Here is a 72,089-nt window from a genome sequence, read left to right on the forward strand (position 1 = left end):
ATTTCCAGCACTTTCTGTTTTTATTTCAGATTTCCAGCATCTGCAGTTTTTTTTAATATATTAAAAGCTTGTTGTTTAAAACCACTAGGGCCTTAATCATGCAAGGGTTACTGTTGCAGGATTAATACCCATTTGTTGCAACTGTAACTACGTGAATCCCTTAACATATACAGGGAACAAATGTGGACCCAGCACTGACACCTGGAATACACGATTTCCAAGCATATGTGTCACATCTTGAATCATGCACGGTGAATGCTTAATAAGGAAATTACTTTGTTGCACAAGATTATTCCTTTAATCCTCAGGCATCACTGTTGGGATTATTATTTTTCTTGAACTGTTACATAGTAATTTAGTAGCACAGAGCCCAGCTCAACAGAGCACTGCTTCAACTGAGTACTTAACTCCAGGAATTTGGTGAGTGAGGGAATTCTGCACAGTGAGGAAAGAAATGCTGTTCTGTTCTTTTACAAAACAAGGAGTGGTCTGTGTGAGGCGCAGTAGACAGTGAGACCTGGTGAGTAGTTGCTAAGTGTTTCTAGATTATAGTATAGAAAGTAAAGGCATGGCAGGGAACTTCAGCTCCATGGAATGCATATCCTGTGCTATGTGAGAAACCCTGGAAATCCTGGACACATTTAGTGGCCTGGACGACCACATTTGCAGGAAGTATCGCCAGCTAGAGCAGCTCGAGCTGCAGGTTTCAGAGCTTCAGCGATAGCTGGAGCCACTGCAGGGTATCTGCGAGGCTGAGAGCTTCGTGGATAGCATGTTTCTGGAGGTGGTCACCCGACCAGAAGGACAAGGAGGACCAAGCAGGCAGGGCAGGGATCCCATGAGTGCATCACGCTCTCCAACCAGTATTCAGTTCTGAATACTGGTGTGAGTGATGGTTCCTCTGGGGAATGCAGGCAGAGCCAAGCCCACCACACCATGGGTGGCTCAGCTGCACAGTGAGGGAGGAAGAAGAGTGCAAGTGGTAGGGGATTCAATAGTGAGGGGAACAGACATGCACTTCTGTGATTGCAGACATGACTCCAGGATGGTATGTTGCATCCCTGGTGCCAGGGTCAAGGATCTCACTCAGCAGCTACAGGACATTCTGAGGGAGGAAGGTTGTGGTCCATGTCGGCTTAGTGGCATAGGAGGAAAGAGGAATGAGGTCCTGAAGGCAGAGTTTAGGGAGTTAGAAGAGAGATTGAAAAGGATGACCTTAAAGGTAGTAATCTCTCAATTACTCCCAATGTCATGTGCCAGTGAGTACAGAAATGAAAAGATATAGCTTATGAATACATGGCTGGAGAGATGGTGCAGGAGGGAGGATTTTATATTCCTGAGGCATTGGGACCGCTTCTGAAGGAGGTGAGGCCTGTACAAGCCTGTACAACAGGGCCAGGACCAATATCCTCGCTAGTGCTTTGCTAGTGCTGTTTGGGGAGGATTTAAACTCGCTTGGCAGGAGTCAGTGGGGTCGGAACCCGAGAGTAGATTCAGAAGAGAAAGAAAAAAAGTTAGAAATGAAAGGCAAAAAAAAAGTAAGGCAGAGGAAACAAAGGCTAGAAAATAGAAAAGAGAGTTTGGCAATGCTAAATGGTACATAATTCAGTGCAAGAAGTCTCAGGAATAAGGCAGATGAGCTGACAGGACAGTTTGACATGTGGGAGTATGATATTATAGTTATCACTGAGACGTGGCTAAAAAAGGGGTAGGAATGGCAGCTTACCATTTCTGGTTATAGGATATTCAGGCAAGATAGAAAGGGGGATAAAAAAGGAGGGGTGCTTGCAATATTGATTAAAGAAACAATTATAGCTGTGAGGAGGGATGATAGGTAGAAGGATCATCAAACAAGGCCAGATGGTTTGGACTGAAGAACAAAAAAGGGGCAATTACACAACTGGGAGTGTATTATAGACCCCAAATAGTCAGAGGGAGATAGAAGAGCAACTATGTAGGTAAATCTCCATGAAGTGCAAAAACAATAGGGCACTAATAATGGGGGATTTCAACTAACCTAATATGAACTGGGATAGAATTAGTGTGAAAGGCACAAAGGGAGCAAAATTCTTAAAATGCTTTGGGGCGAATTCTTAAAATGCATTCAGGAGAACGTTTTTAACTAGTATACAGCAAGCCCAACAACAGAAGGGGTGGTTCTGGATTTAGATTAAGGAATGAAGCTGGGCAGGTATAAGGGCTATCCGTAGGGAAGCACTTTGGTGAAAGTGATCATAGTTCAGTTAGATTTAAGGTAGTTGTGGAAAAGGACAAAGATAGACCAGGAATAAAAGTTCTCAATTGGGGAAAAGATCATTTTACTATGCTGAGATGTGATTTAACTAAAGGGGACTGGAAACAGTTAGTTGAAGATAATCAGTGCCAGATCAGTGGAAGGAAGACATAGAGAGGGTTCAGAGCAAGTATGTTCCCTTAAATAAAAAGGGTGGGAATAACATATCCAGAGTTTCCTTGGACATGCAGGGGTTTAAAGGAGAGGATAAAGAGAAAAAAAGGAAGTTTATGACAGATACCGAGGGCTCAGTCGTGCAGAAAACCTAAAGAAGTATGTGTAGGGGTGAAATTAAGAAGGAAATTAGGAAAGCAAAGAGAGGGCATGAAAAAATATTGGCTAGTAAAATCAAGGAAGTGCAGCAGAGGCACCCCCCCGCCGCCCCCCCCCCCCCCCCCCCCAGCTGCTGGTAAGATCCCAGTGGTGACAGGAAGAGGCTCTTAATTGGCCATTAATAAGCACTTAAGGGCCTCAATTGGCCTCTGGTCGGAAAGGCTATCGTCGGCCTATTCCGCCCCCGGTAAGATCGCTTGGTGACGGGAAGGCGACGGACCCTCCGCCCTTCCAATCCCCCCCACCACCTGTCGCGATACTATATGCACCCCCCCCCCTGCCCCCCCCCGCATCTGACCCTGCCTCAGGGGGCCATACAAAATCCAGCCCTATGATTCACACTCATGAACCTATGTCAGCACTAAGTTTTTATGGTGATTGTTACCGCTATCTGCCTATGGAGATGATGTTGTCTACAGCAAGGACCAAAGGAGCCTTCAAATCTATTGTATCTCCATTTCCTAAGATTTAAGCTGTGAAAACAGAAGACTTTCAGCAGCATCAATCAATGTATTGAGCATAAGGTATTTTTTTCTGCCAAACTAAAGATTCTAATAAAAGATGGTACTCTCCATTTGAGGTTCTTGGCAAGCCCATGTTCTTCCTAAACAAAAGAATTTCTATCTCAAGAATCCTCCCATCATCACATCCTATATCCATTTAGCAAGTAAAGGAGGAAACACATACAGATCATCAACAGTGACTTCCATGCATCACAACCTCCCCAAGCATGTTGAAGTACAGGAGAGATCCAATAATGTCCCACAACCCAGAATAAATGAAAGACAACCCGCACCACATAAGAACCAAGGCATGCAATAGATGTAGGGCTGAAATTTATACTTCCACTGCCGTAATCGGCAGCGGATGTAAACAATGGTGGTCCGCCCACGTGGGCTGCACGTCGCAGAGCCGCCGCAATATTAAACCCAGCGGCTCATTTAAATATCCGGGGCAGACCGTTCACCCCGATGACGGTCCGTCCCCAGCAATCGCATCAGCCACCTTTGCACGGGCGCTAACTCCATTTTTAAAGGGCTCCAAGCCCTACATTTCCCTTTAAATATTTAAAGAGATAGTGATTTTAAAAGATTAAATAAATTGATCCTGACCCTCTCCCACCACCCCCTCCCCAATAACCATAGGATTAATTACCAGCCATCTCCCCCCCGCCCCCGCAAAACACTTACCTTGTGCACCTGACCTTCCCCCACCCCCTGCAAAGTTCTCAAAGTTTAAACTTTACCCCTTCCCACCATCCCCTACACCAATGAAATAACTCTGACACTGCTTCCCCCACTCCCGAACTGAAAAACTTACCTGCTCTCCCTCCCCACCAGTGTTCCACCTTGGATCTCCGGATGAGTATCCAAAGGCACGGGAGTGCTGGCCACCGGCACCAATATCGCTCTGGGATGGACGGCGGGAGCAGGAAGGTAATTTATTCGTTCATTTAAATTATTTTACATTTGTAAATTTGGTTCCCATCGCCTAGCGGCGGGGGGACCGCCATGAGGCCTCACTGCCGCTGGCAATATCGAGCTGGGCTTTCCCAACGCTGAGGCCAGTGGCAGGCCTCTGCCGGAGGCATTTTTCCACCCCCCCCCCCCCCCCTCAACCCCGCCACAACCCCGACATCGTGGGGTCTGCAAAATTCAGCCTGTAGTCACGCCCAAACAGACTAGGGCCAATACTGGATGGCCACAGGTAGGAGGGGCAAAGTGGAACATTTGTTGTTGCAGAACTTTTGCCTGTCACATTTCCCTATCTGACAACAGTTACTATACTTCAAAAGTACTTCATTGGCTGTGAAGCCCTTTAAATGTCCTGAGGTCTTGAAAGGTGCTATGTAAATGCAAGTCCTTTCTTTTTTCCTTTCTTTCCATCTACTCTCCCCTCAGAGCTAACTAACCCCCAGAATACAAGACAAAATAAGTTATCTCAAACTGACTTACAATGCTCCCAATGTAAGCACAGTATCATCCAAAAAACTGGATATATCATTGTATTCCTCCTACGAGTACTGCAATCACAATGCAGAAAGGCTTCATGAAGTATATATGTGTGTATGTACACCCATGTGTACTGTTACAGACAGGTGGTAAGGGGTGTGGGTGGTATCCAACTGTTCACCTCTCAACTGAGCGCAATCGTGTTTTGTTTAAAATGATGAGTTACCCTTGAGTGTTTTTAGAGTCAAATAGACAAAGGACATGTTTTCTCTTAGGTTAAACAAAAGATAACTATTTTTACACAATTCCCAAAATGTTTTCAGTACCAGTCACCCACACATTCACCCACACACGCATACACAAGAATAGATAATTGGAGAGTAAGTGTTTTAAAGTGAGGTAGGTATTAACCTGTTGAATCATCTCAGAGGGACAGTCTCTTTTAAAAGTGCAGGCCTGTGTGTTTGTAGTCTTGAACTGATGGTGGTGTTGTAGATTTCTGGTGGTTAAGACTTCAGACCGGAGGCGGTTATCACTTTCAATTCTCTGCTGCAGTAAGCTGAAGTGCAGAAATAGCAGCTGGGCTTCATCTTCTTTCCTGGCTGGATCTTTCCACAGCCCCTTGGCTGGACTTCTTTCTGTGACGTTTCTTGAGAGCTCTCCTCTCTCTCCAGCAGGCTACCTTTTAAGGTAAAAATCCATCACATAAACATTTCTGTTCGTTGACACATGGAACTGGATATTAAGGAGCCTTCGACGTCGGGATCCATGGCAGGGGAGGCCTGAAGATGGCCCTGGATGAGGCTCGCCACGAACCTTGATGCCAGCAGGGCATGGCCTGATCCTGCCGGCGGCGACGAGGTACCGTGGCAGCCTCCCCACCGCTGGGCAACGGGACCATAACTTGAATATTTAAATCTATTAAAATAATTAATTTAAATAAACTTACATTGCCTCCTGATGTTCCACTTAGATCTTCAACTTGGCAGCCAGTTTGTATCTTAAAAGTCAGGAATATGATATGCTTTTACTGGGCATGACAGTACAATGGCTTCATAATATATATGCGAATAGAAACATAGTAAGATTTAAGGTACAGAAGGTGGCCTTTCAGCCCATCATAGAGTCATAGAGTTTTACAGCACAGAAACAGGCCCTTCAGCCCAATGCGCCTGCGCCAACCATCAAGCACCTGTCCTAACCCCATTTCCCCGCACTTAGCCCGTAGACTTGTATGTTATGGCGTTTCAAGTGCTTATCTAAATATTTCTTGAATGTCGTGAGTGTTCCTGCCTCTACCACCCCTTCAGGCAGTGTGTTCCAGATTCCAACCACCCTCTGGGTGAAAAAATTCCTTCTCAACTCCCCTCCAAACCTCCTGCCCCTTACCTTAAATCTATGCCCCCTAGTTATTGACCTCTCCGCTGAGGGAAAAAGTTTCTTCCTATCTATCCTATCAATGCCCCTCATAATTTTGTATACCTCATGTCCGTGACAGCCAAAAAAGTGTTATCCAATCGAATCCCACCTTCCAGCTCTTGTTCTATAGCGTGTGGGTTGCAATACCTCAAATGCATACCCAAGTGTTTTTTAAATGCACTGAGGGCTTCTGCCTCTACTACCCTTTCAGGCAGTGAGTTCCAGACCCCCACCAAGCTCTGGGTGAAAATCATTTCTCAACTCCCCTCTAATCCTTCCACCAATTACTTTAAATCTAAATCTAATGGAATTTGGTCCTTTCTATCCATTCTATTTAGGTCCCTCATAATTTTAAACACCACAATTAAATCTCCTCTTAGCTTCCTCTGTGCCAAATAAAACAAACCCAGCCTATCGAATTCTTCCTCATAGCTAAAATTCTCTATTCTGGGCAACATGCTTGTAAATCTTTTCTGTACTTTCTCTAGTGTGATCACATCCTTCCTGCAATGCGGTTACCAGAACTGTACTCAGTACTCCAGCTGCAGTCTTACGCGTGTTTTATACAGTTATAGCACAACCTCCCTACTCTTATACTCTATGCTTCGGCAAATAAAGGTAAGTATCCTATATGCCTTCTTAACCACCTTATCTACCTGAACTGCTCCCTTTAGGAATCTGTGGCCATGCACTCTAAGGTTCTTCTGTTCCTCTACGCTTCACAGATTCATACCATTTATTGTGTATTCCCTTGCTGTTTGTCCTCCCCAAGTGCATTACCTCACACTTCTCTGAATCCAACATCATTTGCCACTTTTCTGCCTACCTAAACAGTCCATTGATATCTTCCAGCAGCCTACAGCTTTCTTATTCATTATCAACCACACAGCCAATTTTCATATCATTTGAAAACTTCTTAATCATGTCCCTTACATTTCAGTCTAAATCACTGATATATACCACCAACAGTAAGGCACCCAGTACTGAGCCCTGCGGAACCCCAATGGAACAGCCTTCCAGTCACAAAAACACCCGTCGACATTATCCTTTGCTTCCTGTCACCAAGCCAATCAATTTTGGATCCAACATGCCACTTTCCCTTGGATCCCATGAATTTTTAATTTACTGATCCATCTGCCATGTGGGACCTTATCAAAAGCTTTGCTAAAGTCCATGTAAATTACATCAAATGCACTACGCTCCAAACCTGTCTCCGGGGATCCCATACAATTCAGCCCCAGGAGTGCCCTAAGAGGAGCCCCCAGATGCTGCTCCTGTTCCCTTTCAGGGTGCACTTATACCTCCCTGCTCACTTGAGGAGTGGGAGAACCTGACAGTGAGTCCAGGTGCCTTGCCGCCTCTCACCCAGCCATTGCTGCACAAAGCTCATGGAGATGGTGATGGCATGCAGCTCCAGCATCCACTGAGTGGTCTGCTGGATATGGCTCTTTATGAAGGTTGTCAATCTCTCGATGGAAGAAGCCAAGTACATGCACACCAGAGACATGGCAACACTGATTGCCTGGATGAACTCCTCCATCATCCGTGCCAGGGTGTGCATAGACTCTGGAAGCTCTGTCAGATGTTCCTGCACCTCACGCTGCAGCTCCAGCATCTGCCACCTTGATGATGGCTCCAGATGCATGTCATCAGCCTCACCTGGGGCTCTCACAGTCCTCCGAGTGTTGGTGGAGTTGGCTGCCACAGCCTCCATCAGTTACTCGGGTAAACCTGAGCTGTGATCACCAGGTGGCAACCCCAAATTAATTGTGAACAGATACCCACCGACATATGTGCTGGTGGAAGGTGCGGGGGAATGATGTGACGGTGCGCCCTCTGAGGTCCCCTCCTCCTCCTCCTCCTCCTCAGAGGTGGACAGCTGTCTCCCAGCTACTGGAGCTGTTTGCTCTTGTCTTTGACCTGTGTGAGAGAGCTTAATTAGATGTATTTGCGCATTCCATCACATCCTTCAGAGTACTCCTAATGTGGAGCTCCATTGGACCAGTGGTGGACGCATGAGCACTATGCCTCATGTTTGCCAGAGGGTCTCTTGTGCCCATCCATAAGGCCAATCACTCTCCTGTATCTCCACCCCTGTCTCACCATTCACAATGGAATAGGCCCCATGGTAGCCTCCAAGCTCAACAGCCCCCTCCTCCATGGGTGTCAGGATGGCCAGATAAAGGAGGCCACCACCTGCCTTGGCCATTTCTTTTGGGCTGTGCACAGTCTTCTCCTGCAAGTTCATAAATGTCGCCCGACAAAGACAAGCACAACAGCTATGCTTCTGGCAGCCTGACTATCCACGATGGCATCACAGGAATGCTTCTTGCATGCAGCCACAGAAGCAGCAGTGCAGGAGTCATCTTTGACTGACTGGGACCCTTCACAGTGAAGCTGACATGTCTCCGACAGGCAACGCTGCTGCCTTGTCATTGCCGGTGACTGGGTGGGCATTCGCTTTCTACCAATCTCACCCTCATGTCCAGTCACATGAAAGACTGTAAGGAACCCAATGTGTGGTCCACCCACTTTGACGGATCACATGAGGTCATTAACCCGCTTGCAGCACTGCAGTCAGGTTCGGGGGATGACCCCCATGGCTACTGACATCCTCTGCCATCTCTGTCCAAGCTTGCTTGGTCTGCTGGGCTGGTCGCCTCCTGCCATCCTGGGGTAAGAGGGCCTGCCTCCTTACCTTTGCAGCCTGGAGGAGAACCTGCAGGGAGGCCACCTGGGATCCTTCTGCCACTCCACCAAAGAACTTTCTTCTTCAGGGCTGCAACGGGTGCTGCCTTACTGGGACGAATAATTTGAGAGAGTGTTGGCAGCCCTTTAAATATGGCACCAGCACTACCAGCAGTGTGACCTCACCCACCACCACCGTCTGAGCGGACAGCTCCTCTGCCTCCTGGCAATTAATTGCCTGCCACCACAGAATTGCATGCTCCAGCGGCAGCAGCTCTCACTTCTGGTCCCAGCGGCGGGACCTTGAGCCTTGCTACAAAATTCAGCCTATCGTTTCAGGTTGATAACATTTCACTAAGACTTAGAAAAGTTAGAGATGGAATAAATTTTAAGCAAGTGAAAGGGAGGAGAATGAGAAAAAGAACAAAAGAGCAAGTCTGTGATAGGTTGGAAGGGAGCAGGGATAAAATGAAAAAGGCTTGATGTTGCAAGGCCAAGGGAAATGTTAACAGGCCAGGTAAAGAAACAAAAAATGTGTCTAGAGGAGGTGTGAAGGGTTACAATTTGAAATTTTTGAACACAATGTTGAGTCCAGAAGGCTGTAAAGTATCTAAATGAAAGATAAGGTGATGTTCCTTGAGCTTCATTGGCACATTGCAGGAGGCCGAGTACAGAGAGAGGACAGAGTGGGAGCAAGGTGGACAATTAAAATGACAGGCGACAGAAAATCAATGTCACGCTTGAGGTCTGAATGGATATGTTCTGCAAAGCGATCGCCCAATCTGCATTTGCACATCTACATGTGGTAGTGGAGACCACATTGTGAGCAGTGAAAACAGTAGGCTAAATTGAAAGAAGTACAAGTAATAGCTGTATCACCTGGAAGGTACGCCTGGGGCCTTGGACGGTGAGAAGGGAGAAGTAAAAGGGCAGGCGTTGTATCTCCTGCGCTTATATGGCAAGGTGCTATGTGAAGAGAAGGGGATATTGGGGGGTGATTGAGGAGTGGACCAGGGTGTCGCAGAGGAACAGTCCCTTTGGAATGCTGAAAGGGGAGGGGAGGGGAAGATGAATTTAGTGGTGGCATCACGCTGGAGGTGGCAGAAATGGCATGATCTTGAACTGCCAGTAGCCTGTCATTTTAATTCTCCACCTTGCTCCCACTCTGAACTCTCTATCCTCAGCCTTCTGTAGTACTCCAATGAAGGTCAACATAAGCTCCAGGAACAGCAACTCATTTTTCAATTAGGCACTCTGCAGCCTCCTGGACTTAGCATTGAGTTCAACAATTTCAGATTGTAACCTCTGCTCCCATTTTTTCTCTTTTTTCTTTGCTGGTTTTTTTTTCTGTCTTGTTTTTCTGGGGTTTTTTTGCTTTTGTACTGCAACTGTTCATGATTCTACCATTCACATCTCCTCTAAATACACCTTTTGTTTCTTGTCCCATTACCACTTCCTTTGGCCTTGCACAACGATCCCTTTGTCATGTAATCTCTCTAATTTCCACCCTTTCCTCACATTCAATGGTCCATCTCTGACTTTTCCTTTCCCTTTCTCGACTTCTCTATCTCCATTTCTGCAGATGGGCTGCAAACCATATAAGCCCACTGACTCTCACAGCTGCCTTGAATTCTGGTCCTCCCATCCCACTTCCTATAAGGACTCTACACCACTCTCCCAGCTTCTTGCTCTCCATTGTTTCTGCTCTGACAATGCAACTTCCATACCAGTGCTTCCAATATGTCTTCCTTTTTCCTCAACCAGGCAGCTGACACCATTGCCGGGGATGGACAAATCACCCCTGCCACATGATCAGGAGGGTGGGCCCGCCCCGGCTATTTAGATGAGCTGCTGTGGCAGCACTTTAGCGTGCAGCCTGCATGGGCAGGCCACCATTTTTTTTTGCCCCCCCCGATATCGGCGGCAGGCTTATAAAATCCAGCCCAATGTATCAGATACAAAAAAATTTAAAAGAATGCACTTTAGATCCTCTTTCTGATTAGACTTACCAATATCACCCTCAGCATCTGGGGACATACATCACCCACTTGTACATCAGCAGTTTTTAATGCTAATTCCCTGTTTTCGCCTGCAAACATGTAAACACTCAGCCATGACTTCTGTTTTTAGTGCTGTGTGACGGAATAGTTGTGCAGCAGTGTGTCTGTAGCGATGAAGCGTGAGAATGACAAACTGCAGAGTGCCTGGGCGTTAAGTGAACATTCCCCAGAGACTTTCTACTGCACATCATCTAGATGGGTTTGCACAAGAAATATAATTTACAAGCAAACCCATAGTCATAGTAAAAGTGTAACGTGTACAAAACATATCTATTATTGACTAAGTAAACATTGAATTTTACCAAGGATTAGACAGTTTTAAGTCATAATTCACTCCTTAACCAAAGAGGAATGGTGAATCACATGGGAAACTAACATCATACACTAATTTGTCAGGAGAGAAGTGAACTGTTTCGAGAAACAGGTCCGAAAATATCTTTAGATAAATTACACTACAGGCCCCAACAATACTAACCAACCCTCTCATCCCCAATTCCAGTGTTGCTAACATTTCCTGTTGGCATCCTTCCATCTACAAAAGATGATAGACATGCAGCAAACAATCCATTCAGGTGGGGTGTCTTCTCTTGGTGCACCTTTGCTGATGGCTGTGAAGGCCAATCCTTGAGAGGCAGCTTCTGCCACAAGTGCCACATCGAAGCTGCCAACTGATGCTGTGAGTTGTTGTTTTCAGCATTGGCGCCTGTTACCAAGCTCCTGTAGCCACTCCTTGTTGTTGTAGTGCATGCCAGTCCACAGGATGTGTCGCCATTTCCCTCTTTCACCAGCTAGTGACTCCCAGGTGTGATAGTTGGCATTTAGGACCTTCATGTCACACTTGCAAACATCCTTGAGCAGAGCTTTGGGGGCCCCACTGGTCATCTGGCCCCGGCTACCTCATCATTCAGAAGGTCCTTGGGTATGCGACCATCTTCCATCCTATGCATGTGTCCAATCCACCGAAACCACTTCTGTTTGATTAGTGCCAACATACTTGGGAGCTCTGCCTTTGAGAAGACTGCCGCATTTGTGATTTTGTCCTGCCAGGATATACCCATAATGCGCTGCAGACAGCAAAGATGGAAATTATTGACCTTCTTTTTCTGGTAGCTGTAAGTCACCTATGTTTCACAGCATACAGCAAGGTGCTGAAAAACACAGGCCTTATAAACCATCAGCTTGGTCCTAAGGGTCAGTTATCCCACGTACATTTCACAAGTCGGCCAAAGGTGGTAGCTGCTTTCCCTATGCGTGTATTGAGCTCGGCATCAAGGGACAGAATGTCTGTCACCGTGGACCCAAAGTAGCAGAATTTTCTAACCACTTCCAGTGGGGTGTCATTTAGTGTGATCAGGGGCAGAGATGCAACACCTTGATCCATGACGACGGTTTTCTTGGCTCTTATAGTCAGGTAGAACAAGTTACAGGCATGGGGGAGAGAGTCCATGAGGCATTGTAGCTGAGTTGCAATGTGAGCGACTAGCGCAGCATCATCAGCATAGAGGAGTTCTCTGATTTGAACCTTTCACTCATGTCAATTATCAGGCAAAAATCATACATTCCTTAGGGCTGTAAGCGATGCTTACAGAGTTAATGACAGGGAAGGAACAGTGTCAAGTTCGCACATTGTGATCCTACTTAACCAACATGACAAAACTTGAAACTTTCCAATTGCTGTACAGTCTTCCAATGGCCATGTTAGTTGCCACCCAAGCCGTGCAGGGAAGTTTATTTTATTTAACGGATTCCTTAACAGTAAACTGACCACAGTAAAGTGTTCTACGTTGCTAATGGGCAAAATTACAGTGGGAGGTACATGAAGAGACATTTTGTATAATACAAGACCAGAACATTTCCTTAGAGGGCAAAGGCTCCACTTGTATTGTTAGGCAAGCATGCAAAACACATAAGGTAAAATACAATGTAAAGTTTAGAGACATACGCAAATGCAAAGGAAAATGGAAATCCAGCAGAGTGGGAAGACTAGAAAAATAACAAAGGGCAAAAACAAATTTAGAGCTGCATAGGAAATACAAAACCTGTAAGGGGTATCAAGGCTAACAGTACAAATTTTATCTATATATGCAGAGAGTGGCAAAGAGGAATGTGGGCCGGTACTCAGCCTGTGATACTGTAATCAACAATAAGGAAATGACAGAAATGTTAAATGAGTATTTTGCAACCATCTTCAGAGTAAGGAGGAGGGCAAAATACCAGCAGCACAAGGGAAACAAAATAGATTTAAGTGGAAGAAGTTATTGGATTTAATATAAATAGAAAAATGGTAACAGGGGAAATAATGAAACTTATAAAAGAAAAATTTCCAGGACCTGATGATTTCTAGCCCAAGGTATTAAAAAAAATGAGTAAATTGTCGATACGTTAGTAATAATTTTCTAAAGCTCTCCTGATTCAGGAATTGTGCTGTTGGATTTGAAAATTGCAAATGTCTCCAATTTTTAAGACGGGAGGGAGAGAGATATCAGGTAACTACAGACTTGCAAGTTCACTATCAGTTCTGGAAAAAATTATTAGAATCTGTCCTTAGGAATAGATGACTGAGCACTTGGACAAATTTGAACTGATCAGTGAGAGTCGATGAATTTGTGAAGGGTAAGCAATGTCAGACTAATTGAGTTGAATTATTTGAGAAAGTCACCAACATGGTGGATAAAGAACTATGAATGTTATCCATATGGACTTCCAGAAGGAATTGATAAGGTTCTGCACAAATGGTTATCAGCAAAAATGCAAGTGTACAGAATTGGAGGAAACTTTATGGCATTGATTGGAAATTGGTTAGGAGGTAGGAGACAGAAAGTAGGGATAAAAGCTACATACTCTGATTGGCAGGATGTGGCAAGTGGTGTCCAAGGGATCTGTACTTGGGCCGCAGCTCTTAACCATATTCATCAATGTCTTGGATTAAGACACAAAAGGTCGTGCAGATGGGAGCTTGAAGTTGCAAAGGGAAATAGATAAAGTGAGTGGGCAAAACTGTGGCAAGTTCAACATGGGGAAATGTGAGGTTATCTAGTTTGAATTCAAGAAAGCCAAGGAGGAGTATTTTCTAAATAGTGAGTAACCAGGAACTGTCGAGGATCAAAGCAATTTAGGTGTCCACATACACATAGTAGACAGCTCTGTAATAAGCAATCAAAAAAAGCCAATGGAAAGTTGGCCTTTGTCTCAAGAGGGATAGAATACAAAGAGAAGGAAGTCACATTTCAGTTATTCGGCGCCTTGGTCAGATGCCATTTGGACTACTGCATTCAGTCTGAGCACTTCATCTCAGGAAGGATATATTGGCTTTGTAAGGGGTGAAGCATAGATTCACTAGAATGATACTAGGGTTTAAAGAGTTAATTTATAAGTACAGGTTGCATAAATTTGGCATGTATTCCCTTGAGTATAGAAGATTGATTAGTGATGTAATTGAGGCATTTAAAATAATAAAAGGATTCCTTTATATGATCCTTTGTTCAACCACACTTGAAGTCATGTGCACAGTTCTTGTCTCCCTATTGTAAAAAGGATAAAGAGGTAATGGTAAAGGGCTAAAAATATCACAAGGATGATACAAAAAGGGGAGGATATATCTTTTAGAAAAGGCTGAACTGGTTGAGGCTCTTTTCACTGGAAAAGAGAAGGCTGGTGGTACAGTTTTGGGAGGGAGAAGGGGGAGGAGGGTGACCTGATTGAGGCTTTTAAGATAATTAATTGGTTTGATGGAGTACACATGAAGCAAGTGTTCCCATTTGTAGGGGAGTCCAAAACTAGAGGTCATAAATATAAGATAGAAACTAATAAATCCAATAGGGAATTCAGGAGAAACTTCTTTATCCAGACAGCAGTAAGAATATGGAATTTGCTACTACAAGGAGAAGTTGAAGCAAATAGCATACATGCATTTAAAAGAAAGCCAGATAAACACATTAGGGAGAAAGGAATAGAAGGATATGCTTATAGAATTAGATGAAGTGGGATGGGAGGAGGCTCATGTGGAGCATATAAACACCAGCATGGACTATTTGGGCCAAATGGCCTGTTTCTGTGCTGTAGACTCTATTTATTTCAATGATTTGGTAGGATATATAAAGAGAAACTATTTTATCTGGCGGTGGAATCCCGAACAAAGGGGCATAGAGCCAAGCCATTCAAGAGTAACATCAGGAAGCATTTGTTCACATAAAAGGTAGTAGAAATCTGGAACTTTCTCTTCCAAAAGGCTGTGGGCGCTGGGCCAATTGAAACTTTTAAGACTGAGATTGATAGTTTTTGTTAGGTAAGGGTATCAGGGATATGGAGAAAAGGTGGACAAATGGGGTTGAGGTACAGATCAGCCATGACCTAATTGCTCGAGGGGCTAATAGCCTACTCCTACACTTACTTACATTTCACATGAAACTTGCAAGTGTGCCTTCCCTTCAATGTCCATTCCTCACCTGTGCTTTCTTGCTTGCAGTTTCTATCTTTCTGTTCTGTGTCTTAAGAGTTCTGACAAAATCCTTTGCCCAGCATTGAGTTTAACACTTAGACTTTTGCTTCTATTTTCAAGCAGGAGAATGTGCCTACAACGCCTGCAAATCTCAGGCCAGAGATGGTTCCTCCCTCTGTCATCAACCTCTCACTCCACATATAGAAGAAACAGTAGAGCTTCTGAGGAAAAGTTGTGCAAGTCAAAAGCACAGTGGCATTGTGATGGATAGAGGCCAGAGAATGGGTAGTTAGGAATCTGAGAGTCATTTGTGAATAAGCTAAGGCAGTGGAATGTTTTTACTGGATCAGAGAGTGACCATAATCATAATGAGGTTGATAGGGCAGAAGGAAATATGGATAAGGAAGATATGCTAGTGACCAGAAGACAAAAAGATGCAGGAAAGGATACAAAGTTAGAGGTGGTTGCAGTAATAAGGGGAGTGGGCCCTTTGCAAAGTACATTCCTCCTTCTCCACTATAAACATCATCAACTACTTGTGCCTGTCTCGCTGTATGGTTCACTCTGTGCACTCCCCTCTAGTTCACTCTCTCTTACCTGTAATCAAGATCACAGAAGTGGCAAAGCCACATGAGATGGCAAAGTAAGGGAATGGTTGTGGATGTAAGTAGGGGTGTTTATAAAGCATGAGATTAAGTGAGCAGACAGCAGAATATTTTAAATGACAAAGGTAAGTTAAATGTAGTTTAAAATTGCCAAGCACGAGGGACCACATGATGCAGAGGATTAGAGATGAGATAATGTCAACATTGCCATGTGCTTAACAGGATGATAGATGACAAGGATATACATATATAGGTAGCATTTTATCATCTCACTCCTACTGACAGATGTATGTTAAGGCAACCCATCAGGACACCACTGTAAATTGTCTGTCTCTTCTCTTTCCTTAGTAAGCCAGCAGAACCAGGACAGGCCCATATTACAGATATGTTGTCACTTACTCTCCCACAAAGTCCCATCTCAGACATATTTATTCCAGGGTTTTAGAAAGTGAACTAGAGAAGAGTGCACTGAGTGAAACATACAGCAGAAAAAGTACAAGCAGCTGATGGTGGTGGTGGTGGAGGTGACAGAAGAGAAGAAGGAATCTGCTGTGCAGATGGCCCAATCTACCCTATTTCTGTAACCTCCTCCTGCTTTTCTTCCACCCTACCACTGGTGACAGAGTCTTCAAGTATTTCAGCGTATTCTCTGAAAGTTTTTCCTTAAACTCTTCCACCACTGTCCTTCCTCTCTACTTTTAAAAACGTTTTCAAAACGCAGCTTTTTAATTAAACTTTTGGTCACCCGACCCCCACCCCACAATTTCTTTTTCCTTTACCTCCTTGTCATGGCATCCATTCCTCTTTTCTTCCCTGTATAAAGCACACTAACATTTTCTATTTTTAAATATGCTATTGTTACAACTGAGGCTGGAGGAGTGCACTGCCTAATTCCACTTCTACACGGGTCGCAACATATATTTAAATGTTTTATCTAGTTACCAATACGGCCAATTAAATACTTTATCTATTTTAGTTTCAGAATAAAATGCGCCAACCAGGTTTCTTTAATAAACAACAAAATTATTAATTTATTTTAAAACAAGACTTATTTAATAAAGATGCAAAGCTTATTAGCACACAGGTTGAAATATGAAAGTTTCCTTCTAAATTAATCCAACACACACGCACACGCACACACACACGCGCGGTTAAAGAAAAAATAAAGAAGTTTTCACTTTACAAAAAAGACAATAAAATACTTTGGCCAAATACTTGTTAATTCTTGAAGGAAAAGGATAAGATATGGTATGTTTCCAGTTGGTCCTTTATTCTGGACCAAATACGTGTAGATGGCTGTCATTGGGATCTTTTTGGGGCAGTTCTTTTCAAGCGACTTCAAGGCTTTCCAGGAGAATCACTGCATCAGGAGTTTCAGCTATCACACTGGATTCTCAGATTTTCTCAAAGAGGTAGAAAAAGGATGTGCTGGTGGCTTCTCTCTTAGCAGGCTTACCCCCAGCTGACTCAAAACCATATCCAAAAACAAAACCAATTCTTGACCACCATAAATTTTGACATGTCACTTCTCTGTAAACTCCCATAGTCATCAAGGCTGCTGCTGTTTACTTAGCTTAAGTCGTGTGACTTCCAGTAAGGGTTTGTTTTTAAACAAAGTCCCAAGTCCTTCCAGTGACCTTTTTAAAAAGAAAAGTCCAGCATCTACAGAATCTCTTCTGTCTTTCAAATGAGTCAATTTCCACAATTTGTAAACACGAGTCCTCAAAAATTTTTTTAAATGGAAGCACTTTCATTACACTATTTAAATGGATGAAGGAAAAGGGGTTGAAGCAATATGGGAACTAGTTGGTAAATGAGGCTACATCTGTTGCCTGCATGGAGGATAAACATAAACATGACCGATTGAGCCAAATGGCCTGCTTTTATGTTGTAACGTGAATGTATTTGTATTTATATATGCAAACTGTTGTTGCCAGCATGTCTCATCTGTGGTCATGATTGGTGAATTTGTGAATTGCAGGGAAAAGGTAAGGCATTGCTTTGAAGGCATATCTGAAGGAAACAATGAAAAACAGGAACCTCCTTGCTTACATTCATTCATTCACAGGATGTGGGATCCATTGGCAAGGCCAGCATTTCTTGCCCATCCCTAACTGCCCTTGAGAAGTTGCTTGTGAGCCACTTTCTTAAACTGCTGATTCACGGTTCAGTACAACTGAGTGGCTTGCTAGGCCATTAGAGATGGCAATTAATAGTCAATTGCATTGCTGTAGGACTGGAGTCACATAGGCCAGACCAGGTATGGATGGCAGATTTCCCTCCCGAAAGAGTGTGAGGAACCAGATGAGTTTTTATGACAATCCAGCAGTTCATTACTGATACCAGCTTATTTTATTCCAGATTTATTTAATCAACTGAATTTAAATTCCCCTACTGTGGTAGGAGTAAATCTCACGTCTCTGGATCACTTGTCCAGGCTTTTGGATTACCAGCCCAGTAATATAACTACTATGCTACTGTACCCCTAATTTGTGAAACTGTGCATGCAAGCTTATATGTTCTACATGCTGAACAATGCATTTTGTGACATTTGATATTGGAGTTAAGACGCAAATATGCATGAGCCTCATTTTAAAAGGAAAGTTATTAAACTTAGGTCCCACCATAAATCTTGCAACTTCAGGTGAGGCCCAGCCTACATGCACCTCTTTCATGTAACTTCGGGTCTGGTGTGCTTTTGTTATGGTGGGGAACTCAGGAGGAAGCTGAGATGGATCATCCAGTCGGCACTTCTGGCTGAAGATGTTTGCAAATGTTCCAGCCTTGTCTTATGCACTTAGGAGAAAGATTTCTGGGATATTGGGACTGGGGCGGCAGTAGTGATTAAGGAGAATATTACAGTGCTGGAGAGAGAGGATGTCCTGGAGGGGTCTAGGAAAGAATCTATTTGGTTAGAGTTTTTTTTTAATTCAGATGTCATTACATTACTGGTTATATTCTGTAGGCCACCAACTAGTGGGAAAGATATAAAGGAGCATATTTTCAGGAAATTACAGGAAGGTGCAAGAACTATACAGTAGTGATAATGGGGGATTTCAATTATCCTACCATTGACTGGGATGGCAATAATGCAAAAGGGCAGAGAGGGGGAAGAGTTTTTGAATAGTGTTCAGAAAAATTTCATGATCAGTACCTCTCCTGCCCAACAAGGAAGGAGGCATTACTGGATCTGGCCCAGGCAGGTCAAGTAGATCAAGTATCAGTAGAGGAACTTTTAGGGAATAGTGATCATAGTATCATAAGATTTAGATTCGCTATGGAAAAGGAAAAGGAGCAATCAAGAGTAAAAAAAAATACATATTGGAGGAGGGCCAATATTAGTGGGTTGAGATTGGATCAGTCCCCAGCAAATTAGAATCAAAGACTGACAGACAAAACTGTAATGGAACAATGGACTGCCTTTAAAGTGCAGATGGTTCAGGTACAGTCGAGGTACATTCCCACGAAGGGGAAAGGTAGGGCAACCAAAGCCAGAGCTCGTTAGATGACAAAAGAGATAGCGAGTAAGATGAAAGAGAAAAAGTAGGTGTCTGACAGATGGTAGATTGTTAATACGAGTGAGAACCAGGCTGAATATAGGAAGTTCAGTAGGGAAGTGAAAAAGGAAATAAGAAGGCAAAGAGAGAGCATGAGAAGAGACTGGCAGTGACCATAAAAGGAAACCTAAAAGTCTTCTATAGGCATGTAAATTGTAAAAGCATAGCAAGAGGAGACATGGGGCTGATCAGGGACCAAAATGGAGACCTCTGCATGGAGGCAGAGGGCATAACTGAGGTACTAAATAAGTACTTTGCATCTGTCTGATGCTGCCAAAGTCATAGCAAAAGTCGAGGTAGTTGAGATACTGGATGGGCTAAAAGTTGATAAGGAGGAGGGGCTAGAAAGGCTGGCTGAAGTTAAAGTTGATCAGTCACAAGGATCAAATGGAATACATCCAAGGATGCTGAGGGAAGTAAGGATGGAAAATGCAGAGGTACTGGCCATAATCTGTCAATTCTCCTTAGATATGCAGGTGGTACCAGAGGACTGGAGAATTGCAAATGTTACATCCATGTTCAAAAAGGGTGAAAGGATAAACCCAGCAAGGGTCTGTCAGTCTAACCTCGGTGGTGGGAAAGCTTTTAGAAATGATAATCTGGGACAAAATTACCAGTCACTTGGACAAATGTGTATTAATTAAGGAAAGCCAACATGGATCTGTTAAAGGCAAATCATATTTAACTAACTTGACTTCATTTTTTGATGAGGTAACAGAGAGAGTTAATGTAAGTAATGTGGTTGATGTGGTTTGTATAGACTTCCAAAAGGCATTTGGTAAAGTACCAAATAACAGGCTTACCAGAAAAGTTGAAGCCCATGGAATAAAAGCAACAGTGGCAGCATGGATTTAAAAAAATGGCTAAGTGACAGGAAACAGAAAATAGTGATGAACTGTTGTCCAAATCCCATGAATGAATTAAAAAAAACCTCTGCATCATAAAAATCAGTTAGAGAGCTGTATCATCTGCTACAGGGTGACCTGCAGACAATATCTGAAACAAGACCACTTTTCCCACAGAAGACAAGGTTACTATAGCACAACGTTTTAATACTACTCCACAGGGATAGGCACCAACATGTTGCACCGCGGACATCTGTCAAAATTATTGACCCGGCCAGAGACATTGGGGAAATTAATCTGCATATAAAGTGTATATCATGGCAGTCTAATGCCATCAAAAAACAGTCCAATTTAAAACACATTTATCCCTATAAATAAAGTAGCTAAGCATATAAACATCAATGGAGAGCAGCACAACTGTATTAGCTAGCTCACAAGCAAAATAGTATGCAATGCCAATGCGAATTACTTTCATTGACAGAATAGAGCAAGCTACATTATGTCATGGGATGATAGATGGACCTTATCGGATGACCTTGTTGTTTCACACTGTGTCAGGAATTCAAATTCATCCAATAAACCATGAAACTCAATATTATTGTAGTTATTGAGGTGAGGCAGTAGAAAAATCAGCAATAGGAAGATGGACCATTTCTCACACTGCTGTTGTCACAAGAAAATTTAACCCTTGATGGTCAATGTTTGTTTAATTTCTCCAACAGACTGTAATATGGCTGGAATTCTACGCCACCCCAGCGAGCCGCATAATGGCAGAGGTGTGGCGTAAAATTGAGCGGGAGGCTCTGGGAGGCCTTCCTGACCTGCTCCTGCCTCCGCCACATTTTATGTGGGCCGGGAAGGGCGCAAAATGGGCCGCCGTCTCAGGCCAATCAAGGCCCTTAAGTAGCTACTTAACAGCCACTTAAGGGCCTCTGCCGGCCTCCACGGGGATTTTACCTGTGACAAGCTGGCATCCGGGAGACGTGAAAGGCCGCCCAGTGAAACCTGGCAGCCTCTCAAAGCACCGGGGGGAGGGCCCGGACAAACGGGCACAGGGTGCCCAATTGAGGGCTGCCCCCACTTCCCCAACCACCCCCAGGACCCGGGACACCCCACCCTTCCCCCTAAACGACCATCCTTGCCTTGCCGGAGCGCGACCGATTAGCACAGAGAGACAACCCTAACTTACCTGGACTCCTGGCTCCATGTCCTCAGCTGGGCTGCAGTCCCAGCAGTGGCTGCCACTCCCGGTGGCGCTGCTGGGACTGCCAGCCTGATGATTGGCTGGCAGCTCAATGAGGTGGGACTTCCTCCCTCAAGCGGGTGGAAGTCCCACCTCAGAACAGTTAAAGCCCAGGGACCCGTAAAATGTGGGTCGGATCCCCGGGCCGGGCGGAAGCGGGTTGATCACCGACTTTTACATCAGTGGCCAGCTCCTGTCTGCCCCATGTAAAATCCAGCCCTATGTGTCTGAAGAAAGGGAGCCAACAAAACGCCAATGATCTCCAAATCAGGAGAATTTGAGAGGATGGAGCAGATATTACTTCAGAAAAGTCATATAAAACAAAAAAACAGAGTAGGACAGAAAGGGACTGAGAGATTAACGGTAGGTAGCCAAGATTAGTTTATTCATCTTCACAGGCTGTTAAACTCGGTCCTGGATTCTAAAATACAAAAACAACAACATCTCTCATGGACAAAATGTCATTTACTCACGAAAACTAGTGACAAAATTAGATAAACACAATTACAAATAAAGAGTGCTCTTCAGTTCCTCCAATAAAGTGAATCTCTTAAATTCACTTATGTCTATATCGCAGTCTATCACTGTTGATTCCGATTCACCTCTGATAATTGTCAGTCCTCCTTACTAGCATCTGGGGACTTGTGCCAAAGTTGGGACAACTGTCCCACAGACTAGCAACATAGTCATAGTCACGGAATCATAGCTTATAGAAAATGTCCCAGACACAGCCATCACCATCCCTGGATGTGTCCTGTCCCACAAGCAGGACAGACCCACCAGAGGAGGCGGCACAGTGGTATACCCACAGTGGTATAGTGGGAGGGAGTTGCCCTGGGAGTCATCAACATCAACGCCGGACCCCAGAAGTCTCATGGCATCAGGTCAAACATGGGCAAGGAAACCTCCTGCTGATTACCACCTACCATGCCCCCCCTTAGATGATGAATCAGTACTCCTCCATGTTGAACACCATTTGGAGGAAGCACTGATGGTAGCGTGGGCACAGAATGTACTCAAGAGTGGCTCGGTAGCACCACTACTGACAAAGCTAGCCGAGTCCTAAAGGACATAATTACTAGACTGGGTCTGCAGCAGGTGGTGAGGGAACCAACATAGAAACATAGAATTTAGGAGCAGGAGTAGGCCATTCGGCCCTTCGAGCCTGCTCCGCCATTCATTATGATCATGGCTGATCATCCAACTCAGTAGCCTGTACCCGCTTTCTCCCCATATCCTTTGATCCCTTTCGCCCCAAGAGTTATATCTAACACCTTGAAAACATACAAAGTTTTGGCCTCAACTGCTTTCTGGGGTAGCGAATTCCACAGGCTCACCACTCTCTGGGTGAAGTAATTTCTCCTCACCTCAGTCCTGAAAGGTTTACCCCGTATCCTTAGACTATGACCCCTGGTTCTGGACTCCCCCACCATCGGGAACATCCTTCCTGAATCTACCCTGTCAAGTCTTTTTAGAATTTTATAGGTTTCTATGAGATCCCCCCTCACTGTTCTGAACTCCAGCAAATATAATCTTAATCCACTCAATCTCCCCTCATACGTCAGTCCCCACCATCCCGGGAATCAGTCCGGTAAACCTTCGCTGCATTCCCTCTATAGCATGAACATCCTTCCTCAGATAAGGAGACCATATTCCAGGTGTGGCCTCACCAAGGCCCTGTATAATTGCAGCAAGACATCCCTGCTCATGTACTGGAATCCTCTCGCTATGAAGGCCAACATACCATTTGCCTTTTTTACCACCTGTTGCACCTGCATGCTTACCTTCAGCGACTGGTATACGAGAACACCCAGGTCTCGTTGCATATTCCCTTTTCTCAGTTTATAGCCGTTCAGATAATAATCTGCCTTCCTGTTTTTGCTACCAAAGTGGATAACCTCACATTTATCCACATTATACTGCATCTGCCAGGCATTTGCCCACTCACTTAACTTGTCCAAATCACCCTGAAGCCTCTCTGCATCCTCCTCACAACTCACCCTCCCACCCAGTTTTATGTCATCTGCAAATTTGGAAATATTACATCCCTCATCTAAATCATGAATATATATTGTGAATAGCTGGGGTCCTAGCACGGATCCCTGCGGTACCCCACGAGTCACTGCCTGCCATTCTGGAAAATACCCGTTTATTCCTACACTTTGTTTCCTGTCTGCCAACCAATTTTCTATCCATCGCAATACACTACCCCCAATCCCATGCACTTTAATTTTACACGCTAATCTCTTATGTGGGACTTTGTCGAAAGCCTTCTGAAATAAACCAAATAAACCACATCCACTGGCTCCCCCTCATTAACTCTACTAGTTACATCCTCAAAGAATTCTAGTCGATTTGTCAAGCATGATTTCCCTTTCATAAATCCATGCTGACTCTGTCTGATTCTACCACAGTTCTCCAAGTGATCACCTTCAACAAGAAGGAAAAACAGACTTGACCTCATTCTCACCAAACAGCCTGTCGCAGATGCATCTGCCCATGACAGTATTGGTAGCAGTGACTACCGCACAGTCCTGTGGAGATGAAGTCCCGTTTTCACATTGAGGATACCCTCCATCATGTTGTGTGGCTCTACCACCATGCTAAATGAGATAGATTTCGAACAGATCTGGAAATGCAAAACTGGACATCCATGAGGTGCTGTGGGCCATCAGCAGCAGCAGAATTGTACTCAACCACAATCTGTAACTTCATGGCCTGGCATAACCCCCACTCTACCATTACCATCAAGCCGGGAGATCAACCCTGGTTCAATGAAGAGTGCAGGAGGGCATGCCAGGAGCAGTACCAGGCAAACCTCAAAATGAGTTGTCGACCTGGTGAAGCTGCAACACAGGACTACATGCGTGCCACACAGCACAAGTAGCATGCGATAGACAGAGCTAAGAGATCCCACAACCAACAGATCATATCTCAGCTCTGCAGTCCTGCCACATCCAGTCGTGAATGGTGGTGGGCAATTAAACAACTAACAGGAGGAGGTAGCTCCACAAATATCCCCATCCTCAATGATGGGGGAGCCCAGCACATCAGTGCAAAAAATAAGGCTGAAGATTTGCAACAATGTTCAGCCAGAAGTACCGTGTGGATGACTTCCTCCTGAAGTCCCCAGTATCACAGATGCCAGTCTTTAGCCAATTCAATTCACTCCATGTGATATCAAGAAACGACTGAAGGCATTGGATACTGCAAAGGCTATGGGCCCTGACAACATTCCGGCAATTGTTCTGAAGACCTGTGCTCCAGAACTTGCTGCACCCCTAGCCAAGCTATTCCAGTGCAGCTACAATACTGGCATCTACCCAGCAATGTGGAAAATTGCCCATCTACGTCCTGTACACAAAAAGCAGGACAAATTACCGCCCCTTCAGTCTAGTCTCGATCAACAGTAAAGTAATGGAAGGTCTTATTAACAGTGCCATCAAGCGGCACTTGCTCAGCAATAACCTGCTCAGTAACACACAGTTTGGGTTCCGCCAGGGCCACACATTTCCTGACCTCATTACACAGAACTCTTGTATTCATGAGGAGCTTACAGTCCTGACTTCTGGAGATTCTTTGGATTTTCTTGCCTGTTTTCCCATCAATGCAAGTTCTGGAATAATGTAATTCCAAATGGATAGCAGAATTGCAACATTTATATAGAAGTAAAAGCCCAGCAACTTTCAACATGTCACTGAGCTTGTGTCCCAGGTGAAAGTAATGCATGCCAGAGCATTGAAATCGAGACATTCCCTAAGTGACTTTTTCCATCTTAAAATGAGTTTACACAACACAAGCCTTTCAACTTGTGTTTTAAAATAACCTAGCTGCCCATCGAGTCTATGCCAGCTTTCTGTAGAGCAATCCAGTCAGTCCCATTCACCCACTCTATCCCCATAGCCCTGCAAATTTATTTCCCTGAGTACCTATCCAATTTTCTTTTGAAATCATCGATCACCTCTGCTTCCACCACCCTCCTAGGCAGCAAGTTCCAGGTCATTAAGTTAAAAAGTTCTTCCTCACATCCCCCCTGTATTTCTTGGTCAAAACCTTAAATCTGTGTCCTCTAGTCCTTGTACCATCAGCTAATGGGAATAGCTTTTTTTTGTCTACCTATTCTTCTTTTCTTTTTCTTTTGGGCCTCCTTATCTCGAGAGACAATGGATACGCGCCTGGAGGTGGTCAGTGGTTTGTGAAGCAGCGCCTGGAGTGGCTATCAAGGCCAATTCTGGAGTGACAGGCTCTTCCACAGGTGCTGCAGAGAAATTTATTTGTCGGGGCTGTTGCACAGTTGGCTCTCCCCTTGCACCTCTGTCTTTTTTCCTGCCAACTACTAAGTCTCTTCGACTCGCCACAATTTAGCCCTGTCTTTATGGCTGCCCGCCAGCTCTGGCGAATGCTGGCAACTGACTCCCACGACTTGTGATCAATGTCACACGATTTCATGTCGCGTTTGCAGACGTCTTTATAGCGGAGACATGGACGGCCGGTGGGTCTGATACCAGTGGCGAGCTCGCTGTACAATGTATCTTTGGGGATCCTGCCATCTTCCATGCGGCTCACATGGCCAAGCCATCTCAAGCGCCGCTGACTCAGTAGTGTGTACAAGCTGGGGATGTTGGCCGCTTCAAGGACTTCTGTGTTGGAGATATGGTCCTGCCACCTGATGCCAAGTATTCTCCGGAGGCAGCGAAGATGGAATGACTTGAGACGTTGCTCTTGGCTGGCATACGTTGTCCAGGCCTCGCTGCCATAGAGCAAGGTACTGAGGACACAGGCCTGATACACTCGGACTTTTGTGTTCCGTGTCAGTGCGCCATTTTCCCACACTCTCTTGGCCAGTCTGAACATAGCAGTGGAAGCCTTACCCATGCGCTTGTTGATTTCTGCATCTAGAGACAGGTTACTGGTGATAGTTGAGCCTAGGTAGGTGAACTCTTGAACCACTTCCAGAGCGTGGTCGCCAATATTGATGGATGGAGCATTTCTGACGTCCTGCCCCATGATGTTCGTTTTCTTGAGGCTGATGGTTAGGCCAAATGCATTGCAGGCAGCCGCAAACCTGTCGATGAGACTCTGCAGGCACTCTTCAGTGTGAGATGTTAAAGCAGCATCGTCAGCAAAGAGGAGTTCTCTGATGAGGACTTTCCGTACTTTGGACTTCGCTCTTAGACGGGCAAGGTTGAACAACCTGCCCCCTGATCTTGTGTGGAGGAAAATTCCTTCTTCAGAGGATTTGAACGCATGTGAAAGCAGCAGGGAGAAGAAAATCCCAAAAAGTGTGGGTGCGAGAACACAGCCCTGTTTCACACCACTCAGGATAGGAAAGGGCTCTGATGAGGAGCCACCATGTTGAATTGTGCCTTTCATATTGTCATGGAATGAGGTGATGATACTTAGTAGCTTTGGTGGACATCCAATCTTTTCTAGTAGTCTGAAGAGACCACGTCTGCTGACGAGGTCAAAGGCTTTGGTGAGATCAATGAAAGCAATGTAGAGGAGCATCTGTTGTTCACGGCATTTCTCCTGTATCTGACGAAGGGAGAACAGCATGTCAATGGTCGATCTCTCTGCACGAAAGCCACACTGTGCCTCAGGGTAGACGCGCTCGACCAGCTTCTGGAGCCTGTTCAGAGCGACTCGAGCAAAGACTTTCCCCACTATGCTGAGCAGGGAGATTCCACGGTAGTTGTTGCAGTCACCACGGTCACCTTTGTTTTTATAGAGGGTGATGATATTGGCATCGCGCATGTCCTGGGGTACTGCTCCCTCGTCCCAGCACAGGCATAGCAGTTCATGTAGTGCTGAGAGTATAGCAGGCTTGGCACTCTTGATTATTTCAGGGGTAATACTGTCCTTCCCAGGGGCTTTTCCGCTGGCTAGAGAATCAATGGCATCACTGAGTTCCGATTTGGTTGGCTGTATGTCCAGCTCATCCATGACTGGTAGAGGCTGGGCTGCATTGAGGGCAGTCTCAGTGACAGCATTCTCCCTGGAGTACAGTTCGAGGTAATGCTCAACCCAGCGGTCCATTTGTTTGCGTTGGTCAGTGATTATGTCCCCCGATTTAGATTTGAGGGGGGCGATCTTCTTGATGGTTGGCCCAAGAGCTCTCTTCATGCCATCATACATTCCTCTGATGTTTCCGGTGTCTGAGGCCAGCTGAATATGACTGCATAGGTGTTGCCAGTAGTCGTTTGCGCAACGCCTAGCTGTTCTTTGTGCAGTACTTCTGGCTGCTTTAAGTGCTGCGGATGTTAAATCGCTGGGGGCTTTCTTGTAGTTCAAAAGTGCAATGCGCTTAGCGGCTATGACAGGTTCCAGCTCTTCATTATGAGATTGAAACCAGTCTGCATTTCTCTTCGCACTTTTGCCGTAGGTGGTCAAAGCTGACTCATAGATGGCGTCTCTGATGTGGGCCCACTTGGTCTCAGCATCCCCTGTGGGAGTGTTTTGAAGGGCTGTTACAAGTGAATTTAGAAATTTTTGTAACAGCTGTGGGTGAGAAATTCTGCTCGTGTTGATGCGCGGGTGGCCCTTCTGCTTGGAATGATGCAACGTTTTTGGTCTGAGTCTAACCTTGCTGTACACCAGGGAGTGGTCGGTGTCGCAGTCCGCACTGTGGAAGCTGCGTGTGATTTGAACACTGTTTAAGGCGGCTCGCCTTGTGACAATGAGGTCTAGCTGGTGCCAACGACGCGATCTTGGGTGCCTCCATGAAACCTGGTGACAGGGTTTCGTGTGAAAGAACGAGTTGGTGATGCAGAGGTTATGATAGGTACACAACTCAAGCAGTCTCTGCCCGTTCTCATTCATCCTTCCAACGCCATAGCGCCCAAGGCAGGAGGGCCATGAGTCATGGTCGGCCCCAACCCTGGCATTAAAGTCCCCCAGCAGGAATAGGTGTTCGGTGTTGGGGATGCTGCTAATGATGTTATGGAGTTGTTCATAGAACTGGTCTTTAGCTTCAAGTGGGGAGCAGAGTGTTGGAGCATAGATGCTGAGTAGGTGTACTGGACCAGAGGTGGTGAGCAGTCGGATGGACAGTATGCGTTCCGAGCCATTTGAGGGAGGCTCTATCATGCTGAGCAAGGAGTTTCTGATGGCGAAGCCTACTCCATGCTGTCTTGGTTCTTCAGGATCCCTGCCCTGCCAGAAGAAGGTGTAGTCTTGCTCTGCTAGAGAGCCACTCGCGGGGAGGCGAGTCTCCTGAAGTGCTGCAATGTCTACATTGAGTCTACTGAGCTCGTTGTTAATGATGGCGGTCTTCCGAGAATCGTTGATTTGTGTAAGGTCTTCCGACAGGCCAGGACACATAGTTCTGACGTTCCAGCTTGCAAAGCGAAGGGCTGGTACCTTCTTTCCTTTTTTCATGTTGTTTGGTGCGGTGTATCAGTCCACCTTTCGGGCAATGACCCTGAGCTCCAAGCACCCATTGAAGCAGGCAGACTGTGGCGGGACAGAAACTTATTGACCGGGGGCTGCCCGGTTTGAGGCGGGCGGTAGCTGTCCAGTGAGGTGCAATGACCTCTCCCACCGACAAAGGCAACCCGTGGCGCCCAGTTTCTACGCCAATTTATCTGGACTTATAACCCGTAACTGCTGCCTTCCGTGTTGTGTCAGTCACTGTGAGGCAACTATGGAGTGACCTCTCCATGGCGCATGCCTGGGCAAATTTATGGAGGTTGAGAGTTGCCCAGTCGTCAAAACCCCCCTCTCGGCCTTTATGGTGCACTGTCAGCAATGCTACATGCCTTTATTTAAACCACTGCAAAAAAAAAACCCTTAGCAAATGTAATCACCTCTAAGTCTGCCAAAAGATGCTTCACCTCCCGAAGGACGTGGATGAGCTTTCCGGACGTCGATGGTGGGCACTGAGGAAATGGCTTATTACCTGCACCAGCTTCCCCCCCCCCCCCCACTCCACCCTTCCACCCCCCCGTCCCCTTCCCTGCTCCACCCTCTCAGCTCACCCCCTCACAACCCCGTCCCAGCCCGCCCCCCCCTCGCACCATCTTCACCCCACACCCCCTTCCCCTGCACCCACCCCCACCCCCCTATAGCCCCCTTCCCTGCTCCCCCTCGCATCCCCCTCCCACCCCCTCCCTCTACCCCTCCCCCTTGCATCCCCTCCTCCCACCGGCACCATCCTACACCTGTGTAGGGGCCCCAACAACCCCACTGCCTTGTGGGCGTCTCGGGAAAGACCAAGGCTAAGGGAGTAAACCCTAACAGATAATCCGGAGCGGAACCCCGTTGGCAGTCATGTGTCACCTTTGGCATGTTTCCGGCAGTTCCTGCAGCCATACTGGTGCCAAACGTCGTGTCCTACCTTATCTAAACCTGTCATAATCTTGTACACCACTATCAAATTTCCCCTCAATCTCCTTTGCTCCAAAGAGAACAACTTCAGCTTCTCCAATCTAACCTTGCAACTAAATTCCCTCATCCCTGGAACCATTCTGGGAAATTTCCCTGCATCCTCTTAAGGACCTTCACATCCTTCCTAAAGAGTGGTGACTAAGCTTTATGAGCAAGCTTTTCATGCCAGAGGCCTACGCAAATTAGGGAGAGGAAATCTGTCACAAAATTCAAATGACCTGCTCTCTGAGATACTGGTGCAGGCGAGTTTAAACCATGGGCAAGCTCGACCCCAATTTTGTGTGCCTAGCAAAATCAAAGCTGAAAAGACATGGTAGAAATTTTAAAAGTAGTAGCTAAAAATTATTTGATTATTCACCATATCTATTGAGCATATATAGCCCCCAGTTTAATAGTCTTGTTACTCTCTGCATGCAACTGCCGATAATAGTAATAACATCCGACATACCTTAGCAACAGCACAATAAAATATGACAATGCATTACATCAAAACTGGGAAAATGTCAAATTCAATTTGCAGATAAAACTGACTTTGAAAATGGTGAAAATAATCATTTTTTTATTTCCCCACATACGGATAACTGCTGTTTGCATGCTGTGATGTGGCTTAATCCCACCTCCCCAGCTAGTTTATGCTCCACATGCAAGTTGTTGAAGTCATAACAAAGACATTACAGACCTCACCATAAACAGGAATGAAGTCTTTGTTTGTTCAGTAATATTCCTACTAACTTCCTCTTATATCTTGTTATCTTATGGCAGATGAAGTTCTAAGTTCTCCTCCTGGTCTTATCTATTTCTTTCTTACCTTGTTTCCTTTGTACTCTCCCATACAATCTCTTGCTTGCATAGCTATCAATTTGCTTTCCCCACAGTAATTCAACGCTCCAACTGAAATTTGTAAAAGTATCTGTTTTTAAAATACTTCGAGGCAAGTTTGACAAATTTATAGAACTCACCATGTCAATTCAAACAATGTAATTTCCAACAATAATTATTGGAGCAGACTCACACAATCAGCACAAAACTAGAAACTTGCCACCATGGACTCAATGGACTGAATAGCCTCCTCTGCATTGTAATGACTCTATCGGCTGAATTTTAAATCAGCAACAGAGGTCCAGAAGGCGGGGGAGGGGCAGTGTGGAGACCCTGCCTCGGTCCATGGTCGGACCCTCAACTGAATTAATTGGCTGTCATCGGAGATGCCGCCTCTTTAAGGGGCAAAATCCTGCCCCAGAGCTGCCAGCCAATCGGTGGGCTGGCAGCTCAGCAGTACCAGCAGCATCACCAAAAGCGGTGGCCATTGCCGGTACAGCAGGAGGCCTGCAGCAGCGAACATGGAGGAAACCCCCGGGACCAAGGTAAGTGGGGTCAGGGTCACCAGGGCCAGTCAGGCAGGCCTTGGCCAGATGGTTGGGGGAGTGCTGGTGAGGACAGAGGGTGGTCATGCTGTGGGGGTGGCAATTGCCTTCAGGGGGACCCTCCATGGGCCATGGATTGCCCCAAAAGAAGGGAGCCCATTTCCAAGGGCTGGATAAAATCCAACCCTATGACTCTATGACTCTAATTGCAATGGAGACGTATTGAAACGTAACATCTCTTAGGTTCAATGGGGCAATAGCGTGAATCAGAAGCCCATTTTACATCTCTCCCAATTTTTATTATAATTAACTTCAATAGAAATGAAATTTAGAAGAGGTATAAAACAAGCTGCCACTTTGCTATTGTCCATTTTTCACTACTGCGCAAAGTCAAAATTACCTCCAATGTAATTTTTGAGAGTGAACTCGTGTCCCATTGAACGTTCCAGCCCTTTAACTTTTACTGTGCCTTCCCAAACCGTGCACCATCAGGGAGCAGATCTGCTCCCATTTACTGATGTCATTCTAAAATCATTTTTCAAGAACTGTTCAAGTAATCTGGAATAACTATCCCCTGATTTTCTCCTGCTCTACATAAAACAATCTGGGACACAGTACTCATTTTCAATGAAGAATTAACTCAGAAATTACCTCATTTTCACTGAAGAATAATCCAAGTCTTCAAATGTTGAGAGGCAAAAATTATACAAGTGCTCTTTGTTTTCATATCCTGCTTTCTTATAAGGAGCTCATGATGGTGCCTGGCTCCATCATTCCTTGTACAGCTCCCACAGTGGTCTTTCTCATCCACTGCCATTCTGACCTCAAAGCCTTCTCACTGCTACCCTGCTCAGAGTACACACTGCTATGAATTCTATCAGGTTTACTGCATCACCACCTGCTTCACCTTATTAGCTTTTCCCTGAAATAACAATGGTTCCACTGCCAATGCTGACCTCAGCAACTAAGCTCATCCAAACCCTAGTGTCAGCAGAATACTTATGCTCTAACTTCACTGGTAAGCTGGCTGAGCACATCTTTGACACTGTTTCGGAATTAAGAACTAAGCATACCAAGACTATGTCACTGTCAAACAGGAAAATACACCTAAGCCTGCAAGAATTGAGATGCATCCAACAGGAAAAAGGCAGAGCAAATAAAGTAGTTGACAAACAGCCAAATAAATCTGTACATTGCTGTATTACAATGAAAGCACAATGCTTCTTAAGTCATAGTCATAGTCATGTCACCCCATTAAGACCTATTGCATTGTGCAACCATGGCTGCCATTGCTACAAGCAATATTTTACCAGTACCAGTAGGTCATTTTTTCTAATGGTCTCATCCACATTCCCATTGACCATCCCACCAAATTCACTCCTGGAAATTAACCTCTCGAATCTTCTTTCCTCCTTCACTGTCCCCTTTCCAACATCTTTGGTGAGTTTCCCAGCAGTAGCCAATTCACAGCTCCCAACAAAACACGAGGCCAAAACACGAGTAGAATTCCCAGCTCCTTGAAAAAGTGCAATGCCATCTGCAAAAGCGCATGAGGCCTTGGTTTAAGATCTCATCTGAAAGACAGCATCTGCAACAACACTGCAAAGTTCTTCATCACACTGCAGACTTTAATGATTCTTGAAACTTTGACTCTGCTACATTACTGGAAACTGTAATTTGTCTAGCAATCCAAATTTCTGCTTCACTACGCCTATGGTAGACCTAATAATTGTCTCTTGTGGGTTCATGCAATTTATTATAATTATGCCTGAGAGGATTGCACGTGGCAGCCAAAATTGTCATGAGTCAGAGCCGCATTGGTCAAAGGGCATTGGTCTCCTCTAGTTAATTTTGCATTTTTTTACAGCAATCCAACAGCTTTATCATTGATTTTTATTTCCAAAACCATTGCTGGAAATGTATGGATAGAATCGTAGAATCATAGAAAGTTTAAGGCACAGAAAGAGGCCACTTGGTCCATCGTGTCTGTGCCGGCTGATAAACGATCCACCTATTCTAATCCCACCTTCCAGCATTTGGTCCGTAGCCGTGCAGATTACAGCACTTGAGATGCATATTCAGACTCCTTTTGAATGAGTTGAGGGTTTTTGCCTCAACTACCCTTTCAGGCAGTGAGTTACAGACCCCCACCACCCTCTGGGTGAAAATGTTTTTCCTCATCTCCTGTCTAATTTTTCTACCAATCACTTTAAATCTATGCCCCCTGGTCACTGAACTCTCTAAGGTGAATCGACCCTTCACCTCCACTCAATCCAGTCCCCTCAAAATTTTGTACATTTCAATCAGATCTCCCCTCAGCCTTCTCTGTTCCAAGGTGAATAACCCCAGCCTATCCAATCTTTCCTCATAGCTGCATTTTTCCAGTCCTGGCAACGTCCTCGTAAATCTCCTCTGTACCCTCTCGAGTGCAATTACATCCTTTCTGTAATGAGGTGACCAGAACTGCACACAGTACTCAAATTGTGGCCTAACCAATGAGTTATACAGTTCCAGCATAACCTCCCTGCTCTTATATTCTATACCTCGGCTAATAAAGGAAAGGATTCCATATGCCCTCTTAACCACCTTATCGACCTGTCCTGCTACCTTCAGGGATCTGTGGATATTCACTCCAAGGTCCCTCACTTCCTCTACCATTAATTGTGTATTGCTTTGCCTTGTCTGACCTCCCCAAATGCATCTGCTCACACTTCTACAGATTGAATTCAATTTGCTACTTTTCTGCCCATCTGACCAGACCATCAATATCTTCCTGCAGCCTACAGCTATCCTCCTCGCTATCTACCACATGGCCAATCTTTGTGTCGTCTGCAAATATCTTGATCATGCCCCCTAAATTTACATCCAAATTGTTAATATGTACCACAAAAAGCAGGTGAAATAGTACTGAGCCCTGCAGAATGCCACTGGAAACAGCCCTGCTGTGGCCTAAACATCCGTCAACAATTTTCCTTTGTTTCCCGCTACTGAACCAATTTTGTATCCAACTTGCTGCATTTCCCTGAATCTCATGGGATTTTATTTTTTTAACCAGTCTGCCATGTGTGACCTTGTCAAAAGCCTTGCTAAAATCCATGTAGACCACATCAACTGCACTGCCCTCATCTATCTTCCTTGTTACTTCAAAAACATTTGTTCAAGTTGGTCAAGCAAGAACTTCCCTTAACAATTCCATGCTGACTATCCTTGATTAATCTGTGCCTTTCTAAGTGACAGTTTATCCTGTCTCTCAGAATAGATTCCAATAATTTGCCCACTACTGAGGTTAGACTGACTGGCCTGTAATTATTCGGTCTATCCCTCACTACCTTTTTAAACAGAGGTACAACGTTAGCAGTTCTCCAATCCTCCGGCACCACACCTGTATCCAGTGAGGACCACAAAATGATGGTCAGATCTTCTGCTATTTCCTCCCTTGCTTCTTTTAACAGCCTAGGGTTTATTTCATCCAGTCCTGGTGATATATCAACTTTCAAGGATGCTAATCCCATTAATACTTTCTCTCTCCCTATATTTATGTCTGGGAGGATTGGGTTTGGTTCTGATGCTTATCACTGTTTCAACAAATGTGTGGAGAAGGATCACTTGGACTGGGAGCCATCTGACTGTGACATATATCTACCCAACTGGCTCTTTGTGCTACTCTTGTCCCCATCCTGTTGTATCAGTAACCAGGTTTACAAAAAAATGAACAAAGATGAAATATCTCTAAAAGGGAGAACATCGCATAGTTTATGGATAGTAAAAAAATGGGAGACCAGCCAGAGTCACAAAATCACAGAATTGTTACAGCACAGAAGGAGGCCATTCGGCCCATCATTTCCACACAACCTCTCTGAAAGAGCAACTCCCTCAGTTCCATTCTCCTGCCTTCTCCCCGTAAACCTGCACATTATTCCTTTTCATATAACTGGCTAATTTCCTATTGAATGCTTCATTTGAACCTGCCTTCACCACGTTCACAGGCAGCGCATTCCAGACTTTAACCACTCACTGTGTGCAAAAGTTTTTCCTCATGTCACTTTTGCTTCTCTTACCAAATACTTTAAATCTGTGCTCTCTCGCTCTTGATCCTTTCATGAGTGGGAACAGTTTCTCTCTCTCTACTCTGTCCAGACCGCTCATGATTTTAAATACCTCGATCAAATCATCTCTCAGCCTTCTCTTTTCCAAGGAAAACAGTCCTAACTTCTCCAACCTGTCTTCATAACAGAAATTCCTCAACCTTGGAACCATTCTCATGAATCTTTTCTGTACTCTCTCCAATGCCCTCATGTATTTCCTCAAGTGCAGTGCCCAGAATTGGACGCAATACTCCAGCTGAGGCTGAACTAGTGTCTTAGACAAGTTCAACATAACTTCCTTGCTCTTGTACTCTATGCCCCTATTAATGAAGCCCAAGATACTGTATGCTTTATTAACCACTCTCTCAACCTGTCCTGCCACCTTCAATGACTTATGTACACCTAGGTCCCTCTGCTCCTGTATCCCTTTAGAATTGTACCCTTTATTCTATATTGTCTCTCCATGTTCTTCCTACTAAAATGAATCACCTTACATTTCTCTGCATTGAACTTCATCTGCCACTTGTCTGCCCATTCCACCAACTTGTCTATGTCCTTTTGAAGTTCTACACTATCTTCCTCACAGTTCACAGTGCTTCCAAGTTTCATATCATCTGCAAACTTTGAAACTGTGCCCTCCCTGTACATCAAGGTCTAGGTCATTAATATATATCAGGAAAAACAAGGGTCCCAACACTGATCCCTGGGGAACTCCACCACAAATCTGCCTCCAGAAAAAGATCCATTAACCACTACTCCTTGTTTCCTGTCACTCAGCCAATTTCGTATCCATGTTGCTACCATCCCATTTATTCCATGATCTACAAGTTTGCTCACATGTCTGTTGTGTGGCACTGAATCAAATGCCTTTTGAAAGTCCATGTACACCTTATCAACAGCATTGCCCTCACCAACCCTCTCTGTTACCTCCTCAAACAACTCTGACAAGTTAGTTAAACATGATTTTCCCTGAAGAAATACATGCTGGCTTTTCTTAATTGACTCACATTTGTCCATGTGACTATTGATTTTGTCCCAAATTATTTTTTCTAGACGTTTTCCCACCACTGAAGTTAAACTGACTGGCCTGTAGTTGCTGGGCTTATCTTTACACCCTTTTTTGAACAAGGGTGTAACGTTTGCAATTCTCCAGTCCTCTGGCACCACCCCTGAGTCTAAGGAAGACTGTAAAATTATGGCCAGTGCCTCCACGATTTCCACCCTCACTTCCCTCAGTATCCTTGGATGCATCTCATCCGGCCCTGGTGTTTTATCCAGTCTAAGTACAGAAAGCCTATCTAATACTTCTTCTTTATCAATTTTAAACCCCTCTAGTGCCTGACTTACCTCCTCTTTCAACATTGCCTGGGTTGCACCTTCTTCCTTGGTAAAGACAGGTGAAAAGTATTCATTTAATACCTCAGCTATGCCCATTGCCTGCATGTGTAAATCCCCTTTCTGGTTTCTAATCGGCCCCACTCCTCCCTTTACCACCCTTTTACTATTGAAGTGCCTATAGAAAACTTCAGGATTTCCTTTAATGCTAGCTGCCAGTCTCTTTTCATGCTAGCTCCTTGCTTCTCTTATTTTCTTTTTCACTTCCCCTCTGGACCTTCTATATTCAGCCTGGTTCTCAACAGTATTTTCTACCTGGCATCTGTATAAACACTCTTTTTCTTCTTTATCTTAATCTCTACCTCTTTTGTCATCCAGGGAGCTCTGAATTTGTTTGCTCTACTTTTCCCCTTCAAGGGAACATACCTTGACTGTGCCCGGACTATCTCTTCTTTGAAGGTTGCCCATTGTTCATCTACCAGTTCTCCTGCCAGCTTTTGACTCCATTTATTCGCCTCAGCTCCATTTTTACCACAATGAAGTTCGCCTTCCCCCAGTTAATTATTCTTACCCTGGATTGCTCTTTGTCTTTTTCCATAATCAGCCTAAACCTTATGATACAATGATCACTATCCCCGAAATGCTCTCCTACTGATACTTGATCCACTTGGCCCACCTCACTCCCAAGAACCAGTTCTAGCACTGCCTCCTTTCTCATTGGACTAGCAACATACTGTTGTAGAAAATTTTCCTGAACACACTCTAGGACCTCTTGCCCCTCACTGCCCTTTACACTACTATTATCCCAGTCTAAGTTTGGATAATTAAAGTCCTCCATTATAACTACCCTATAATTTTTACACCTCTCTGTAATTTCCTTGCAAATTTGTTCCTCCACGTCTTTCCCACTAGCTGGTGGCCGGCTAGACAACACTGAGCAATGTAACTGCACCTCTTTTGTTCCTTAGCTCCAGCCAAATTGATTCCGTCCTTGACCTCTCTGGGACATCCTTTTTCTCCAGCAATGAAATGCTCTCCTTAATCAATACTGCCACTCCTCCCCCTTTTTTCCCTTTCCTATCTTTCCTGAACATCCTGTATCCAGGAATATTTAACACCCAGTCCTGCCCTTCTTTGAGCCAGGTCTCTGTTTTAGCTACAACATCATATCTCCACATGGCAATCTGCACCTGTACCTCACCAGTCTTATTAACCATACTCCATGCATTCACATACATGCATATAAACCCTGATTCAGACTTCATGGCTTTCTCCCTTACTCTGACCTCGCATAATAACTTACTATGCCCTACTCTTTTGCTATCTGTCTTCCCTAGTATTCTGTGCATGTTGGTGTTCCTCTCTAATACTTGCTCCTGGTTCCCACACCCCTGACTAGTTTCCACTTTTGCTTCCCTCCAATCTGAGCTCCCTCTCAGGTTCCCATCCCCCTGACAATTTAGTTTAAACCCTCCCCAACAGAACTAGAAAATCTCCCTGTGAGGATATTCAACCTAGTTCTGCTAAGATGCAATCCGTCCATCTTGTACAGGTCCCACCTGCCCCAGGACTGGTCCCAATATCTCAGAAATCTGATGCCCTCCCTCCTACACCGGTTCTCCAGCCACGTGTTCAATCACTCAATTTTCCTATTCCTCTGCTCACTAGCACGTGGGACTGAGAGTAATCCTGAGATTACTGCTTTGGAGGTCCTTCTTTTTAATCTCCTTCCTAGCTCCCTGAAATCTGCTTTCAGGACCTCATCCCCTTCCTTACCTATGTCAATGGTACCAACGTGGACCATGTTATCTGGCTGTTCCCCCTCCCCCACAAGAATGTCCTGCAGCCTCTCCATGACATCCTTGGCCCTGGCACCAGGGAGGCAACACACCATCCTGGAGTCACGTTTGCTGCCGCAGAAATGCCTGTCTGTTCCCCTAACAAATGAATCCCCTATCACTACTTCTCTTCCACTCCCCTCCTGTGCAGCTGAACCACCTATGGTGCCACAAACTTGGCTCTGACTGCACTCCTCTGAGGAATCATCACCCTCACCAGTATCCAAAATGGAGAACCGATTAGCGAGTGAGATCATATCGGGGGAATCCTGCACTACCTGCCTGGTTCTCTTAAACTGCCTGACGATCACCCATTCCCTATCTGCCTGCATGCTCCTAACATGTGGCATGACCACCTCCTTAAACATGCTATCCACATAGTCCTTGCCTCGCAGATGCACAACAGTAACTTCAGCCGCCGTTGGAGTTCCGAAATCCGGAGCTCAAACTTCTGTAACCAGTGACACTTCCTGCAGATGTGTTTGTCTCAGACACATGGTGTGTTCATGACTTCCCACATGCCACAGGCTGTACATTCCACTCAGCAGAGCTGCCCTGCCATACCTTAACGTTACAGACTATTTATTATAAGTAGAATAGCTTACCAGGTACTCACCAAACATCTCCTTCCACTTCACTGAAGCAGGAACCAAATACTGGAGGGTTAAAAAAAAGGAAAAGAAAGCCAGGAAAGCATTGTAATAGTCAAGTCTAGAAGTGATAAAGGAATGGATGTCGGTTTCAGCAGCAGATGAGCTGATGTAAGGTCAGAATCCAGGACAATTTCTTTACTCAGTGAGTGGTTAGAATGCTAGCACAAGGAGTAATTGACGTGCATAGCATATATGCATTTACGGGGACGCTAGATAGGCACATGGGGTAGAAATGAACAGAAGGTAATGCTAATAGGGTTAGATGAAGAGGATGGGAGAAGGTTAGTGTGGAGCATAAACACCAGTATACTTGCTTCTGTGCTGTATATTCTATATAATTCTATGCAAATAATAGAGCCAATGCCCTAAAATAAAGGGCATCATAACTGCTGCCAGGGAACAGAATATTCACCTCCACAATCCTGTGCAAGTGGCCATAATCAAGGTAAATATTAAAAGGGTAGTGTTCCCTGCAATTCATCGATGCATGATTGTGTGCTGGAACACATAGGGTTATATGGATGCAATCATTGCTAACCCGGACTTTGGGAATTTTGCCTTTGAAAGAAAAAGAGGCTTTTCCCCTGCTTTTGCCAGTTGTCCAGAGGGAAGTTGAAGCTAGTGTGACATGTGGCAAACAATGTAGCAGTCACCATGGCCTCAATATTAAACAACATCCGCTCCACCCTCCCATGACAGGCAAGAGAGTTAAGCAGGGGAACGTAACCCCAACATGCCACACATCCACCCACCCACTTTTTTACAGGACACTTAATTAACATATTTAAATTCAACCTTGCCTCAGCTTATCTGCTGCTGAAACCCTTCTCGAGGCCTTTACCTCCAGACTTGATTACTCCAATGCACTCCTGGCCAGTCCCCGATGTTCGAACTCTGCAAACTTGAGGTCATTCAAAACTCTGATGCCCAGGTCCTAATCTGATGCCCGTGTCCTATCCCGTACCAAGTCCCCCTCAATCTATCTCCTCAGTGCCCGCTGATCTATACTGGTTCCCAGTCCCAGCGGGTAGGCAGTGGCGTAGTGGTATTATCACTTGACTAGTAACCCAGAGACCCAGGGTATTGATCTGGAGACATGGGTTTGAATCCCACCACAGCAGAAGGTGGAATTTGAATTTAATTAATAAATCTGAAATTAAAAGCTAGTCTAATGATCTAATGATGGCCATGAAACCATCGTCAATTGTTGTAAAAACCCATCTGGTTCACTGAAGTCCTTTAGGGAAGGAAATCTGCTGTCCTTACCTGGTCTGGCCGACATGTGACTCCAGACCCACAGCAATGTGGTTAACTCTTACATGCCCTCTGATATGGCCGAGCAAGCCACACAGTTGTACCTAACCGCTACGAAGTCAATAAAAAGGAATGAAACAGGACGGACCACCCAGCAGCGACCGAGGCACCGGAAACGACAATGGCAAACCCAGCCCTGTCAACCCTGCAAAGTCCTCCTTACTAACATCTGAGGGCTTGTGCCAAAGTCCGGAGAGCTGTCCCACAGACTAATCAAGGAAAAGCCTGACATAGCCATACTCACGGAATCATACCTCATGGACAATGTCCCAGACACTGCAATCACTATCCCTGGGTATGTCCTGTCCCACCGGCAGGACAGACCCAGCAGAGGTGGTGGGACAGTGGTCTACAGTAGGGAGGGAGTTGCCCTGGGAGTCCTCAACATCGACTCTGGACCCCATGAGGTCTCATGGCGTCAGGTCAAACATGGGTAAGGTAACCTCCTACTGATTACCACCTACCACCCTCCCTCAGCTGATGAGTCAGTACTCCTCCATGTTGAACACCACTTGGAGGAAGCACTGAGGGTGGCAAGGGCACAAAATGTACTCTGGGTGGGGGACTTCAATGTCCATCACCAAGAATAGCTCGGTAGCACCACGACTGACCCAGCTGGCCGGGTACTAAAGGACATAGCTGCTAGACTGGATCTGTGGCAGGTGGTGGGGAAACCAACATGAGGGAAAAATATACTTGACCTTGTCCTCACCAATCTGCCTGCCGCAGATGTTTCTGTCCATGACTGTATTGGCAGGAGTGACCACCGCACAGTCCTTGTGGAGACGACGTCCCGCCTTCACATTGAAGATACCATCCATCGTGTGGTGTGGCATGATCACTGTGCTAAATGGGATAGATTTCGAACAGATCTAGCAATTCAAAACTGGGCATCCATGAGGCGCTGTGGGCCATCAGCAGCAGCAGAATTGTACTCAACCACAATCTGTAACCTCGTGGCTCAGCATATGCCCCACTCTACCATTACCATCAAACCAGGAGACCAACCCTAGTTCAATGAAGAGTGCAGGATGGCATGCCAGGAACAGCACCAGGCATACCTCAAAATGAGGTGTCAACCTGGTGAAGCTACAACACAGGACTACTTGCATGCCAAACTACATAAGCAGCATGCAATAGACAGAGCTAAGCGATCCCATAACCAACAGATCAGATCCAAGCTCTGCAGTCCTGCCACATCCAGTTGTGAATGGTGGTGGACAATTAAACAACTAACTGGAGGAGGGGGCTCCACAAATATCCCCATCCTCAATGATGGGGGAGCCCAGCACATCAGTGCGAAAGATAAGACTGAAGCATTTGCAACAATCTTCAGCCATAAGTGCCGAGTTGATGATCCATCTCAGCCCCCTCCAGAAGTCCCCAGCATTACAGATGCCAGACTTCAGCCAATTCGATTCACTCCACATGATATCAAGAAACGACTGAAGGCACTGGATCCTGCAAAGGTTATGGGTCCTGACAATATTCCGGCAATAGTACTGAAGACCTGTGCTCCAGAACTTGCCGCACCCCTAGCCAAGCTGTTCCAGTATAGCTACAACACTGGCATCTACCCTGCAATGTGGAAAATTGCCCAGGTGTGTCCTGTACACAAAAAGCAGGACAAGTCCAACCCAGCCAATTACCGCTCCATCAGTCTACTCTCAATCATCAGTAAAGAGTTGGAAGGTGTCATCAACAGTGCCATCAAGCAGAACTTGCTTTGCAATAACCTGCTCAGTGATGCTCAGTTTGGGTTCCGCCAGGGCCAGTCAGCTCCTGACCTCAATACAGCCTTGGTCCAAACATGGACAAAAGAGCTGAACTCAAGAGGTGAGCTGAGAGTGACTGCACTTGACATCAAGGCAGCATTTGACCGAGTATGGCATCAAGGAGCCCGAGCAAAACTGGCGTCAATGGGAATCAGGGGGAAAACTCTCTGCTGGTTGGAGTCATACCTAGTGCAAAGGAAGATCGTTGTGGTTGTTGGAGGTCAATCATCTGAGCTCCAGGACATCACTGCAGGAGTTCCTCAGGGTAGTGTCCTAGGCCCAACCATCTTCAGCTGCTTCATCAATGACCTTCCTTCAATCATAAGGTCAGAAGTGGGGATGTTCGCTGACGATTGCACAATGTTCAGCACCATTCGCGACTCCTCAATACTGAAGCAGTCCGGGCAGAAATGCAGCAAGACCTGGACAATATCCAGGCTTGGGCTGATAAGTGGCAAGTAGCATTTGTGTCCCTGCAAGTGCCAGGCAATGACCATCTCGAACAAGAGAGAATCTAACCATCTCCCCTCGACATTCAATGGCATTACCATTGCTGAATCCCCCACTATCAACATACTCGGGGCTACCATTGACCAGAAACTGAACGAGAGTAGTCATATAAATACCGTGGCTAGAAGAGCAGGTCAGAGGCTAGGAATCCTGAGGCGAGTAACTCACCTCCTGACTCCCCAAAGCCTGTCCACCATCTACAAGGCACAAGTCAGGAGTGTGATGGAATACTCTCCACTTGCCTGGATGGGTGCAACTCCAGCAACACTCAAGAAGCTCGACACCATCCAGAACAAAGCAGCCTGCTTGATTGGCACACCATCCACAAACATTCACTCCCTCCACCACCGATGCACAGTGGCAGCAGTGTGTACCTTTTACAAGATGCACTGCAGCAACGCACCAAGGCTCCTTGGACAGCACCTTCCAAACCCGCGACCTCTACCACCTCGAAGGACAAGAGCAGCAGATGCATGGGAACATCACCACCTGCAAGTTCCCATCCAAGTCACTCACCATCCTGACTTGGAACTATATCGCCGTTCCTTCACTGTCGCTGGGTCAAAATCCTGGAACTCCCTTCCTAACAGCACTGTGGGTGTACCTACCCCGCATGGACTGCAGCGGTTCTAGAAGGTAGCTCACCACCACCTTCTCAAGGGCAATTGGCAATAAATGCTGGCATAGCCAGTGACGTCCACATCCCATGAATGAATTTTTTTAAAACTCCTTGATTTTAAAATTCTCCTTGTTTTTAAATCACTCCATGGCCTTGCCCCTCTCCATTTCTATAATCTCCTCCACCCTTACAACCTGCCCAGATCTCTGCACTCCACCAATTCTGCCTTTTGACCATTCCCAATTTTAACCACTGAACCTATATCTCTCCAACTCTTTTCCTCTCTTCCCTCCTTTAACTCTATCTCTTTGACCAAGCTTTTGGTCATCTCGCCTAACTATCTGACTTGGTGTCAAATTTTGTTCCCTCACACTCTTGTAAAGAGCCTTGGGATGGTTTATTACATTAAAGGTGGTATATAATGCAAGTTTTTGTTGTTAAATCAGGCTCCCAGAATTGGACTGCAATTGGGACCTCAATTTAATATTGACTGCTGTGGCACAAGTTTGCCATGGGTTGGGAAACCCGGCAGTGAAAGGGAGGTGGAAGCTGCCAGGTCCACAACGTGTTTGTTTCAGCAGTCTTTGTGGGTCAGGAGGAGCAGAGTGCTCCCCTGGTCCCTCAAAGAAACCTTTGTCTTACCCCCAGCCCTGACTGACAGCCTCCCCAGCCCTCCCAAATTGCCGCCTTGTCCCTAGACAATCCAATCATCAGCTCTCTCCCTCCGTTACCAATTGCCAAGCCTCTCTGATCTTCCAGTTGTCAGAGAGTGTTCTCAAGAGTCCCTGGTTGCAGAATCCTGTCTTTGACATACCCTCCCATCCACCAGCCAGGCTGTCTAGTTGGCGGCTGCCTAGTGGGAAAAGGAGCTAAAAGACGTTCATGAGGTCCTATTTTTAAGTTCAGCAGGACCTTTGCGCTCTGGCCTTGCTGGGTACTTCAACCATTTTCAGCATCTCCTGCATCTCTCCATAAATATCAGAGCCTATGTATCCGTGGACAGCACATTGACTAGTGTTGGTGAGCTCCTTTATGGTACAAACAGAAATACAGACAATACACCAGGCCATGTAGAACCAGTGGTGAGAACAGAGAAGTTAACATTTTGGATCTGGATACTTCATCAAAACTGAAGCTTATTTCCGATGAACAATGGAAGTGCTGCAAAAAAGAACTCTGCCCAGCCATGGTCAGTGATGCAGACCCAGTCCTTAATTAAAGTAGGAACCTATGCCTGCAAAGGTGCATCAGAAACGTCCAACCCAACAACAGTCAGGAAAATTATAACAGAGCCATGTTTCTCCGCTGAAAGAACTGAGAAATGTTTCCTTTGGGCACAATCGGCGATCCGAGCACAAACTGCGCCCATAATTGTATCTGTTTTTAGAAATTTACTTTCTCTCAAGTTTCCATTGAAACTCAATTGCATGTCATCGAATGCAAAACCTGCTATAAAACAGCAGATCCAGCAGCATTTTAAGAAGTTTTTTTTAAATGGCTTTCAAAAATATTATATGATATATTTAGGCACAGCATCTAGATGCAGTTTGATTAGTACAGCTGAAAATGGGTTTATCACAAAAAATAAGCATTTTAATCACAGTGTCTATCCAGCACCTGCGAGAAACCCAACTTTAAATAATTGAAAATGACTTTTAAAATCTATACACAACCATTTGCTCGTTATTTTGGGGTACTATACTCAGTTTCTTAGTAATTTAAAAAGCATTACATTCAAAACATGCCTATCAGTGTCCTTGTGCCTAAAAGATGCAGCTTAATTTTAAAAGCCTCCTTGAAGGACCGCAAACAAGCACCATTAGCAGAAACTTGCCATGGTGATTAATTAACCCTGGAGGAGTGACTAGCTTTCTGGACAGGGCCAGGTTCTAGCACAAAGTTTTTAAAAATTAGAACAAAAGATTGCAGAAACTCAATTTATATCAAATGCAGTTTGCTCTTAAAATTCAACTATCTTTTGGGTGGGTTATGCTGATTTCCAGCCAAGCCAACTTGGAAACTCTACCCCAGACTTTGGGTCACCACTTTGCCAACATTTCCCTTGTATCTGCTGTTATTATTCCACATCCTTGGTCTTTCACAATCTTTCCAATGAGGCGTTAAACTGAGACCCCATCTGCCCGCTCATTTTGAGAAGAGCAGGGGAGTTATCTCAATGTCCTGGTCAATATTTATTCCTCAATCATCATCACAAAATATTATCTGGTCATTATCACTTGTAAAATTGTAAATGATGTTCAGAGAGACTTGGGTGTGTTTGTACAAGGAACACAGAAAGTTAGTATGCAGGTACAGCAAGGAATTTGGAATGCAAATGGCATGTTGGCCTTTATTGAAAGGGGATTAGCATACAAGAATAAAGAGGTCTTGCTATGATTGTACAGGGATTTGGTGAGACCACACCTGGAATACTGTGTGCAGTTTTGGTCTCCAGGGCGGCACAGTGGTTAGCACCGCAGCCTCACAGCTCCAGCAACCCGGGTTCAGTTCTGGGTACTGCCTGTGTGGAGTTTGCAAGTTCTCCCTGTGTCTGCGTGGGTTTCCTCCGCGTGCTCCGGTTTCCTCCCACCTCCAAAAGACTTGCAGGTTGATAGGTAAATTGGCCAGTGTAAGTTGCCCCTAGTGTAGGTAAGTGGTAGGAGAATGGTGGGGATGTGGTAGAGAATATGGGAGTAATGTAGGATTAGTATAAATGGGTGGTTGTTGGTCGGCACAGACTCGGTGGGCCGAAGGGCCTGTTTCAGTGCTGTATCTCTAAAATAAAAAAATAAAAAATAAAATAAAATAATTTAAGGAACTATATACTTGCATTGGAGCCAATACAGCAAAGATTCACTCGATTGGTCCCTGGGATGAGAGGGTTGTCCTATGATAAGAGGCTTATTCGGCTTGCACTCTCTGGACTTCAGAAGAAGAGGTGATCTCATTGAAACTTACAAGATTCTAAAGGGGCTTGACAGGGTAGATATTGAGAGGTTGTTTCCCCTGGCTGAGGAATGTAGAAGATGGGGGGCACATTCTTAGGATAAGGGGTCGATTATTTAGGACTGAGAAGAGAAACTTCTTCACTCAAAGGATTGTGATTCATTGGAATTCTCCATCCCAGATGGTAGTGGATGCTCCATCATCGAATATATTTAAGGCTGGGATAGACAGATTTTTGGCCTCTCAAGGAAGCAAGAGATATGGGGAACAAGCAGGAAAGTGGAGTTGAAGCCCAAAATCAGCCACAATCATACTGAATGGCAAGCAGACTCGACAGGCCACGTGGTTTACTCATGCTCCAATTTCTTACGTTTTAACATTCCTGTTTGTGTGACCTTGTTCTGCGCAGAGCTGCCGTGTTTCCTACATTATAACAGCAACCACGCAGCAAAAACTATATTAGCTGTAGAGCGCTATGAAACGTCTGGCGGTCATGAAAGGCGCTATTTAACCCCAAATCTTTCCTGACTTCACGTTCCGGCACAGCTTCCACGAGCTACGGGTTCCAATGCTCTGCCGCTCTCGCGCCGCAACGGCCATTCCCGCACTGTGATTGGCGGAGTGGCGCGGTTCCGTTCTGGGATTGGTGGAGCGATCACTCTCGCGCTGCTCCGGGCAGTTCCCGCTCTGTGATTGGTAGAGCGGCCGCTCTCGCGCTGATTCCGGTAGTTCCCACTCTGTGATTGGTGGAGCCGTGACACCGCACTCGTGTTGCTCTCGCGGTATTTGGGGTTGGCGCCTTTTTGGCTGGTGTGTCGCGTGCCGCAGGTGTGGATGAGGTGGTGGTAGCGCTGGGCAAGAGGCTCCGGGATCTGTTCTCGGTTGCGGCAGCGGCAAGAGCGCTGACCGATTACCATGTTGGAGGATTTCTACTCGGAGTTCTTCCCGTCTCCACTTTCTGGCTTGCCGGCCCCGGAGCTGCGGGAATCGTGCAGGCCGTCTCCGGGAAGCCGCCAGGCCGCCTGGGGGGAACAGCCGGTCTCGGAGCTGGAGCAGAGGCCGGGTTTGGGGGCCGAGGGTCCACTCTTGTACCCGGAGCCGTTTGTGAGGGTGGCCTTTGGCTCTGAGGATGGTGAGGACCCGGCTGCAGGTGGAGGGCTCGGCGGGACGGCTCTGCTGAACCTGTCGCTGGGAAATGGGGAGCAGAGCGCTGGCTGCAGGCACGGGGAATGTGCAGCTGGGAAGGAGCGGCGGGGCCCGCGGAAGGTGCCAGAGCCGAAATCCCGCACCGCTTCCCCACCGGAGGATCCGCGGCGGCCGAGCCCCGATCTCTTGGTGCCGGACTCTGATTACATGGAGGAAGCCGAGGAAAGCAAATCCAAGTGGGAGCAGTCCCACCGTCCACAGCCAGCCCGGGGAAGGGGAGTTATCAGGGGCTGCTCGCCGGTAACATCCCTCAGGGCCCAGCAGGCGGATGATGCCAGCGCCAGGTTGGTACCTGCAGCAAGAGAGGCTCAGATACTCAAGGAGGAGTTGTTGGATGCTCTCCACACACCCCGTTCTTTGTTTTCCCAGGAGAATGAAATGGCAGTTGGCAATTGCGGAACATCTTCCGTCCCGCACTCTGTGGGTGTGCTGCAAGACCAGGTGGTGATAGACTACTGGCTTCCAGAGGAGTAAAGAAACTGGTCCCAGCCATTCACTGACTTTAGATATACCGCTTCTAACATATTTATTATTCAATGTGTAAGTGCCAATGCTTGAAGTACTGCCTTCTATTTGGTCATTATTGCCAGAGGAGCTACGAAAAATCGCATTCTAGAGATTCCTTCAAGTCATAGTTATTATTGAAACTTTACATCGAACGTCTGACTCCATCCGGAGCATGATTGTTAAACATTGAATTATTATCAACCCAAATTATTGACCGTATTATGAGCAGTGTGACGATGTTCGGATTTGATGAGTCTTGCTAAAATGACCAATTGGAATGCAAATTAATTTTTGCATTTTAGAAAAATAGTCTAACTTCAAGTGGTCTGTAATCCCCATACAAAGGTATGGCTATATTTATTAACTAATTATATAAATAATTGATTTAACTGGCTTTTCATTCAGCCAGCAGTTCCTATAGGGCACAGTACTGTACATTTCTACACTTATTAAATCCAACCATTCACTCTCGGTTTTAAAGAAAGCAGTTGGCTTTGTTGCAATAGCGCAACTACCACTGACATGAAATCAGCATCCTACGTAATGTATTTAATGTTTGGTTTTACTTTTATGCACGGCATACAATATTCAACTTTAAACTGCACTTTCCATGTGGAATTTCAATTTTTGAAAGTCTTGTATAAAATCAGTTTATTCAGGTTATTTTTGATTAACAAAGTGTTAATTTATTCTGTGTGCAGATGGTTCGTATTTAGGAATATGTGAATGTTTTATATTTTAGTTAATATTTGAATGTGATTAACATTTGATATTAATCTATTCCTTGTTAGTAAGGTGTGTAAAAGTGTAATCTATGCTGTACTTGATGATACATTTTAAAACATATGTCATTATGATTCATTGAGTTGAATTAACATATTAGCTTAATAGCTGAAGATACCAGATCAATAAGAAGGCTTGATGATATTGGCTACCAGTAAGCTTAGTTCAGTTTCAAACAACTGAACTTTCTAATCACATGAACCAAACTAAATCAAGCAGATGGTAAAGATGACTCATTGCAGTCAGTAATTTGGCCATTCTACAGAGCACCTATCCACCAAGTTATGGAATGTTGAAATCCTATTTGATAGAGAGTGGGAAAAGTCTCTTGTTCATGGACACAGTTTAAAGCCATTGATATCACTGGCCTTGAGGATGACCTACTTTGTTCCTAAGTCCATCTTCCACACATTCAAAGAGATTAGTCCAGGTGCCAGACTTCTACAGTTAAGACTGGAGCAGCTTCACAGGTTCACATATGGTTAGATGAAAACCTGCAAAACCTCCTTCCATGTTCTCACAATCCCCTCAGAAATGTTCAAAATGAATTCATGAGATTGCAGTGAGCATGAAACACTTCATTCAATAACTCAGTTTTTCTACTGTGCAAGGCCAATATCTCCAATGTCCTTGTTGGCCACCCATTCTTCCCCTCCATAAACTACGACTTGCCATATCCTGTCTCACATTAGGTCCCAATTGTCCACCATCCCCAGCTTCACTGAGGTACATTTGCTCCCTGCTCCACTCGCATTGAATTTGAAATCTTCATTCTCATCTTAAAAGGCCTCCTTAGTCTTGTCCCACTCTAGCTCTGCAACCTCCTCTAGCTTGTCCACTTTGGCTGGAAGAGTAGAAAAGCAATGTATTATTTGAATGGAGAGAGACTGCAGAATTCTGCGGTACAGAGGATTCTGGGTGTCCTGGTACATGAATCACAAAAAGTTAGCTTGGAGGTACAGCAACTGATTAGGAAAGCAAATGGAATGTTGGCATTTATTGCAAGGGAAATCAAGTATAAAAGTAGGGAAGTGCTGCTACAGCTGTACAGGCCCTTAGACTTCATCTGGAGTACTGAGTACAGTTTTGGACCCCTTATTTAAGAAAGGATGTAATTGCATTAGAAGCAGTTCAGAGGAGGTTCACTTGACTGATTCCTGGGGTAAAGGGGTTATCTTATGAGGAAAAGTTGAGTAGGTTGGGCCTATACCCATTGGAGTGTAGAAGAATGAGAAGTGATCTTATTGAAACATACAATCCTGAGGGGACTTGACAGGGTGGATGCTGAGAGGATATTTCCCCTTGTGGGGAGTCTAGAAATAGGGGATACAGTTCAAATGTTAGGGGTCTCCCATTTAATACTGAGATTGAGAATTTTTTTCTGCCAAGAGGGTTGTTAGTCTGTGGAATTCTGTTCCTCCAGAGAGCAGTGGAGGCTGGGTCATTCTATATATTCAAGGCTGAGTTTGATTTTTGATTGACAATGGTTTTGGAGGGGGACATTGGGGCAGGCAGGAAAGTGGAGTTGAGGCCACAATTGGATCAGCCATGATCTTATCAAATGGTAGAGCAGGTTCGAGGGGTGGAATGGCCTACTCCTGTTCTCAATTCTTGTGTTTATATCTCTTCCCACATCCTAGGTCTTTTGAATTTGATCTTTGATGTATTTCACCCTTCCTTCTGTCTACCAAAGAAGACAGAACCTTCTACCATCTCAGTCCTGCTCTTTGGAACTCTACCCAAATCTGTCTGTCTCTCTATTTTTCCATCCCCCATAAATTAAAGGTTCCATTTTAAAGCATATTGTCTTTATTGAATAAGTTCAGCAGCTCTCCTCTGTGAAAGTGGTGACAAGATTTTGCTCCCTGCTGTAAGCTGGTTTACAGAGACTCGCAACAATTGTGATGCTGTTTGCATAGCCATGAAAATCATTAGGCATCAAGTTTCCGTGCAACATAGTCCTTCCAGAGCACTGCTTGGGATGTCACCTGGATAAGCCATTCTACAGTTCATACCTTTATAAAGCAAGTGATTAATGCCTATTTGCCAGGGAAAACAGCTTTATCACTTTCCTAATGGAAAGAAGATGCCAAGTGAGGCCAACAATGATTATTTTGCTACATGGTAGGCGTCTCGAGTCCAGGACATCAAAGATTACATTAATGTGGCATGAAGACTTTATGCATCAATTCAAATACATACAGAAACAGGAAGAGGGACCACTGCACTAATGTATGGGTATTTTGTGACCTGGAAATAAGATCCTAAACATAATCCAAGAAACACCCATGGCATTTTTATTACTGTGCAGTCCACAGTGCTTGCTTTCTGAAAGAGTAAACAGGTGGTAATGACCTGGAACTCACTATCCACAAGGGTGGTGGAAGCAGAGAAAATCACTGACTTCAAGAGGAAGTGGGATGGCCAGCTGTGGGAAATAGACTTCCAGGGTTATGGGGATGGAGCAGGGGGGTGGGACTGACAGTATAGCTCCACGGAGAGCCGGCATGGGCTTGACGGGCCGAATGGCTTTCTGTGCCATATATGACTGTTGTGAGACAAAGGCTGCCCTTTGTAACCTTGATTCATGACCCTAGTTAGAAACCCCACACAGAAAAACACTGCAAGAAGAATGAGGCCTGTGCCACCAACTGAGTTACAATCAAGCACACCATAGAAGCTGATACATCAATCTCATTTGGACAGCTCAAGTGGGGTGGTGCTCTACAACATATCCAAAATGGTCATTGTACTGTAGGCTACATAATTTTGCTATCCAACAAAGCGTGAACGTGGTGAGCCCATGGGGCTGCAGGCCTATGGGAAGGGGATGAGCAGGAGAAGGCTGGCAAAATGGAGCAAGATGGTTTACAGGCAGGGAAATTGGTACAGAATTATGTGAATTAAAGTTAGTTTCAGTATTGAACACATTCTGCCACTGGTTAACTTTCGTCCTGCTACTAAAATCCAAACTTGTTGCCCTAAAAACATGTCAAACATTGCTCTACTGAAATAAGGGTAGAAAATGCTGGAAATACTCAGCAGCTCAGGAAGCATCTGTGGAGAGAGAAGTGAAGGAAGCAAAAGAGAAAAAAACAAACCAGCAAAGAAACACAAAATAAAATGGGGGCAGAGGTTATGATCTAAAATTGTTGAACTCAATGTTGAGTCCAGAAGGCTGTAAAGTGTCCAGTCAAACGATGAGGCTGTTCCTCGAGCTTCTTGTTGCCTTGCTGTTTTTTTTCCTCAAGTTTCTCTCTTGTTTACTCCAGTTTGCCTTTGGACAGCAGCTATTTTGCCATTTACTCTTCTAGATACATCTTTTGTTTCTTGTCCCATTGCCATTCCCTTTGGCCTAGAAACATGAAACCTTTTCTCATTTAATCTGTCCTGCCCTCCACCCTATCACAGACCTTTCCTTTTGTTCTTCCCACCTTTCCCTTTTCACTTGCCAACATACATACATACAAATTAGAAGCAGAAGTAGTCCATTCAGCCCCACATCCACCATCTTCTAAGGCAGAGAGTTCTAAAGTTGCACAACCCTCTGAGAAAAAATTCTCCTCATCTCTGTCCTAAAAGGGTGACCCCTAATTTTAAAACAGTGCCCCATAGTTCTGGATTCACCCACAAGAGGAAGCATCCTTTCCACATCCACCTTGTCAAGACCCTTCAGGGTCTTATATACTTCAGTCAAGTCTCCCTTCACTCTTCTAAGTTCCAGTGAAAATAAGCCCAGTCTGTCCAACCTTTCAGCATAAGACAATCTGCTCATTCCAGGTATCAATCTAATAAACCTCCTCTGAACTACCTCCAATGCATTTACATCCTTCCTTAAATAAGGAAACTCTATATATAAACCTTATATAAACTTGCTCAAATACTATTGCATTTTTAACTTCTCCCAGTTCTGATGAAAGATCCCAGACCTGAAATGTTAACTCCGTTTCTCGCTCCACAAATGCTGCCTGACTTTTTCAGTATTTCCAGCATGTTCTGTTTTTATTTCAGATTTCCAACATGCACAGTATTTTTCTTTTGTATTATTGTCTCTATGGACGCTGTCAAATCAGTCCCAGCACTTATTATCTATATCTACAGCCTGACTCAACCAGCACTGTTTAATAGTTTTATTTATTTTGTGATATTGTTACGATCAGTTGAGGAGGGGTCAAAGGTCTCCCTTCTTTTCTCTCTCCTTGTTTGACCACAACAGATTTATTTCTTTTTAAGTGGATATACTTGCCAATTCATTGAGTGTTTAACTGTTTGCGTGCCATGATCATGAAAGAGTCATTAGACAGGTTTGCTCAAATTTAACAAAGGAAGAGGTTAACTTTAATAAAAGCAAAATACTGCAGATTCTGGAAATCTGAAATAAAAACAAGGAATGCTGGAAATACTCAGCAGGTCTGGCAGCATCTGTGGAGAGAGAAGCAGAGTTACCGTTTCAGGTTAGTGACTCTTCCATGTCGGAGAAAAGAGCAGAACTTCTTCAAGGTAGGCATTCCTGGAAGAGAAATGGCAGTGAATTAAACACTAAAATAAAGGCAAAACACCCGCCCCCCCACCACCCTGCTCTTATACCCACATCTCTGTCCTGGTATTGCTGCAGTGTTCAAGTGAACATCAACGCAAGCTCGAGGAAAGCATCTCATTTACCGATTAGGCAGGCTGTAGCCTGCCCGACTGAACATTGAGTTCAATAATTTCAGAGCATGACGGGCCCGCCCCACCCTTTTATTTTTATTTTTTGCTATTTTTTCTTTTTTATTCTTTATTTGTTGATTTTATTTTAGTTGGTTTAGTTTGTTTCTACTGTGCCTACCTACTTTTTTTTCATGTTTGTGCTTCGGGCCAGGGCTGTTCATTTTTCTGTCAATTAGCACCCTCTCTGCACTAACGCTTTGTTTTTCACCACACCATTAACACACCATTTGCCTTTGCTCCATGACCTACTGGTCAGTTATTCTCTGTGACCTTGTCCTATCAACACCTCTTTTGTTATCTCTTGCCCCATACCTACTTTATTTGCTTAAAACCTATTACATTTCTAATACTTGCCAGTTCTGATGAAGGGTCACTGACCTGAAATGTTAACTCTGCTTCTCTCTCCACAGATGCTGCCAGACCTGCTGAGCATTTCTTGTTTTTATTATTATTATATGAGAGGTTAACTTTATTGTACTTAAACCAATCTAAGTAAAAATAATAAAAATATGCTCCAACTTTCACACACAACACACAAATAGGTTACAGAGTGGGGAAGGACAGATTGGTCGAATTCAAGTCCAGAGAAATAAAAGGGGTATACAGTCTGTGGAGTTTGGTGACTCAGCTGGCTTCAGGTTGAATTTGATGGTCCTGAGACCTCCAGTTTGAAGACGTGGACGCTGATTCAGTGGTTCTCTGGGAGACAGCAATGCGACTGAATTCCTTTGAGGGATATCACTTTTCTTTCTGGAAAGTTCTCTAAACTGTATAGCTGAAGCAGTTTTCTGTCTGTTCTTTCCAGAAAGTTCTCCCTCTCTAGCTCCCTCCTCAGGCTTAAGTAAGCACAGTCAGCAGTCAGAGTTCAAAGTTTGCAACGTTTGAATGGTTTGTCTCCACTAGTTCAATATTCAAGTTACCAGCCAATGAATTAAAAAATCGTTCTTCAACCTAGCACAATTTCGTGACAATATTTGTATGAAAATTGTCCCCTAAGCCAAATACCCTTGCTTCTCCTTGCCAACCCTATACAGTGTAATTGGGAACATAGGAACAGGATTTCTTTATTTTGCCCTTTGATCCTATTCTACCATTCAATGAGGTCATAGCTGATCTGCAACCTACCTTCAAATACCTGGCTTTTCTCCATACCCCTTAATACATTTGGTTATCAAAGATCTACCAGTCTAAGATTTAAAATTGACAGTTGATTTGGCACCAATTGCTATTTCCAGAAGAGAGTTCTAAACTTCTACCATCCTCTGTTTGTAGAACTGTTTCCCAATTTCACCCCTGAAAATTCTGGTTCTAATTTTTAGACTATGCCCTCTAGTTCTAGACTCCCAGCCTATTGGTTCTCTTTACCATGCATACAATGCCACCTATCTCTGGGTTATCTTCAAATTTGCATATGTGGCTTTCAATCCCATCATCTAAGCCATTGATAAATATAGTGAATAGTTGAGACCAAAACACAGATCCTTGCGGGACACCACTCGACACATTCTACCAAATAGAGTGCCTGCCCACTATCCCTATTTTCTGTCTCCTGCTGCTCAGCCAATTTCCTAACCAGGTCAATAATTTGCCTTCAATTCCATAAGTTTAGATAACAGTCTCTTATGAGGGACTTTATCAAATGCCTATTGGAAGTCCACATAAATGACATCCATAGAGAATCCTTTGTTCACTACTTTTGTCTCCTTTTCAAAAAATTCGATCAGCTTCATCAGGTTTGACCTGCATGTTATAGTTAGGGCATCTGCAATGTTCTCACCTACTTTCTCTAAAATCCTGGGATGGAAACTATCTGGTCCTGGGGCTTTGTCACTCTTTAGTGCCATTATTTTCTTTATAACATTACTTTGCTCATGTTGATTTTGGTGCATCCCTGTCGTTGATTTACTATTAGTTTCCTTAGGATTTCTAGCATGCTGACTTTTTTTCTCTACTGTAAATACGGATGCAAAGTAATTATTCAACATGTCCGCCATTTCCTTATTTTCATTGATAATATCACCTTTATCAGTTTTTAAAGTGCCCACATTCTTCCTGACCACCCTCTTTTTCCTAATACAACTGTAAACTTTTTTGGATTGAATTTGATATCCCTTGCAAGTTTCTTTTCATGCTCCCTTTTTGTAGCTCTTACTATTTTGTTACCCTTTGCAGTTCTATGTATCTTTCCTATTTACCAGGATCTGTGTTAATTTTTGCATTTTTGTATACTGTTTCCTTCAGTTTTATGTAACTCTTACCTCTTTAGTCGTCCATGTTTCTTTTTTGTTGGCCATTAGAATTGTTGCCCTTAGGTATAAATTGGTTTTGTATCACAATAAATTCTTTTTTGAACACCTCCCACTGATCTTCTGTCATTTTACCCATTAATAGATTTGCCTAGTTTACTGTGGATAGTCTCCGTCTCATCACATTGAAGTCAGCCTGACCTAAATCAAGGATCTTTGCAGCTGCTTTGTGTTTCTCCCTCTCGCACACTAAATTGAACTCTGTCTTATTATGATTGCTATTAGATAAATGTTCACGCACCATTAGACTATTAACTAAATCTGACTCATTACTAAATCTAATATTGGCATACTTCCTTGTTAAAATTCACTACCTTTCTGAAATGTGCTAGTCTGCTTATCCCCATCAATATGAAAATTTAAAAAAACATTATACTCACTGTGCCTTTGCTACCAGTTCATATCTGCTACCAGGGGGCCTACACAGAACTCCCATTACAGTCTCAAACAGAATCATAGAATGGTTACAGCGCAGAAGACCATTCAGCCCTTTGTGTCAATGGCAGCTCTCTGCAAGAACATCTCAGAAAGACCCACTCCCTCGCCTTTTCCCCTTAGCCCTGTAATTCTACCCATAAGATCTCCATTGCCTGCTGATGTCTTGTTATATCCTCTCATATCATTGAAGTGATTTCATCCTTAATCACTAAGGCTATTCCTCCCCTCTACCATTTTCCCTATATTTTCTGCAGACCTTATAACCTGTTATATTTAGTTCACAGTCCTGACCATCTTGCAGTCAAGCTTCAGTAATGGCAACCATGCTATACCCTCCAAGGTGAATTTATACCAGCAATTCATTAAATTTGTTCCTTATACTTAGTGCATTTGTATAAAGAACCCTTATTTGGGCCACACAGCCTAACCCTGTCTTTCAGCTCTGACATTTTACTCAAATGTTTCGTATTTCTCTGATTTAGTCACTTTACATCTTTTAGTTTTCTCTTTACATAGAGGTCTCTCTGTTTATTAATCCTTTGAGGGGGACTGACTGGAGTGGGACCATTTAGATAGACAGAACAAAGCAATCCCACAACCAATGGATCTGGTCAAAACCCTGCAGTCCTGCCACATCCAGTCTAGAATGCTGGTGGGCAATTAAACAACTAACAGATGAGGAGGAGGTTCCACAAACTTTCCTGTCCTTAATGATGGCAAAGCCAAGCATGCCAGTGCAAAAGACAAGGCTGAAACATTTGCAATCATCTTCAGCCAGAAGTGCCAAGTGGATGATCCAACTTGGCTTCCTCCTGAGGGCCTGACCATCACAGATGCCAGTTTTTAGCCAAGTTGATTCACTCCACGTGATTTCAAGAAATGGCTGAAGGCACAAGAGACAGCAAAAGCTGTGGGCCCTGACAACATCCTGGCTGTAGTACTGAGACTTGCGCTCCAGAACTAGCCATGCCCCTAGCCAAGCTATTCCAGTAAAACTACAACACTGGCATCTACTTGACAATGTGGAAAATTGCCCAGCTATATCCTATCCAAAAAAGGCAGGACATATCCAATCCAGCCAATTACCACCCCATCAGTCTACTCTCGATTATCAGCAAAGTGATGGAAGCTGTCGTTGACAGTGCCATCAAGCGACACTTAGTCAGCAATACCCTGCTAATCGATGCAGGTTTCTGCCAGGCTCATTCTGCTCCAGACCTCATTGTAGCCTTGGTCCAAGCATGGAATAAAGAGCTGAACTCCAGACATGAGGTAAGAGTGACTGCCCTTGACATCAAGGCAGCATTTGACTGAGTGTGGTATCAAGGAACCCCAGCAAAATTGAAGTCAATGGGAATCGGGGGTAAACTTTCCACTGGTTGGAGTCATACCTAGCACAAAGGAAGATGGTTGTGGTTGCTGGAGGCCAATCATCTCAGCCTCAACACATTGCTGCAGGAGTTGCTCAAGTTAGTGTCCTAGGCCCAGACATCTTCAGCTGCATCATCAGTGACCTTCCTTCCATCATAAGGTCAAAAATGGGTTGTTCGCTGAAGAGTTCAGTGTTCAGTACCATTTGTGACTCGTCAAATACTGAAGCAGTCACTTCCCACATGCAGCAAGACCTGGACAACATTTAGGCTTGGTCTGATAAGTGGCAAGTAACATTCGTGTCACACAAGTGCCAGACAATGACCATCTCCATCAAGAGACAATCTAACTAACTTCCATTGATATTCAAAGGTTTTACTGAATCCCCCACACTGGGGGTTACCATTGACCAGAAATTTAACTGGACCATCCATATAAATACTGGAGCTCAGAGGCTGGGAATTCTGTGGCAAGTAACTCACTTCCTGACTCCACAAAGCCTATCCACCATCTACAAGGTACAAGTCAGGAGTGTGATGGAATACTCTCCACTTGCCTAGATGAGTGCAGCTCCAACAACACTCAAGAAGTTCAATGCCATCCAGGACAAAGCAGCCAGTTCGATCAGCACCCAATCCACCACCTGAAACATTCACTCTCTCCATTACTGCTGCCCAGTGGCAGCAGTGTGTGTCATCTACAAGATGCACTGCATTCAACAGCACCTTCCAAACCTTTGACCTCTACAACTTTGAAGGACAAGGGCAGCAGACACATGGGAACACCACAGCCTGCAAATTCCCCTCCAAGCCACACACCATCCTGATTTGGAACTATATTGCCATTCCTTCACTGTCGCTGGTTCAAAAACCTGGAACTCCCTTCCGAACAGCACTATGGGTGCACCCGTACCAGATGGACTGCAGTGGTTCAAGAAGGCAGCTCACCACCACCTTCTCAATGCAATTAGGGATGGGCAACAAATGCTGCAACGCTCACATCCGAGGATCAAATTTAAAAAAAAAGTAATTATGTCATTGTATGAATGATCAGCAATTTCGATTCACTCCGCGTGATATCAAGAAACGACTGAAGGCACTGGATACTGCAAAAGCTATGGGCCCTGACAATATTCCGGCAATAGTACTGAAGATCTGTGCTCCAGAACTTGCTGCGCCCCTAGCCAAGCTGTTCCAGTACAGCTACAACACTGGCATCTATCCTGCAATGTGGAAAATTGCCCAGGTATGTCCTGTACACAAAAAGCAGGACAAATCCAACACGGCCAATTACTGCCCCATCAGCCTACTCTCTATCATCAGTAATGTGATGGAAGGTGTCATCAACAGTGCCATCAAGCAGCACTTGCTTAGCAATAACCTGCTCAGTGATGCTCAGTTTGGGTTCCGTCAGGGCCACTCAGCTCCTGACCTCATTACAGCCTTGGTTCAAACATGGACAAAAGGGCTGAACTCAAGAGCTGAGGTGAGAGTGACTTCCCTTGACATCAAGGCAGCATTTGACCGAGTATGGCATCAAGGAGCCCTAGCAAAACTAGAGTCAATGGGAATCAGGGGGAAAACCCTCCACTGGCTGGAGTCACACCTAGCGCAAAGAAAGATGATTGTGGTTGTTGGAGGTCAATCATCTGAGCTCCAGGACATCGCTGCAGGAGTTCCTCAGGGTAGTGTCCTAGGCCCAACCATCTTCAGCCGCTTCATCAATGACCTTCCTTCAATCATAAGGTCAGAAGTGGGGATGTTGGCTGAAGATTGCACAATGTTCAGCACCATTCGTGACTGCTCAGATACTGAAGCAGTCCGTGTAGAAATGCAGCAAGACCTGGACAATATCCAGGTTTGGGCTGATAAGTGGCAAGTAACATTTGCACCACACAAGTGCCAGGCAATGACCATCTCCAACAAGAGAGAGTCTAACCATCTCCCCTTGACATTCAACAGCATTACCATCACTGAATCCCCCACTATCAACATCCTAGGGGTTACCATTGACCAGAAACTGAACTGGAGTAGCCATATAAATACTGTGGCTACAAGAGCAGGTCAGAGGCTCGGAATCCTGAGGCGAGTAACTCACCTCCTGACTCCCCAAAGCCTGTCCACAAGGCACAAGTCAGGAGTGTGATGCAATACTCTCCACTTGCCTGGATGGGTGCAGCTCCAACAACACTCAAGAAGTTCGACACCATCCAGGACAAAGCAGCCTGCTTGATTGGCACCCATCTACAAACATTCACTCCCTCCACCACCGACACACAGTGGCAGCAGTGTGTACCATCTACAAGATGCACTGCAGCAATGCACCAAGGCTCCTTAGACGGCACCTTCCAAACCTGCGACCTCTACCAACTAGAAGGACAAGAGCAGCAAATACGTGGGAACACCACCAACTGCAAGTTCCCCTCCAAGTCACACACCATCCTGACTTGGAACTATATCCCTGTTCCTTCACCGTCGCTGGGTCAAAATCCTGGAACTCCCTTCCTAACAGCACTGTGGGTGTACCTACCCCAAATGGACTGCAGCAGTTCAAGAAGGTAGCTCACCACCACCTTCTCAAGGGCAATTAGGGATGGGCAATAAATGCTGGCCTGGCCAGCGTCACCCACATCCCATGAATGCATTTTTAAAAAATCATACTAAATGAAGGAAACCTGTTGGGTAGTAGAACCACATCTCTGAACTCACCGTTGGTGATACTCTGAACAGGTTAATGAACAAATAGGGCAAGGATCATCTCCTCAAACTTATGTCCCAGCATGTCTAGCAAATTGCCTATCCTGGGTTCTCTACTGATGGTTGTGAACTGTATTGAACTGCAAGCAGAGCACATTTATGAAGATATTAACAAGTGTCTGCCCCTTTGTCCAGATATCTCCCTGTGACAGGCTTTTCAAATTACTTTGCATAGTTTTGTTTTCTGCTAGTACTCTTACAGGTTATCTATGAAGGCTAAATGCTACACATTATTGATTCCCAAGGCAATTGTGCCATGCAGCCTTCGTTGAATGAATGATTAAATGCTCTGTGTAGGCTTTGCAGTTAACTTCCTCAGGGTGCAGCAGGTAAACATTTTCTTTAGGTTCATTCCACGTAAGAAGGAAGGTGCATATGTATATGAAGCTGACTGTGGCAAAAATGAAGCAGATCTCTCTTGTTTCAGCATTGTAGAAATTCCATTAATTCAGTCCTTTACCTTGCAGAGGCTGAATGACAACTTTCTGACACCTCCTCTTACTTCTCCCAGACCATGATCCCACCATTGAACATCAAGTCATCACTTCCCAGACTGACACTGACCATATAGTCCCCCAATCCCGTAGAGCCCATTACTGCCTCCTTCCCAAGATCCACAAGCAGGACTTCCCTGGTACACCCATTGTTTCAGCCTGTTCTTGGCTCAAGGAACTGATTTCTCCCTATCTTGACTCTAGTTGTTATCCCCTTGTCCAGTTTCTTTCTCTATACATCTGTGACTGTCCTCCACAGTTTCTTGGCCTTAACCATCTCCTTTTCATTATGCATATCTAATCCCTTTACACTTCCACCCCCCACCAGGATGGCAGAAGGACCTCCCACTTCTTCCTTGACTGGGGCCCAACCAGTCTCCATCCACCACCACCCTCCTCCACCTGGCTGGATGTAGTCTTAAACTGAACTTTTCCTTTGACTCCACTCACTTCCTCCAAATAAAACATGTTTCTATGGGTACCCCTATGGACCTTAGCTATGCCTGCCTTTTGGTCTGATAGGTGGAACATTTTATGTTCCAACACAACTCAGGTCCCCTCCCTCACCTCTTTTTCTGGAACATTGATGATTGTATTGCTGCTGTTTCCTGCATTCACCCCAAACTGGAAAATTTCATCAACTTTGCTTCCAACTTCCACCCTTTCCACTCATTCACATGGTCCACCTCCAACTCTTCCCTACCTCGACTTCTCTATCTCCATTTCTACTGATAGACTGTCAACCATATCTACCACCAACTCCGATAGCTACCTTGACTCCATTTCTTCCCACCCTGCTTCCTGTAAGGACTCTATTCCATTCTTCCAATTTCTCTGTCTCCATTGCCTCTGTTCTGACAATGCTACTTCCATGCCAGTGCTTCCAAAATGTCTTCCTTTTTTTCAATCAAGGATTCTCCTCCACCGTGGTTGACAGGGACCTCAACAATGTCCGCCCCATTTCTCGCACTTCTGCTCTCACCCATTTCCCTCCCATGCAGAACCAGGATAGGATCCCCCCCTTGACCACACCTTCCACCCCACCAGCCTCCACAATCAATGGATCTTCTAGACCCATTTTTTGTTTCTTTAATTGTCCCAGTACCATTCCTTTTTGCCTTACACTATCATCCCTTTCGTAATTTAATCTCTCCTGCCTTCCACCCTATTGCGGATCTTCCCTTTTGTTCTTTCCTCCCCTTCCCCCTTTTCCTGCCTCTATACTTGCTTAAAACTTGTTACATCTCTAAATTTTCCCAATTCTGATGAAAGGTAATCATTCTGAAAAGTGAACTTTGTTCCTCTCTTCAAAGACACTGCCAGACCTGCTGAGTATTTCCAGCATTTTCTGTTTTTATTTCAGATTTCCAGCCTCTGCAGTATTTTCATTAATTCTGACATTATTCGTAAGCTGTGTTACAAATTTAGGTCTGTTGCAAAAACCTTCTCAGGTTCATTGGGATCTGTCACTCCTCCAATGGGTCTGAATATCATTCTTTTATATGAATTGACTGACACTGCCCTGCATCTACTTGTATGATAAAAGGATTCAAGGAGTAAAACAATAAAGCCCTCTGTGTGTTATACTACAGAAAGCCCGTTGGTTAAGGATACAACTGGAGACAATCTTTATACACTATTATAAGCATTTATTTACAGAGTTGCATATTACAAACAGGCACCTACCAACCCCTACAACCACAGTTTCAGTCTGTGTTTACCTATAGGGGCACAAGTGAATTCCCAGTTAATGCCCACCATGTGCATACAATTAACATATGCCCTTCTCTCTTTTTAAATAAAAAATAGAGTTTATATGTGCAACCAAAATTTCAAAACAAATTAGATCAAAGACCTCCATATTCTTTACAAAGCATTACATTTCAAGATGTCCCTCCTCTAGGATCCCTAACAATTTCTTCGTACATGCCTTTTTTTTTGTAAAGCAATCCGACAATTGATGACTTGCATGTGCCCATTTAATTTTAGTGATTTTCTTTCTCTTCAATGTTTGTTTCAAGTCATCAATGTCAATGAATAACCTTTTCTCACTCATACTTTTCGTAGACTATACATGATCCCATAAGGAATGATTATCAACAAAGCATTCAATGGATCTATTATCTTTGGTATGCCCATTACACAGTATACACTTAAAATTTTTGACAAATAGAATCCTATATCCACTGCTTCGAAAAGAGTTATTATTTCAGCAGCCAAAGTACTTTTAACAACCCTTTTTATTTTCTTAGCTTCCCAAGCTAAAGGACATTTCCCATTTGCACCCCTAAGAAATATTATGAAACCAGCTGCACTAGAATACCCATCAGGAAAATTGGCATGTGAAGCATCGGTAAAAATGATTAGGTTCATGTTCTTTGGGTCACCAAAGGATGGGAATTTAATTACGCATTTCTCCAGATTTTTAAAATACTTTTTTGCCTTTAAAACACTCTACTACATTATCCTACTTAATCCCAACACATCAAAACTAGCATCTGGTCTAGGCTGAGTGCCCAACCAGTTCAATAGACCAATCAAGCTTTGCGATTGCTTTGTCTCTTCTTTAGATATGCCGTCATCTTTCTGTGAGGACCTCATACAATTAAATGGGATGGGAGTAACAGTCTCTAAATAGAATTGCTAATTTGAAGTTATTCCAGACCTACTCTGCTTAATATTTAAAAATCCCACAAACCTGACTCCTAATTTTAAATCCTGTTGATAACACATTTCTCAAAATCCACTGTACCACCTCATAAGAAATCATCAACATGTATCATGAAGATGCCTGAAAGTTTTCCTTTATGATACTGTTATGGACAAATGAGAGATGATAGGGATGGTTCCCCTTTTTCCACGTCACAACTGACCGAAGACTGTCTTTTGTAAGGTGCTTTTTAGCGCCTGAGCTCTTTAGTTATCAAGAACAGTCAAATGACAGGTCTTCTCGTAAATTTAAAAAGAAAGATAAATGTTTCTTATACAACACCTGAAATATACGCAACAACATCCACTCTCATACTCATGCAGATACACATACACACTCAAGAAAAGATAGAGATTATAAAGATAACATGTGTTAAGTCTGATGATTTGTAAAGAGTTCTCTATAAAACTTGCTTTTGCCCGGGGTGAAGACTTAAAACAGTGCAGGACTGCACTCTTTTCCCTTGTTCACTGATGAAAGACTTAGGAGGTTCCGAAAGATGGTTGCCCTGTTGCAGACTGCTCGTGTTACATTCCAGCCAAAGGTCAATGGCGATGTCGTGGTACAATTTCTCAGGTTGGTAGGCCAAGGCCAAACTCCAGTCTGTGCCTACATGTAGTTTAAAGATGGTGATCATGGGCAGGATCCTTCCTCTTTGCTGGAATAGATGGAATCCTCAATTTTGAACTAATAACTGAATTAACTAACAATGATTCTGCTCTGATTGTTCCAGAATGTACTTCCACAATCCTTTTGCCTGATTGGTCAGTCTGAATCCAGGTCTGCCTGGCATGCCTCAAGTTTGCTTGGGTTTGTTTCATGAGTTCATTATATACTTTATAATTTCTCCTTGCATGATTTTTTTTCATTCATTCATGGGATACAGACATCGCTGGCTGGGCCAGCATTTATTGCCCATCTCCAATTGCCCTTGAGAAGGTAATGGTGAGCTGCCTTCTTGAACCACTGCAGTCCGTGTGAGGTAGTACTCCCACAGTGCTGTTAGGAAGGGAGTTCCAGGCTTTTGACCCAGTGACAGTGAAGGAATGGCGATATAGTTCCAAGTCAGGATGGTGTGAGACTTGGAGAGGAACTTGCAGGTGGTGGTGTTCCCATGCATTTGCTGCCCTTGTCCTTCTAGTTGGTAGAGGTCGCGGATTTGGAAGGTGCTGTCTAAGGAGCCTTGGTGCGTTTCTGCAGTGCATCTTGTAGATGGTACACACTGCTGCCACTGTGAGTCGGTGGCGGAGGGAGTGAATGTTTGTGACTGGGGTGCCAATCAAGCAGGCTGCTTTGTCCTGGATGGTGTTGAGCTTCTTGAGTGTTGTTGGAGCTGCACTCATCCAGGCAAGTGGAGAGTATTCCGTCACACTCCTAACTTGTGCCTTGTAGATGATGGACAGGTTTTGGGGAGTCAGGAGGTGAGTTACTCGCCTCAGGACTCCTAGCCTCTGACCTGCTCTTGCAGCCACAGTATTTATATGGCTACTCCAGTTCAGTTTCTGGTCAATGGTAACCCCTAGGAGATGGATAGCGGGGGATTCAGTGTTTGTATTGCCATTGAACGTCGAGGGGAGATGGTTAGATTCTGTCTTGTTGGAGATGGTCATTGCCTGGCACTTGCGTGGCGCGAATGTTACTGGCCACTTATCAGCCCAAGCCTGGATATTGTCCAGGTCTTGCTGCATTTCTACACGGACTACTTCAGTGTCTGAGAAGTCGGGAATAGTGCTGAACATTGTGCAATCATCAGCGAACATCCCCACTTCTGACCTTATGATTGAAGGAAGGTCATTGATGAAGCAGCTGAAGATGGTTGGGCCTAGGACACTACCCTGAGGAACTCCTGCAGTGATGTCCTGGAGCTCAGATGATTGATCTCCATCAACCACAACCATCTTCCTTTGCACTAGGTATGACTCCAACCAGCGGAGAGTTTTCCCCTGATTCCCATTGACTTCAGTTTTGCTGGGGCTCCTTGATGCCATACTCGGTCAAATGCTGCCTTGATTTTGAGGGAAGTCACTCTCATCTCACCTCCTGCATTTAGCTCTTTTGTCAATGTTTGAACCAAGGCTGTAATGAGGTCAGGAGCTGAGTGGCCCTGGCGGAACCCAAACTGAGCATCACTGAGCAGGTTGTTGCTAAGCAAGTGCCGCTTGATGACGCTGTTGACGACACCTTCCATCACTTTACTGACGATTGAGAGTAGACTGATGGGGCAGTAATTGGCTGGGTGAGACTTGTCCTGCTTTTTGTGTACAGGACATACCTGGGCAATTGTCCACATTGCCGGGTAGATGCCAGTATTGTAGCTGTACTGGAACAACTTGGCTAGTGGCGTGGCAAGTACTGGAGCACAGGTCTTCAGTACTATTGCCGGAATATTGTCAGGGCCCATAGCCTTTGCAGTATCCAGTGCCTTCAGTCATTTCTTGATATCACGCAGAGTGAATCGAATTGGCTGAAGTCTGGCATCTGTGATGTTGGGGACTTCAGGAAGAGGCCGAGTTGGATCATCAACTCGGCACTTCTGGCTGAAGGCTCTTGCAAATGCTTCAGCCTTATCTTTCGCACTGATGTGTTGGGCAACCCCATCATTGAGGTTGGGGATATTTGTGGAGCCACCTCATCCAGTAAGTTGTTTCGTTGTCCACCACCATTCACGGCTGGATGTGGCAGGACTGCAGAGCTTGGATCTGATCTGTTGGTTATGTGATCGCTTAGCTCAGTCTATCGATCGTTGGTGTCATCTTCCCAGAAGATTGACTGCCATGGATCTCCACCCCTGTCTATCACATGCTGCTTATGCAGTTTGGCACGCAAGTAGTCCTGTGTTGTAGCTTCACCAAGTTGACACCTCATTTTGAGGTATGCCTGGTAGTGCTCCTGGCATGCCCTCCTGCACTCTTCGTTGAACCAGGCTTGATCCCCCAGCTTGATGGTAATGGTAGAGTGACAGATAGCAATAAAACATTGCGGCATCTACTTTTATTTAAACACAACCTATTTTCTGCAAAACAGATCACACCAAAAAGCACCACACCCTGCAAGCATCATTCAAGCATTGACAAATTTATTCAATTTCCATAGTTTTCTTTCTGCATCTGCTGCCTCTAAGGCAGCTTCTGAAACTGTTCCCGCTGAAAAGTACCGCTCTGCAGAAATGTAGTTTTTACGTTGATTGATCTTCATTCGTTAGTTATTTCGTTCATTGGTGTCATCATCCTGGAAGGTTGACTGCCATGGATCTCCACCCTTGACTGTCCTGTGCTGTCCTTACACATTCTGCATAGGTCAACTGCATCCAGTCCATTATATCTATCATCCATTTTCTTTTCTGCTTCCCTCTCCTACATTTTCCATTGATCTTACTTTCCAATTATTGTCTCTGTGTACCTTCTATTCTAAGGATGTGACTGAAGTATTGTATCTTTCTCTCTTTGATGTTATGCACTAATTTCCACTCTTCTCCAGCCATTTCCAGCTCTTCCTCGTCAGATTTCCTGTCTGTATAGGATATGCAGAACATCCTCCAATATGTCCACATCTTGAATGTATTCACCTTATCAATAGTCTCTTCAATTGATCTACACCTCCATGAATATATATTCAAAAGAGCTAAAAAGATTTTCAAGATAACTTTTCCAGCTGTGGGAGAGTCCAGTCTAACATTTATGTCACTCAATTGCTCTCAAAACCCCTAGCAACTAGTCTCGGTTTAGCCTTATAAGCAAGGACTTTTTCAGTACAAATCCACCTTTGTGACAAGGCCGGTTGCACTTTATCTGGTATCTCAAAATAAACTCCAAACTCTCTCCAACTATCTCATTTCCTTTGTTTTGCCTCTCTTATTAATTTATCCCAGGTTTATTGGCAGCCACCAAAATTTCACGATCATGAGGACTTTTGCTTCTAGTTCTGTTCTGAGACTGTTCTGTGGCCTTTATCTGTTTGTGTAATCTACTCAAGCTACAGCCTCTATTTGCACTTTTATATCTGTCGGAACTACTACTGCGAAATCTCCCTGTTGCACAATTGAAGGAGCTTTCTCCGGCACATGATCATTTTCTGGCTCTAGAGTCATTTCCGGATGCCCTATTAGTACTTGCACTGCACATTCTTACTCTTCACTCATTCACCTCATTCTGTCAATCCATGGACCTCGCTTCTTGGCCATCATCCTGAACATCCAATCAATATTTAAACTTACCAGTAGCTTTTCCTACAGGGCCCACAATTATCACATCCCTCCATTCACCAGATTGCTCTGGAATATATGTAATTCCAGTATCCACTCTGGGCATTGGCCTTTGGATGTGATACTATGTCCTTTTTTTATTACCAATTTTCAGCCCTTGATCTACTATATTCTATTCCTCAAGACCTTCATCACAAAACACATGAGCATTTGAGGTACAAGGTATCTCATTCACTTCTGTCAGCTGCTCAGATTCCAAAATTTTGTAATTAGTTCTGATTAATCAGGAGGAATGAACTTTAACAGTTTGATTGCCATGTTTGATAACTACTGTCTTCCAATCATGACCTATTACCTTACCAGGTCCTTTCCATTCCCTATGACCCTCTTTTTTTATAGTACACCAAATCTCCTGAAATAAATTCTGTTTCATATAGTCTTATATGATGCCTCAGTGGCTCCAAATTTTCTCCAAGACCTCAGCCTTGATGAAAGCCCCGTCTTCATGCATGTAAAGCATTCAAATGTGCAGAAAAATTAACCTAATTGTAGTATCTTCTACAGCAGGAGGACAATAGCAGAGCAGGAAGACAATCTGGGATTTCACCCATAGACTAATTGATAGAGACTGTAGCCTCCAACCATCTGGAGTGAATTATTTGCATGAACTGCCCATAGCAAGGCAGTTGTCAACTTGCAGTCTGGTTGATTAGCTAAAGTTTTATGGAGCAATTCCTCAAACATCATGTGATTCCTTTCACAGAGCCCATTGCTGGAAGGACTTTCAGCTGTGGTATTCATAACCATGATGTTCATGTTTTCACACATGTCTCAGAACTGGTCATTGGCAAATTCAGAAACTTTGTTGGTGCCCTAAGTCTGGTCCCTATCTATTTCTCCATGATTTTGACTATAATAACTCTTTTGTCCTTACTAAATATTGTAGAAAGACCAGATCTGGTCATCAGGTTGACAAAATGTAGAAGGAAAATATTTCTGTCTTTGTTCCATACTTTTAGATCCAAAACAACTACCTTATTAAAGTCACATGCCAATGGGAGGCTTACAATAGGACATAGGTCTGTCCTCCGACACTTTTTACAAGTTTCACGCATCTTACTAATCCCTTCTAATAGCCTTGAATACTCTCCATCAACCACACCTACATCTTTTAGCGGGGTTTTTAAACTTTAACAAGTAGGGTCAGCAAATTGTCTATACAACCTCAAGACAATTTGTTTTTTTCTCTCTGATTCTTTTCAACTGATGCCATTAGTACTTGTCTAACACTCTGATGAGAAACATCAGGTTTTGTTAAGGAGGTGCAATAAACTCCTGACTATGTAAACTGCAGATCCAATGACTTTCCAACAATAGTTGCCTTATCATGCTCCATGCCCAAGTTTCATTTGTGCCTTTTTCAATAAAGGCTTATTTAATAGCATAGATATCTCATTAGAGACTACATCAGGACTTACGCCAGCTATTTTACATGGAATTACAACTCTCTTTAGTGACCTCAGTGTGTTGTCATGACCAAACTTAAAGCACTTAAAATACTTCTATATTCTTTAATGTTGCATCACTCCCCACTGCTTAGTGAATCATTTTAACCAATCTGTTCCATATATTGTTGAAGTAAAAGCACTATCTAGCACTGCACAGTTAAAGGGGTCCATGGTTAACGCACTCATCACTGGACTAAAATTGCTTGTTACCAAGATAATGTGTTCAGCTTCATCATTATCTTCACCCTCTTATTCAGAATTCTGTTCATCGTATATCATTTAGAGGCCCCTGCCTCTACCTTGATTTACATTTGAAACACCTATTAACTATTCCTTGGGCATTCCTGAGATTTGTTCGCCTATTATTATTTTTCCAATTCTGCCTTCTGCTGTGATAAAACAGTCCAGCTAAGGGTGCTTTCATCCTCATTCTGTCTGCCATTAATCCTTCTACTCTATTGATGCCTGCATCCAGCATCTGGACTATTTCTCAAACTGGCAAACATTTGAGTCCTCTATTCTTTGTGTCACCATGTAATTCCCCATTTGTTCAACAAAGGCTGAAGGAAAGGAATGCTTTCCCTGGAAAGTTTTCAAGGCAGCAGGCATCCAACAGACTCTCCCTCTCCAAGAACTGAACACCAGTTAGAGCCAGTAGCCTGTCCATATATGACACACTTTAACACAGTCCAGCTATTTAAATGCTAGTACTAATCCAGGGGTCCCTAAGTTGAATTTTGTCCATCTTTTACACAGTCTGTTAAAGTCCATTGTATATTCTTCCATGGAATAAACATCTGTTTTCCAGAATCTATCAAAGTGCCTCATAGGCATTTATCAAGTCACCTTTCTTGTAAATTTCAACCAAGAAGGTTCAAACCTTCATTGCTATCCAACTGACAGGCATTAGCTCACAAAATACGTAACTTCTGATTCTTCCACTGGCCATTTGGTTCAGACTCCAAGAATATTGGAGAGTAGTCATACATTGACAATTTACACATGCTTTCTGCCATTTTCCTTAATGACCTCTATGATTTTAGTTTTCTGTCTGATTTTTTTCTTATCTTCTAACCTTTAGGCAATCATCCTTTGCTAACATTTATGCTCCAGAACCCCTGTTGATGAAGGATAGAACTGGAACCAATCTTTACACACTTTTATAGCAAACACCTACCAACCCCAACAACTACAGTTTCAGTCTGTGTCTATTTATAGGGGCACAGGTGAATCCCCACTTAATACCCACAACCTGCATACAATTAACATCTTTTGCATGTCTGTTTCTTCAATCAGTCCAAAAGTGGATTGAGTCAATCCTAGATAACAGGAAACTTGCTTCACATCATTCAATGACTTTATTCCACACTAAGGTGAACATACAGTGCAAAAGATATGATCAGATTCACTGAGCTCAATTGGCATATCTTATCTTTGCATAATGATATAAAAATATGGATTATACCAGTTTTGATAATTCTTCTTGTTTTGTGCAGAGAATAAGTAGAATGAAGAATACTCTAATTTTAATTATCTTTTTATTGTGTGAAACAGCACATCAAGAACTTACAATTTCAGATTGGTTGGAATTTGGAACTTGCTACCACATGGAGTACTTGACACAAATGGCATAGATGCATTTAAGAGAAAGCTAGATAAATATATGATGGGGAAAGGAATAGAAGGATATATTGATAGGATGAGATAAAGTAAAGTGGGAGGAGGTTTGGGTGGAGCACAGACACCGGGATAGATCTATTGGGCAAAAGGCCTGTTGTTGTGCTGTTAATACTATGTCATACTATGTAAGTTATGAAAATATTCATAAAATAAACAAGGCATTTCTGTATAAACATGGTTCAGCTATGTTAGTTTTGTTACAACCGAGGCAGAAACAACGCAATGTGAATTCAGTCCCATCACTCCACTGGTTGCAGCATATTATTAAAGTTTTCCCACCCAACTGGAAAAACAGCCAAATTAGACATTCTAGTAATCAAGGTACCTTTATACAACAACAAATTAGCTACTTATAAAAATACAAAATCTTAAACACTATTAAGATAAACAGATGTCTAAAAACCTTATAGCTTCTTATTTTAACCTAACTCCCCCATTCACAAACATGGGTTTTTTAAATTCCTCCTTAGACAATTAACTTGGCCAGTAGCTCATTGTAGAATTTCTGCTGTGAGAAATATACAGCTTTTCTCTTCAGTAAGCATGCTTCACTGGTGGCTGGTTCAGACCAGTTTCAGGTAGTTTTTATACACAGTCAAATTGAAACATAATACCATGTGACCTCTCTTTCCTGCTAGGGTCCTAGGGCCAGGTGCAGCTGGCACCTTGTGCTTAGTCTGAAAGGCACACAGTTTTCAAACAGAGTCTTAAAGGCACACATTGTTTTTAATCCGAGGAGAAAATAAATACAGTTTCGTGACAGTTTTAAGAAACTATCTGAGCACCTTTTGAGCTATCTAATTTCCAGTGATGTTTTGCACATTGCCAAAAATGTTCTTTTCTTCAGTCACTTAAAATAATGTTTCACTGAATATGCCACCTGGGGCTTAATTTTATTAGCGCGCCGCACATTGTGGCGGTGCGCTATGAAGTCGGAGGCCTGCCCGCACTGAGCGGCTCTGCCGAGCCCCCACGATATTAAGCATGGGGGCTCGTTAGCATCACTGCGACATGCTGCCCCCCCATATTATGTGGGGAGAGGCAGGACATCCAGCGCTGTGAGGGATCTTTTGCCAGCGGTGTACCAGGTGCAGGGCCCTTTTTAAAGCGCCCCAGCACCTGTTTCCTGACAGCTGCCAAAGAAATACTTACCTCACCGTTG

The sequence above is a fragment of the Heterodontus francisci genome, chromosome 13 (genome assembly GCF_036365525.1).
Source record: "Heterodontus francisci isolate sHetFra1 chromosome 13, sHetFra1.hap1, whole genome shotgun sequence".
In the NCBI taxonomy this organism is placed as follows: domain Eukaryota; kingdom Metazoa; phylum Chordata; class Chondrichthyes; order Heterodontiformes; family Heterodontidae; genus Heterodontus; species Heterodontus francisci.